This window comes from Nothoprocta perdicaria, unplaced genomic scaffold (genome assembly GCF_003342845.1).
Source record: "Nothoprocta perdicaria isolate Ctin4 unplaced genomic scaffold, notPer1 scaffold_50, whole genome shotgun sequence".
NCBI classification, from domain to species: Eukaryota; Metazoa; Chordata; class Aves; order Tinamiformes; family Tinamidae; genus Nothoprocta; species Nothoprocta perdicaria.
This window is the reverse complement of record NW_020455755.1, coordinates 2,483,241-2,553,364: the sequence shown is the minus strand read 5'-3', so window position 1 is coordinate 2,553,364 and position 70,124 is coordinate 2,483,241. Positions and strand designations below refer to the sequence as shown.

Genomic DNA, 70,124 nt, shown 5'->3' with positions numbered 1-70,124 from the left:
TCATGTTCTTGTGCTGTTGAGTCCCCTAAGTGTGATCTTAAGACGAACTGAAAACACTTCTTCTCTAGCTGAGTAATGTTTGGATACAAGTTCACTGTTAGCAACTTCTTATTAGCAATGAGTGTGAGAAGGGGGAAGGAATTCCCAATTATCTGGCATCGCAGGCAAATAACTGTGCATACACTTATAGCAAGGAGAAGACAGCAGATGAAGGGAAACACTCTAGGAATGTGAGTTAGTTCTCTTGGATTTGACTGGTTTTGCTTTCAGGGGAGAAGCCAGAAGCAGACAGAAACCCTCCAGTTCTGTATCACAACAGCCGGGCTCGCTCCACTGGGGCCTGTAACTGTGGAAGGAAACAGGCGCCTCGCGATGACCCCTTTGATATCAAAGCAGCTAATTATGACTTCTACCAGGTAACTGTTTAGTCTCTTCTTCAAGCAGCACTTTAACTTTACCAGCAAGGACTGTAAAACTTTCCTTTTAAACCTATCAATATGCAAATATTGTCTGGGAGGAAGGATTTCTGAGAGCAGAAGTTGTGCTTAATTGGGTGAACAGAAGGGGCAGTTTCTGTCCCCATYGCTCTATGCAGACAGGAGCATCTTTATGTTGCAAGTATGTTGATCCATGGAAATTTTCAATCCATGGTATGCATGGGCTATACTTCCACCTGCATTTATTCTCAAGTTGTGCAAAACTCTTGAATCATCTTTTTTTTTTTTTCCCCCAGTCTCTTCACTATCCTAAATTATATCCACTAAGTGTTGTGACCGTGAATGCCCTCATCACTGAGATGGAAATGTAAAATTAATCAAATTAATCACATGTTCTTTTTCGTAGGTGCTGGAAGAAAAGTGCTGTGGGAAACTGGAGCACATCAACTTCCCTGTGTTTCAGCCCAGCACCCCTGACCCAGCACCCGCTAGGGATGAGGCATCACCTGCCCCTCCGGAAGGAGAGATTGAGAAACTGAAAGAAAAGGAGCCTCAGACTCAGGGAGAAAGCACAGGCCTGAGCTTAGCCCTCAGCCTGGGCCAGTCCACGGGCAGCTTGGGCACTTACCCACCTGACCCCCAGGGTGGAGGTGACAAYGCAGAGAGCCACGGGCAGAGCGGGGACTCCAGAAGCGAGAAGAGGCCRAGCCTGGTCGATCGCCAGGCCTCCACTGTCGAGTACCTCCCAGGAATGCTCCATTCCAGTTGCCCCAAAGGCCTTTTGCCCAAATTCTCCAGTTGGGCGTTGGTCAAGCTGGGCCCTGCTAAGGCTTACAACTTCCACACCGGCTTAGACCAACAAGGCTTTATCCCAGGAACGAACTATTTAATGCCCTGGGATATCGTCATCAGAACGAGAACTGAAGATGAGGGAGACTTGGACACCAATTCCTGGCCTGCGCCTAACAAAGCTGTTCCTGGGAAGAGAAGTGCAGTTGTGATGGGGAGAGGAAGGCGGAGAGATGACATAGCTCGAGCTTTTGTAGGGTTTGAGTATGAAGATGCACGTGGGAGGCGRTTCATGTGCTCGGGGCCTGATAAGGTCATGAAGGTGATGGGAGGGGGGCCAAAGGAATCTGCTCTCAAGGCCCTCAATTCTGACATGCCACTGTACATCCTGTCGTCGACTCAGGGACGAGGGCTCAAGCCACATTATGCTCAATTTATGAGACTCTTTGTGGTGGTTCCTGATGCTCCGCTGCAAATCACATTAACACCTCAGGTAAGAAATGGAAAAGGGGACCTGGTAATTGCAGGGAAAGAGTAGAGAGTTACAACGTTCTTTGCAGGACRGGGAGGCACCTCCGTGAGAGTCACAAGAAATTTATTCCAACACGAAACAGAATTTTAGTTGAGTTCTCTTAAGGCAGTAGTGGACAAAAGCAGCAATTAAAATGTTGGGCTGTTGGTTGTTTAGGTAAAAGAGATTGGAAGGTTGAGTTCGCTGCTTCACAGATGGGTCATAACAAGCTGGTTTTGCCGCTTAACATTTTTGGTGGACAGGCCAGTGACCTTGGCAACAAATTTCTCCTGTTTCTTCAGTTCTCAGTTCAGGTTTGAAATGGTTTGATAGCTGGAACAGTCTGCCCTGCTGCTATAACTGTCTTCTAAACAGCTGTTTTTTAATGTCAAGGTTGGCTTAGGCCTGCTTTATACATTTTAGAAAGTAAGTTTTAGAAATATTTTATCAAAGGTGACTTAAGAGCATTCCATTGGATTGAAACTCTTAAGATAACTGCTACAGAAAATGTGCTGCAATTATTTTTGTAAGTTCACCAGTGAGTAATGACTATGTAAGAATTAATTTAATGTTTTAAATGTTATAGAAAAAAGCAGTGACTCAGCGCTGAGGTGAATTATTATTAGCTACCCTTTGAATTTAGGAGGTAAAAAAATTTCTTTAATTGAAGAGTTTTTTTTCTGTTTCCAACGGTGTTCTAAAAGAAATAGAGGAAAGAGCAACAGTTACCCAAACAGTTTTTGAAAGAGTGAAATAAGAACAAGTATACATGTGTTTACTTATTATTTATTAGARGAGGGCAAAACCTGTATAATGTTCACTGCACAAATAGTGTTACCGAATGAGAGTCAGAACAAGCTGTATTCCATATAATGGTGGGAAGGGAAGCAGATTTAGAACATTTTGTAAGCTCTCTAGCTTTTGAAAATTGCCACAAGATCCTTGTCATAGAATCACAAAAGGATGGAATTGGCCTCTTTTATGGGACACCTTCAGCTACGCAGATACCACTTGTTTTATTTTCAAGGTTGAAGAACAGTACTGACCAAAACCTGAGATTAACACCAATGTTTTTGGAGTAGGTCAACAGTTCAGGGCTCTCCGTGCTACAATACCGAGATTGCTGCCAGAATCTTTAGTACTGTGTGAATGTGGGGACCTTGACTGTAGCCAAGAATTACTAGACTTCCTTGGGGTTAGATTTTTATTCTACTGGTGTTTATCTGCTCACATCTCCATTTTGTTTTCAGGTTCAGCCAGGGCCACCACCTTGTCCTGTATTTTACCCTGAGAAGCAGGAGATCACCCTTCCATCTGACGGACTGTGGGTGCTTAGATTTCCTTACGCATACGTGACAGAGCGCGGACCCTGCTTTCCTCCAAAAGAAAGCCAACAATTAATGAGTTACAAAGTTCTCCGAGGAATACTGAAAGCAATTACACAATAAGAATTAAGAACTATTCTAGTAGACTAATTTTTTGGTTTTTGGTTTTGTTTTTTTTTATATAAAAAGCTTCAATCCAAATGATGGATGTTGATTCCTGTCTGTTACATAGCAAATATCAGTGTGAGCTATATTGTGGTTTAGTCAACACAGTTTGAAAATGAAGTCTGAATATGGAAGTGGAGAAAGGAATCCGAGAAACCTGTAAAGTTTCTGTTTATTGACTTTTGACATGTAACAAAAAGTGGTTGTYTTGACATACTGTAACTATATCACTAAACTTTATGATGATAATGCTTGCCCCTGTTATACTTTCTACATATATATTTGGAAAAATCTGAAAATTATTGTTGCCTGAAGTCATTTTTCATTGTTGTATAGAGACAATGAGGGGTACAGTCTTTGTTTTTCTAAACTATTTGTATGTAAACAACATATTTTTAGTATGATGTTGTGAGAAATTACTGGTCTTTGATCTTACCTAAAAACTGAAGCATTGCAGTTCTGATTTATCTTAAATGTCATCAAAGCCAGAAATTGTATTTACCCATATCAAGTTGTAGTATTTTACTGCATTTATGTTCGTGGATGAGACTGTTCTGAAATTTATATTGCACGTTAAAAAGAAATCTGATTTTTACAATTAAAATGTAAAAGCCCACTTAATTGCAGATTTTGGAATGATAGGTCTCTGTAAATGATTTGTATTTGTTCAAAATAAGCAAATACAGCTTAAGCTGGCAGTAGGGCTGACTTGTAGTACTTGGCTGATTTTTGGTTGCTAAAAGGTATTTATAAAGTTCAAATCTCAAAATGAGAGACTTTTGACAATTATACTACCCTTTCTGAGAGATGCAGAACACTGTATTAGAAGAAGAGCTTGGGTCCTCGGAGCTTTATGCTGTCAAGGTAAGATGTATTATTAAAAAAAGGGCAGTATGATGTGACCTAATTTCATTTCTAGAATATCAGTTTTAATTAGCATGCATACAAATTTTGATTGGCCAGTTTTGTAATAATTCAGAGCTTATAGTACATGGCCAGGGGTGAGACCTGCTCTCCGTGCTGCGCGGGAACTATCTCTTGATGGGGAAAATGCCTCTGTTTATGGAATAATCTCCCTGTGTGTGCTCTAATGAATTTAGCTTAACAGTGCGCTTAATGCTTCCCTAGCGCACTGCCTCAGTGCAGTCAAATAAAACGGAAAGCCCTACAGAGGAGTTGTCTTGGAGTCAAATGGCAGCGGGAAAGGGGAGATTAAAGGACGTCAATGCTAATGGCTCGTACGGTTCGTAAAGTGCTTGTGAAAGTGGAAGCGGCGGCAGGAGCGCCTGGAGACGGGCGCGAGGCGGGGAGACGAGGCTGAGCGCGCCCGGTGCCTCGGCGAGGAGGGCCCTTCCCGCCCGTCCCCTCAGCGGCGGAGCGACGCGAGCCCCGAACAGCTGCGCCCTAACGGCCCCAACGGCTGCGCTGAGGGGAGGGGGCACTAACGGCTGCGCTGCGGGGGGTCTAACGGCCCCAAAGGCTGCGCCGAGGGGAGGGGGCACTAACGACCCCAACGGCTCCGCGCAGGGAAGAGGGCACTAATGGTCCTAATGGCTTCGCTGAGGTAATGGGGGATTAACGGCCTTAACGGCTCCTCTGAGGGGGGTCTAACGGCTGCGCCCCTACTCGCGTCCCGCCCCGCGCCTGCGCACTGCGCCGCCTCCCCCGGCCCGGGGGCGGAGGGGGGAGCCCGGCTGCGGCTGCGCGGCCCGCAGTGCGAGCGGCTCCCGCAGCGCTGCCGCCTCAGAGCGAGCTGGCTGCGGGGCCGGGAGCAGCCGCGGCGCAGGATGTCGGCCACGCTGTACGTGCTCTCCACGCTGGGCGGCTACGTGCTCACCTCGGCGCTGCTCCTCAAGTGCCCGGGGCTGCTCCACCGGCCCAAGCGGCAGCGCTTCCGCTGCCGCCACATCTCGCACCGCGGCGGTGAGTGAGGGGCCGCGGGCGGGCGGGGAGGCCGCGGCGGCCGGAGAGGCGCGCGGCGCCCGCCCGGGCTCGGCTCGGCCGTCCCGGCGCTGCTGCCAGGGCTATTTTAGGAGGTTCTGGAGCCGCCGCTGTGATGCCCGCAGCGGCTCCTTCGGAGCCTCCCTTCGGTAGCCTAATTTTAGGTGCCACCTGCTGACCGGTGCTTGATTTCAAAGCTCAGTAAGTCGCCGGACTCTGCTGAAATCAGCCGCTTCTCCCAGGGATTCACATCTTGATGGCTTCCAAGCAGATAATTCCGTATAGTTCTTCCTAATGATTATGTAGGTAATTAGCCCTTTCTTCCCAATAAGAGAAAAGGCTGACTCTTGTTCGGAGCAGGTCCAAAGATCGACCTCCTTGCCTCCAACTGATTCACCGTGTGCTCGAGGTGCTTGGTCACCGTCTGCTCTGGTCCTGCCCTTCGCTTTGCAGGCAGCAGAAAAGCGAGAGCTGTGAGGGGAACACGGGCCACCCTCTCAGGATGCTCCTCAACGTGTCTCTGCACCTGGATGATGTTGTGTGGGGAGGGCCAGACCTGACCCTGTGCTCCCCTCAAGTGTGAGGTTCCTACCGCGTTTGACTGTGGACTAAAAAGATATGGAAAATCTGTGGTCTGGAGCTCAGCAGGAGGCCGGCTCAGGTTAAAAAGTTCCATAGCAAAAGATAAGGCATGGAGTGATGTGGGACGAGCTGTAAATAAGCACCTGGTCTTTGGTTCTGCTTGCAAGGAAGGCACTAAACTAGGCAGACTTCTCAGAAGCAACGTACAAGATGTCTAATATTTCTTAATTCTTTGCTTTTTTTTTTTGCTTTTTAGATTCAGAAGAATGTAAAGTTTGCTGTAATTTTGTTCTTTATCCTCTTATTATAGAAAACAATGGCTCAGTACCAAGATAAATCTGATGCCAGTTGCTTGGATCTCATCCCCTCCATTTACTGGCTTCAACGCCTTATGGGTAGGATGATTCTTTCTCATCATCACAGAAAGATGGCAAAGCCTGTATTTCCTATTCTGTGCTGATGAAGGCCAACTCTTCCATGCAATCTCRTTCCATGCAATGCTGCCCTGTTCAATTGAGGAGATTATTGTTAGTCATTCTTCCAGTAAATATCTTGCCCAAAAGGCTGAAGATATGCTGGATCCACATGTGTTTAGCATTGTTGATAATTTATAAAACAATTATGTTTCTTTATAATGCATAGCCGCTAGTACAAAATGCACCTTTTGATTGGGAATGTRTATAATAGCAGTTTCCTGGTCAATATTAATTATTTTAATTTGCAGACTTTTGCAAACATACCAATGATTTTGTTAGAATTTGATATGAACTCTTTAACCTTTGGCTAGGTTTTTTTGTTTGTTTATTTTACTTATTTATTTTTTGTGTGTGTATGTGTGCAGGCATTAGTTAAGATAACTAACCCCAAGCCTAGAGTGGGAGCTTTTGGGCTATTTACACTAAGTACTACTTAAATAAAATTAAAAAAGCTGTGCTGAATGGGATGATTATTCCTTAGGCATTGAGAGACAAAGTCCACAGTCCTTGAATTGGTCTTTGTTTATATGCTGTGAAGAGGATACACCCCTTAAATAACATCTCAGTAGCCTTTTGCTCATCAGGTGCTGTGAGATTGAAGATCACTCGCTTTTTACTCCCTGTGGTGTTTACTTTGTAACTGTAATTCCTGTGGGACTCAAGTTCACAGGCTTTAGCTTTCCATGCAGTGTCAGGTTTCCAGTTGTGTTACTCCTATTGCCTTCAGAGATCAAGGTGACGCTTGTCTGGCCTTTTCTTCTCCAAGACGAAGCCTGGCATGTGAAGTCTCCTAAGTCTGTGGATTTGGGGTTTACTTTGTTTCTAATGCAAGAATTTCCTTCTCTYGGCTTACAGGTCTTATGTGGAAGCAATTCTGAATTAGTGTTTCACTTCTGCGTTGTTTTAAGACTAAAAATTTGTCACTTCTCAGATCAATAATTATTCTCCACTAGAATCTTCTATCTGTGCCAACTGTATGTGCTGGATTGCAGAGTCTTGAGAGAGAGTCTCATTCATCACTCGCACGGTATTTTTTTAAAAATGCCTTACCCAAATTTTATTCMTATTTTGCCTGTTGTTTCATGCCCTTTCACTAGGTGCCAGTGAGAAGAGTCTGTTTTTGTCGCCTTTGCCCCTCTCATCAGGTATTTCTACACTTTGAAAAGGTAGAGCCTTCCCTTCAGAATAAATAATCCCAGCTCAGTTTTTTCTATGTCGGATACTCTAATCCCTTAATCATCGCGGCCTCCGCTGGACTTGCTCCTTTACGCCCACGACTCTCCTGTCTGGGGAACCCAGAGCGGGACCCAACGCTCCAGATACTGTGTCGCTAGCGCTGAGTTGCCTCCCGTGACCCGCTGGCAATGCTCTTCCTAACGTAGCGGGCGGGATGCTGCTGGCAGCCTTTGCTCATATGGGGAAAAAATTCCTAAGTCTTTGGGCCTTTTCCTTGATTTGATGTGTTTGACTCCCTTTTGGTCTATGGTAGTTCTTTCAAAATTACAATATGCAACTTTGATGCTTAGTTTTGGCTTCTTTGGCTTCCAGGGGTCTAACACATGCTGAGCAAGGTCATTTTTGTCTTAAGGACTTCAGAAAAGTACATAGTTCACAAAGCCGAGAGGTATTATGTGGTTTTGGGAGATGCATCTGAGTAAATACAATGTCAAAAGACCTTCAGCAAAACTAGCCCTTTGCTCTTAGGAAAGAAAATATTTCAGTATATGCCTTAACTTGCTTGTTGTAGTTCCCTTTTCTGAATAGGGTTTGTGAAAACTATGTTGCTGATCTAGAATTCCTGTTTCAGCTCATCTCTATTTTCTTTTATTTCCTTTTTGCCTCCATTTCCCAAATGCAGAAGTCAGGCCTTTTTGCTACTGAATGGTTTGACTCTGCATACCTACCTCCATGGCATGTAGCTTGCTACACTAGTCATTTAATGCTTTATTTTCTGAAATTTCTGCCCAGAAGTGTTAGGATATTGTGTTGTTTGCAAATTAAAGATTGACTCTGTTTTCCCTCTGTTATAGTTGAGGTTCTATAGACTGTATTGCCACAGTTGATAAATTAAGTGCAATAAAAATGGAAGCTTTAGCTATCTAATCTGACTCGGCACCCAGGTCCCATGCACTTTCTCCCGCTCTGTTGGGTAATCGCTGGTAGCCCACAGAGGTTCTCAGGCTTTTCTCTAGACCTAGGTCGTGTTTGTCACTCAGCCTCTAAAAACTGCTAATTCTGCTGTCAAGTTCCCTGGAGTATTGGTGACTGATCACAGAAGTTACTGCAGGTTAACCGTGTGGATATATGTTAAATTGTGCAGCTTTTGTCACTTGATTCCACACTTGATTCCAAGTTAATTAAGCGTTTCTGTGTACACTTAGCAGTCTAACCTGATAACAATAAATCTATTTGTTGTGCATGCATGAAGTTGCACTGCTTAAATTGCAGGCTTAGATAAACATGTATTGGTAGGGTTTGTTAATAGGCAAGGTCTTATTAGAGGTTCTATAATTATGTTGTTTACAAGGTCTGTCATTCGTCACTGTTATGGAGCAGCTAAAACTTGCATAGATGTTTTCGGTGCACGTGTCTTACTGAAGCTGTTTTATTTTTGGTGCCTAATGTTGCATATTTTGGAGGGAGGGAGTACATTCTTGTCTAGCCCCCTAACCRGGTTGTGTTTTCAAAGATTCATACGTAGAGAGTGGCCCAAGAGGTGCCGGTTTCGCCTTTGCTGTCCGTGAGAAAATTAAACTCATTTGTCCTTCTTTGTGGAATTAATGTCTGTTTCTCTCCATGTATATGAGGTCTATCTTTGTCGGCAGAAAAGCCTTTATTGTCTGACTTAGGCTGTTTCAGGAAGTGTCTTTGCACTGAAAAAAGAGGTCTTCACCTCTTTGAGCATCAACTGGGTTATGCGTTTAGGGAATAGAGCTTCGGAGAGTCATTTTTCTTTTTTCCCTCCTTGTCATCTTTTCTCTCATTATTCCTCTCGCTACATCTGAAATAGATCTCTTGCATATATTGTTCTCATGGAGAATATTGTCATAGACAAAGAAAAGCCTTTAAGCAACACCATGGCACCTGATCTCCGATTTGTATATTCAAAGTGTGACAGAAACCCAAGATAAGCTGTGTTTTGTTTAGATAAGATTACCTCGAGAAAGTCACATAGCTTGAGTTTCCCCGGTGGGTTAGCTGCAACTCTACGAGTTATGACTTTAACCTCACTCTCATTTGTCCCTATACTTCTCCCAAACATGTACACTTTTAATCCGTTAATTTTAATGTATTTGCACTGGGATTGAGGGGAAGATAAGGATTTTATACATGTTTTAGTTTTTGTTTTTCTTACAGGTGCTGGAGAGAACCTGGAAAACACCATGACAGCCTTTCACCAGTGAGTACCAATGGAACCAATAGTGTCTAGAAAGGTATTCTTATTATGTTTAATGACTGGAGCAATTACAAAAAGATGGAGCTTCCAACAGTTGGTTTTAGGCTACAAATATTGTTTATGAACATCTTGTTTCCTTTGAGTAGCTTCTACAGATTACTGAATGTTACTGAGTATTGCTGAATATTACTATGACTTAAAAATGAAGAAGCTGGGGTATCACAAGCTTTGGSTTGTGCACAGTAATGTAGTAAACCTACATTTAGAAATAAATCTCCCAAGCCCTTTTTCCTCCCGCTTTAGGTAATAAAACATGTAACCATATGGCTTCGATATTTAATGCAGATTCCTTTTCCCCTTGGGTCAGGGAAGATCACCTTAACCGTGGGGCCTGACCCTTGACCCTTTTGATTCTGGGGAGTGAATCATGGCCTKCTCGTTAGTCACTTGGTGCCGTGGGGTGGATCACCACATTGAGCAAGTTTTGGAGGCTGCGCTGAGGGGGACAGGAGGATCCTGCAGCTGAGGGAAGAGTGTAATGGAGCAGGATGATTCTCATGTCAACTTACCTAGTAATTACTTGGTAATTGAAAGAAGCTGAAAAAGTAAATATCAAATCCCTTCCTTTGCCCTTGGGTTTTGAAATTAAAAGCAGCAAATTAGAAAAGACCTTTTTTAATTGAATTTCTTACTTTAGGCTTCAGTTTCTTTCATGTTTTCTTGTCTTTTTCTCTCAATTCAGTTTGCTTCAAAAGAGAAATGAAAAGTTGAAACAAAATCCATTAGTTTATCACTAATTATAAAAACAGCTATATAGAAATAATGTTCTGTGCTACATTTCTGGATACATTCATATTACCAAATTGTAGTTTATATCAATATAGTAATTAACATACAGTGCTGGATTTCAGGAGGTCTGAATTTGCTGATTGCTGTCATGGCCCTTAGTGATTCTCTCAGATGTTCCAGAGTGTCCTAGTGTTCAGTTCCCTCATTTATATGGAAGGAGATAAGATTTCAGTCACAATATTCTTATAAGACAAATTAATGTTCACAGATTTCTAATACACCATTTACAAAGGTAATAAAAGTGCTTCTGCTGTGCTTTTTTTTCCCCTCCCACATATATTTCACTGGCACTGTGTGTGAAAGCCTTCAACCTGAGGGTTTAAAATTGAGTTAGAAAGCCTTTGAAAACCTCCATCCTTTAAGAAGCAGTGAATTATAACAATGTTCTCAGAGGTATTCCAGAAAGGAGGATATTAAAAACTCCAGTTCCCAAAAAGCGATGGCCAAGCTGTGTGGGCAGCCTGTTTTTAAACTTATTTTTTTGTGCTCTGTAGCCTCAGCAGCCTGTGCGTTTCCTTGCCGAGTGCGGTGCCAACTTCTGCAACCAGGGCTATTGAGAGTGCTGTGCTGGTCTCTATCTCCATGGAAGCCCAGCAGAGCTTTCTGTGCTCTGCTCCTACTAGCCTGCTGTTTTTCAGCTCTGCTAGCACATTTTCCTTATAGTACCTTTTTTCTCCTCACTTTTTTCATGTTTTCTTAATTTTCTATAATGTCAGTATTGATTTTGTATCTTTACAGAAGCTACTTAGCAGCAGCTGCTGGAAACAGCTTGGCAAAATGTCAAATTTTGGCAAGGTGAATTTGCTGAGTTTAGTTAAGGTATAGATTGCACTGGCAGACATCAAAGATTCTTTCTTAGGTGGGCAGAAAGGATGTTATAATGGAGGGCGCCCAAGCTTGAGGTAGGGACTGCATGGCTGTTGGAAGAATGGTTTTTTTCTTGGAGGGTGGGGGCAGCGTTTCTAGCACTTCTTTTTCAGCAGTGTTATCTCTGCTTTCTCATTTCCTTTCTTCACCCCTACTTTTAGGTAAGCCTGTTTTATACAGTGCATTTGGTGCTGGACTGGAACTTTTCAAAGCAGTGAATTGGAATGTTTATAAYTAATTCTGATGAATTGCTTTGCTTTTAAAAAATATGATTGCACATTTTAAAGTTACAATCTTTTTTTATTATAATTAGCTCCCCCTTCCCCCCCCCCCCCCCCAAAAAGAAAGCCAAAAGGCTGGTTGCCCCATTGCTAGTTTCCTAAACCTGCTAATTTAAGTTGCATTTCAAAAAAGTCTTTCACATCCCTGTCACTTTCTTGTTTATGCCTACTCCAGAATTGATTAGCTCTTTGAAGAGCTTGTTTCTTCTCACGATAAATGTGCTGATACTAGTAAGCATCATGCTCCAATAATTCTGAAATGATACTTTAGGAGTTTCTCAAYAGCAAGAGAGTAGACTGCACAGGCGGAAGCACAACTTGATTTCTGTCTAAGGCAGAGCCAAAGCTCCAGAGTTAAAATCCCGTCTCTGATTCATAGTATCTTGTTTAGTCTTGCATCAGCTTTTCACTGCAATCGAGCTTATTTATTTCCTGTTTTAAAACAGGRTTGTGAGGATCCATTGCATCATAAGCCATCTAAAGTGCCTTCCTTGGGATTAGTTTGTTTAAATAACGTGTGTGTGTGCGTTAGGTATGGAACTGTGCAACAGGTATGTTTGGTTCAAGGCAGACTTCTTTGCTTCCAGTGCGGTTAATATAGGAACGGATATGTTGGAGCTAGATTGTCACCTGACAAAAGATGAGCAAGTGGTTGTGTCCCACGATGAGAACCTCAAGAGATCAACAGGAGTCGATGTCAATATATCAGACCTCAAATACTCTGTAAGTTGAAGAAAAAACATCACTAGGTAATGGGTAAAAATGTGTTTGTAGAATGGCTGGGGATCCAAAATCCAAGAGGAATATTTATCTTGTTTGACAAAATTGTCTAGGCTCCCTGTGTATTCAAGGGAGAAAAGTGGGCATGCTTCCAGAGGGTGATTAACTCTGTCCCAGAGCAACTTGGATGAATGGCCTTCTGGAGGTGTGCCTGTTTTGCCAGACTGATGACAGATTGAGTCAACCAGCTTGTTCTTTTTAATGAGTAAAACTGGTAGATTAATTCCCTCCTCCGGGGACTGCTTTAAAAGGCTACTTTGCAGAACTGTCTTTCCTCTTGATATTTTAGTAGACTTATCCATGTTTTTCAGACAGGCATCTGAAAACATTCCTTTTTTGGGACCTGTGTTACCTCCAGCTGAATAAGAATGCAAAACTGTTTAAGTAAAAGGGAACAGAGTGTTGACAAAATCATTTCTTAGGCAAGAACCCTAAAAATATATACAAAACATCATTTGTGTCGTTAAATTATAACTTATATGGCTTATGAATTCTTTGTTTTGAGGAAACTTGTAATTAGTCACTGCTTTTTGAATTAGTGTTACTTTTCCCGTTATTTTTAAGGAACTTCCTCCATATCTCGGCAAACTGGATGTCACATTTCAGAAAGGTAAGTTATTGACTTCTTGTTCAGTCTACAGTAGCTACTTTTCCATAATTGTAGTGTGGCAGTTTCTTACTTCATTAAAGGGAACAGAAAAGGGAGGACTTTTATCAGTATCTTGATAAGAGAAGTTTTAAAAAGGAAAAAAAAGTTATGGTTTCTAAGGCTAGGATTTTTTTCATATCAGTAAATGGTGAATAATTTAAATGTAAACCATCTTTTTTTCCAAGTAAATATTTAAGTTACTTTGTTTACCTGCTTCTTGACACTAAACACTAAAACTTGACGTGTCTGTTTTTTGTTGCCCTTGCTCATTAGTTTTTTCCAGTATATTTTCCTAGAAGGAAAAGTTTGTTTTATCAGTTGGCCTCATTTTGTATTATTCTCACTGTTTTCTATGTAGTAAGCAAGGCCCTGTTTGCTAGTTCAGGATATTATTGATGCCTATTGCTGCTAAATAATGACCAAGTTGCATCAGTTTTCATTACTGGGGTGAGCTTGTCACAATTGATTGTAACCATACAAGAGTAGCAAATTCTTTCCACTTCAAAAATTTGCTAATATAGCTCTCTCTATATGTATAAAATAGAAAGTGCTCTAATATTTTAGCTTTTCTCTACAGTATATTAGTAATGGTCACGCCAGCGATGGCTTTGTTTCCTCAGAATGCCACTGCGAGGGTAAAGATAACCGCATTCCACTCCTGAAGGAGGTGTTTGAGGCTTTCCCMCAAACTCCTGTCAACATTGACATCAAAATGAACAACAATGTGTTGATCAAAAAGGTAGGTGATAAACTACACTGAACTGAGACTGAATGTCATGCAGAGGTGTTCAAATTCCCAGAGTAAGGGCATCCCTGAGTTGCTGGCAGTCTRGGACACTGAAACATGTGTCCTTGGACCTTTTGGTCCTCCACCTGTTAGATGTTGCTCCGTGGGTAAGGTCATGCAGAACACAGAGCTATTGCAGGCTGCTCTGCAAATAGCTCTTTATTGATTCACTSTCTCTATGTGAAACAGATGAAGGATGCCACATTGCTAAGATGTGTGTGCAAAGATAGATTTACCACATCTTTGTTTTGTATTTAATATGAAGATTTCATATGTAGTCTGTTGCTTACTGATGGCTCATGAATGGATAATACCAGTATAAAGATAACAGCTTACCACAGAGGATGAAATCTGCTTTCCATCAGATACTGTGTTGCTATTTTTCCTTTTTAAAAATCTCTAGTTTTTCTTGTAGGTATAATATAATTTCCTTTTCTCTTGTACCAAACACCTGTTTCCTTCCATTCAAAGTAATGCAATCATCTTCTATTCTCTCCTACCTCATCTTTTTTGTAATGACTTGCATAGTTGAAAAGTAACAAATGGAGTTTGGGTTAAATTTGCACAGAATAATACTCAGTGAATGCATTTTTTAAGAGTTCCACATTTTTGCTTTTTTTATTGCAGGTTTCAGAGCTGGTGAGTCAGTATAAGCGAGAACATCTGACTGTTTGGGGGAATGCCAATTACGAGGTTGTATCAAAGTGTCATAAGGAGGTAAGAATGGCTCCAAGTGTTGTTTTTCTTGACCTCTGTTTCACTGTGTGGTGTCACGTACAGAGAAGTAACCCATAACTCAAGATAGGGTGTGCCAGTGAGCATAGTTAGCTCTGCTAGATTTTTAGCTGTGATTTGAAGCTCTGTACCTCAATTGTATTTGGCTTATTACATCAATAAGGAAAATCGGGCATCATTAACGCTCATGTACTCTGCAACAAAGTATTTAAAGAGAAATTTTGTTTTATGTTACTGTAATATATAGGGCCTCAGCAATTTCTGGCATAAAAACACAAAGCCTCTTTTGCACATCACACATTCATCTGGTGCAAAAGCAGTTTTGATACAGATTACTTCTTGTGTATTTTTATTAAAATAATGGATGTTCCTGTTAGCTGTCACACTTATTGGTATAGAGCTTTACCTTTTTATGCYAAGGAATTGTACAATTTGGCATTAAAATTGCATTGCTCCCTTGAATTATGTAAAACCTTTCYTTGGATTACAAGTTGCTAAGAAGATTAATTTAAATTCATTGGTAGCTTGTTCCATAGGTGCAAGTGCTTTGTTTTAAAGATGTATTCCTGAGTAAATTTATTTGCAGCAGACTCAACAGTTTGCTCGGGTAAGTTAGAATCCTTTTCTACTGCTTTCTACAGAATGCTGACATTCCCATCATCTTCTGTTTGCAACGTGTTCTCCTCCTTGTTGGCCTGTTTTACACTGGTCTGCTGCCATTTTTTCCTTTCAAGGAAGAATTCTTGGAAATTCCAATGCCTTCAATCATCCTCAAGTGAGTTAACCCTTTGGTGGGTGTTGCAGTTAAATGATAGAAATACAAGTGAATGTTAATGCCAGCTTAAGCGTTGACTTTTGTAGAAACACGTGAGACTATTTTAATCTGTGGGGTTTTTTTCTTCCTTAATAGGCTGAAAGAACCACATAAGATGACAAGAAGTCAGAAATTCATTATCTGGCTAGCTGACGCGTAAGATTTTCATGTGATTTATTATTTATATTTGGTTAGTATGTTGATAGTTGGCCCAAGCAACTAATTATTCATTGCTGTAACTACTTGTTACACTGCAGTTTCTTTCAGTTTCTTCTAGTTTTTTGTCTCTGCAACATGTTTAGATATTCTTTGGATGCTCCTACATGCATGTGTATTTTTCTAATACAGTGAAACATACTGAGGTGCAGCAGCAGTGCACAGTACTATTTATTACTTAAAATAACACTGAATTAGTTTACTTTGTCAACAGTTAATCAACGTGTAAGTAGATTCAGAGTGTGGCACTCATTTCATGGAGTTGTTTATTTTTCACAGAGCATCCACAGACATTGAAAACTTTATGAACACTTTAAGTGTTGGGACAAATAATATCTATCTTCCTTCCACAGATTGCTAATGCGCAAGGCACTTTTTGACCACCTCACTGCCAGGGGCATTCAGGTACAGTGTTGCAAARCTAAAAGGAAATCAGGTTGGTAGTTAGGGAGAACTCAAATCAAATAGACCTGCCCTTRAGATGGGSTGGTGTTTTCTCCTGCTTTTCTATGAGCATCATGTTTCTTTAAARTCTTATGTCTTTAGTRGTCATTACCCTTGCATTTAGTAATKATCTTTTAAAGTTGTTTGGGGTAGGGGGTTCTTATTTGATGTTGTAATGACAAGGTTTTTTAATGGTTTTGCAATTAAATTCTTATATACAGAAAGCTAAGGGTGAAGAGCCAAGTTGTGACTGTGTGTCTCTGGCATAACAGTGTAATCATTTTATATGTGCCATCATTCTCATATGAAGCATCTTAGGTGAAAATTTATCTGATTTATAATGTGAGGTTTTCCTGTAGTTTTATCTTTCTTTCTGTTCTCTTCAATCTTATAGGTGTATATTTGGGTCCTGAATGAAGAGCAAGAATACAAGAGGGCATTTGATCTGGGAGCCACTGGAGTGATGACAGACTATCCGACAAAGCTTAAGGAGTTTTTACATAATTATCCAGCATAAAGGAAAAGAGCAGGAAAGATCTTGCAAAATAGAATAAGTGAGCCAAGGATTTGCTTCATCAAAAACACTTTCAGCAATGTACGCAAATCATTTTGATGAAAGATATAATTGGATGGTCTATTGCCTTGTCAAGTTGCTAATAATGTAAAAAAAAAGTCTATTTATTTTAAAATTAACTGCCTAGTTTACACTTGTAAATAGTTCACATAAAAAGGGTGCACTTCACTAATAGTTCTGACTAGGAAGAAAGTTGTTGGATAGGCTACCTGTAGATCGTAAGCATTATTTTCTGTCATGTGTCATGTCAAGGTGTGACAAATATTCCAATCACATTCTAGTGGGCAGGAGGTAAAGAATTTCTGAACTTGTAGCCTGTATGTATGTGTTGCTCGTGTTGCTTTTAGTTTTCAGGTAACCTGCAAGGCAAAAAGAAAAAGAACATGCAGGAGAAATAAGAAGCAGAATATATGGTTGCCCAGATAGTTTAGCTTGCAAATGTAGTTGGTAAAGATAGTCACTCTTATCCAAACTAACTCACATGGTCAGTATACACTTACTGTATTCTTTCTGATAAGAATGTTGTTGGAGTTGTACTTGTGTTTGCTCTCATTTCTGATGTGATGCTAATACTGTGATTTATTGGTCGAGGTCTAGGTTAAGCATTTTAGCTGGGCTCTGCAGTCTTCTGCTGTGGGGTCTGGGCACCTCTGCCAGAGCCCAGGTTTGCCCCTGGTTCTGGCCTGAGCAGCTGTGCTACCAAGGCAGCAAGTAGCTTCTTGGGGTGGAGGATTACACACTCTAGACTCTGAAATCTTTTCATTACGAAAACCTGTGTTTTAGAAGTCTTTTATAAGTCTTTTGCACTTTTATTGTTCCAACATCCATTGGCTTAATGGATGGGAAGTTGTTTTTGGGTTGAGGGACCAAGAAGACTTAAGTTTGATCAGAAGATTCAGGAAAAACTTAAAGTTCTTAGCAAAGTAACTCACCCAAAGCAGATTTATATGTATAATTGTCAGAGGAGCAGGAGTCAATCTAGGATATGTGAAAGTTTAAGCTGTTTTCTCTCCACAGGAGTCCATTCAATATTTTTGAAGTTGCTATACACAGACACGTAAATCATTTTGCTGGCAAAAGTCAGGAAAGCCTGAATGTGACAGAATGGAGGTTATAGGAAGGTATTTTTGGAAGCTTACATGCCCTTTTGTTGTTATGAACGGGTATTACATACGCATCAAACAGATTTGAGCCTGCAATGCCATTGTTTTGTGGTGCTGCCATGTTAGTGTTGGGATTTTTCAGGAAAAAAAAATGATTATTTTAGTCTAATTATACACAATAACCTATATAAAGCTCAGTCATTTAATTATCAGATATTGCTGGAACAAAACTATTGTTCAGTGATGTCATTGACTTATTTTAAGACACTTCTATGTAGAAGAAGTAGAATGAATTACTGTATTTATAGTTGTGAACATATGGTGAGGGAGGCAAATGATTTAACATACTTTTAAACATGTATTCCTCTTAATTTCATTAGGCTTGTTGCTTATTGAATGGGAGGGAGGAAAATGCGACTTCCTAACTATTCATAGGAAAAAAGATGCAATTATTTCTTACATACTAAGCTGCTTTTTTGCTTCTTTTTTTTCTTCCCTGCAGACCAGTTATGTTCTGGCCAGATAACTGCTAATAACCAGTCTAGTGACAATCTTCYCTGTTTTCTAATAGTCAGAGAATAGTTGGGAATAGGCTCCATATGCAGCTTAGTAGGTAAAAAGAAAATAAAAATGTTGTTTAAGATGGGAAAACCTAAGTTTTATACTGGAATCAACTAAGTTGATTTCTGGACTCTCAAGGGACAGGTAATAAGTTGGTTTCTTTTAAGTTTTTCTTATTACTGCATAAATAAAATATTTTGCTGTATTCTGTATGGAATCACAAAGCACAGATACTCCTGATAAAACTTATTTCAGCATTTCATTTAATATTCCTCCTTATTTATAGCAGTAGGGGTGGAAACTTCTACTTTCAAAGATACTCAGCACATTCTTTAGTCACTAGTCTTCCTCTCCATGTGATGTAGCTTTTGACTGCTCTGTTTGTATTTGGTCTCTCTGATAAATCTGCTACTTAATAGCTGAAATTTCAGCTAAGTGAATTTACATGTGAAGGGAAGGATTCAGAGCTGGGAGAACTGCTGTATTTGTTCACATTATCCCCCCTGGACTTTAGCATGAGATCTAAAACTTGATCTCTTGAGACAGAATGTTGCATGGATGAGGCCATGAATCCTGAGCACCACTGCGTAGGGCTTAGATCATAATAACTGTTTGTAATAAAATAATATGAAGCTGAGATTACTGTACAGACACGTAAGAATGTTCTATCAACTCATTGTTTTGATATGCAAGAAGTTGTGTGATTTTTTTTTTTCTTCCTTTTTTAACCACTTGTACAGAAAAGTATTTGTTGATCTTGCACAGCTGTCCAGGAGGATGTTTGGAGTTGGTCTTTGTCTCTCCAAGGAGAGAGTTTTGGGTTTTATTTTTTTCTTCAGGTACTTAAATTCTATAAATATTGTTTAACACATACTCTGTTCTCAATCATATTGCAAAGTACGTTATGTTTGAAGGTTGATGCATGTATTCCTGGCACTTTTAATTTGTAGAAAGTCTTGTGGACCTTTCTAGCTTCAAATCAATGAAGTGAGTTTTCTTTTATTGTAAAGAAAGAATGATGATCTTTAAATGTGACACATTAAAACATCTTTGCTCATAAAAAATCAAAAATTAAATACTTGTTCGTTGTGACTTTGCCTAAAGCTGTAATTTGAAATTTCTAGTAGTGTATTTATATAGTAAACATAGATTTTTTTTTTGTTTTTTTATATGAACAAGGTTGTTCAGACTATATGAAATGCCTGCTTCTTTTGAAGTTTATAGAAACTTTTGGCAATCAGCATCATCATATAACAGCTGTAGCATTTATAATGGCATGCAGCTAAATCAAGCCTGGGAGGTCTTCAGCCTGCCTGTTTCACATGTAAATTAACTTTAGGTAAAACTTCTTAAACCAATTCCCATTTGACTTTTTCCATACTATTTGTAGGCGTTAAGAAATAATACAAGATAAAATCTTTCAGAAGTGGTCTCCTGATGTGATGCTAGGTAGAAAATTCTGCTGTTGCTTCCAAGCAAGGTCTGTCCCCTGAGGTAGGATTGTAGCACCTTGGTGTAAACTGGGACCTGCAGTTTTGTGGGGATGAAAACTGCAAGCTGGAGTGAGGCAAAAAACTGCTGCGTTTGTGTGGGTGTTCTGGGCATGGTAAAAGTGCCCCTGGAAGCCGGTGCTCTGGAGAGCTGTGCTCAGAAGTGATGGCCTGAGTGTGAGAGCAGGGCCTTGTGCTCRGCACTGCAGCGTAAAACCTGCTGTCTGTTTCAGAGCTGCTTTCTGATTAATTACTCTTAGAAATCGTGATCCTTAATTCCTAAGCACAGTAATACATGCTTAGAAAAGCAACAGCTTTGGGGCTGTGTCTCTTTGTGTGTTTGTATTGGTTATTTTTTCCCCCAATGTAATGATTGGTGGCCCAGTTATGTCAGTACTGTAACATTTATGAAATACTATTATAGGCTGAGTTTTGAGAACCCTGACAAAATCATCTTATGTAGCTTGGTTCTGGACATCTGCTCTGCCCGATGATCCAGCTCATTAGCGGAATGTAGCAGCTCACAGAGCAGGGGGTATCGCATCTGCGTGTGCATCTTGCACCCAAATTGAGTGGAGGAATGAAAACCTTTTGAAAATGGGTATGTAAAACTGCACCGTGGGAGCTGACTCGAGAGCGTGTGTGGTTTTTTTACTTAAGATTCATCATATTCTGTCTTTTTGAAGTAGTAAATACGTAGTGGTTTAGTTTTTAGAATAGCCTTACTGTGACCATTACATTGTYTGAAATCCTTCCTTATGTGTCTCAAAAATGCTATTTGGATTATCTCTTCTACCTAGTAAATTTTCTCCCCATTTGTGTAGAAGCCTTGGGCAAGACAACTATGATCAATGAATTATGGAATATAAAAAACCTTGGCCTGTTGAAAGCAAGTACCTGCAGATACCTGCTCCTACGCTGAGGCCGATAAGCTTGCTATGTTTTGAGTGTGCTCGTGGTGGCAGATCCTGCATTTGTACGAGTTTCTGTAGTTTTGTACTGCCCTTCACCAAACAGTCTTTTGCAACCACGGCGCTCTGATCCTTAGGTTCTTTTTCTCGTGATAAGCAGGTTAATAATTCCTTTAATCCTAGCAGATTAAAATTCCGGCTTGCCTGCTGTATTTCTGTTGGGTTACGCTAAGCTCTAGGTTTTAAGGTCAAGTGTAACCCTACTCAGAGCAGCAAAGCAAACCCTGTCCTCCTGCGAGGTGCCGCAGGAGGCCGCCAGAGCCCGGCCGCTCCGGGCTGCCTCTCCAGGCTTCCCGGCCGCTCCAGGAGCTGCAATGCAGAGATGAGCTTGGAGCAGAGGTTTTCCAGTTACAGAGGAGTTTTGCCCTGGTGCTGGGGCTCCGTAAACTGGTCTGTGCATTGATGGCTGATCCAGTGCTGAGTTCTGATAGATGGAGCAGTGTTGCGGCAGAGATGCTCGGCACTCTGTGGACAGTGTTTTATAGCTTTGCAGTCAGTTATCTTAGTAGTTTTGGAAGGCAAGAAGAGGTGTTAGGAACATTTTCTGTGTTTTTTGTTTCTTTGTGTTTTGTTGTTGTTATCTTTCTGTCTGTCCAAAAATAGCAGTGGTGAGGGTAGAAGAAAAAAAAAAAAAAGTACTTTATATATAAAAGCACCTTTTACTCTGTGTGAAATACTTGATGGTTATGCTTTGTAATGTCTAGGAAAAGTATCCCCATTTTAAAGATWAAGAAGCAAAAGCAGCATCGGAGCAATTAGCCTCATGCCAAGGCTACTAACCTCTGCTACAGTTACAACTCAGGAGCGCTGAGTGGCTGAGATGTTTAAGCATTTCTTTAAGTACCACTCAAAACTCTTAACACAGCACTATGGTGTCAAGACAGTATCTGCATGAGTGGTTTAATGCTTGTTCCTCCCTTTCAATATTGCAGAGATAGTAGAATAGGAAAAATTAGCCCCCGGCAGTCATTCCTTATCAAATGGAAAGGCTTTTATAGTCTGAGTTACAGAAGCCAAAGCTGATGGCCGGCACTGACGGTATCAACTGAAGTTTTACTGAAGCTATAGAGGAGGAGGAAGAAAAACCCGTGCCTTATTGTTATTGCTCTAAAAAAGCAATTCACCTTGTTTGCAAACGAGGTGAAAAATGCTGCTTAGCTGCTGAATTGAAAGTGAAGCTGTCATGTAGGTTAGACACAGAATTCAGACCCGTGTTTAAAATCAGTTTCCAAACACTTAGTTCAGTAGAAGTGTATTCATGATCCTTGCTAAATTGTGCTTGCAGGATTTACGACTCGAGTCTTGTGATGCAGAATCAAATGTGAAAGGTGCAACTTGAAGTTTCAATAAGAAAGTAGCTAGAACTGAATATATTTTATTTTTTTCCAAGCTGATAGTGCTAGAAAGCTTTCACTTCAAGAGCCAGATTAGTGAGTAATCTAGAGAGGAAATGTTGGGCTTTTTTAATATATAGTGTTTGTTTTTCCACAGTGTAAAGTTGTGCTGTTCCCTAGTGTTCCATGGCAACACTAGATTGATTTCACTGTAATTCCAATTAATTGCCATTCTAAAGCAACTTTATAACAGAATATATGTACATCTACATACAAAAACGATCTTGAAGTGCTCCTGTGTAAATAAGGTCCATTTTCTATCGGCAAACCGAAAATTCTGCTGTGCAGTCACCTTCAGCAGGAAGAAAAAGCCTCTGTTATGCAGAGGATTTCTTTAAGGATGTGTAAATTTGCTTTGCTGATGGTTTCAACTCTGGATACTTGTGGTTACCTGTTATGAGGAGTGTTGGTGATTTAAAGTTCAAGCAAATGTTCTCACCACGTCCTGCACAGGAGCTTGGTCTGGTCTACGTCTGTTAGATAAGGCTTCATTTAGCCTGGTGAGATGGTCTAAGTCTGATGCATTAGCGCTTGTTCCTGGGCTTAAAGCAAGTCTTCCAAGCGTGGTTGCTCTCCTAACAGACAGCCCGAAGATCAAATGACATAGGAAACTGTCTTGTTAATTCATTTTATTGTTGTTGCTTCTATGTGAGCAATGGTAACTTGGTGCTCCATGGTATTGAATGTTCATTAATAGGACATTAGGTTGTACATAATAGTAGCACTATCTTGCAGGAGGAAATGTCAGTTTGTGTTTAAACACCTGGAGAAAAAATGTTTATGAACTACCTTGGCCAGCTAGCACGCAGATCTCTCTTCAGTGGTAATTCCAGAGGGATTTTGCTTGCGTGGAAGGAGATGCTACTTTCAGTCTCAAGGTTCGAGATTATTTTTCTGCCTACGTAGAATAAAAAGAGTAACAGAATTCATATAAGTGACACAAATCTTTATTACTATGTATTAGTCTCCATATAATTAGCCTCCGTATAATTAACGTAAGGAACGGAGCATGGCAGAGCATGATATATAGTTTTTGTCCCTTTTGGTGGGACAGGTATTAAATATAACTTTAAGAATGTTTTATACAGTGGGGAATCACAGCTTAGGTGCAAGGCTGCCAAGGTGACCATTGAAAGAATTGATGCCAGCAGCAGGGTGACACTGATGGAGCCCTCCAGATGACACGTGCTGTCTCTTGTTACAGTGACTGCTGGTGCTAATTACAATCCCATGCTATATTTAAGGAGTTAGGTTAATCCTAAGTGAAGTTCAGCAGGCAGCTAAGGACCGATCCTGGTGGATGCTGTAAGGGGGACSGCGGCTTCCCTCCCTCCTGGCTCTGCTGAGCCGGGATGGGGCTCTGCTGTTTGAACAGCTGCTGCCATTGACTCCAGGAGAGCCAAAACGACCTCGGTGCAAAGCAGGTAGGAGGAATTACTTTATGTTTAGTTAACACAGACTAATTGCCTTGACATTTAAAAACAGAAGCAAAATACTGTATTAAAAAGTAACTGCTACTACTACCCTTTCCTATTACCCTCCAAGATTTCACTTGAGATTCTTGGTAAGAGCCCAGTGTTTTTGAAAGTGTTGTTTGAACCCGAGTGCTTTGAACTATAGCTGCAGGATGAAATGCAGAAAGAACAGAGTTTTCACAGAGCAGCTTAGCACCTGCTGAAAAACTGGGTCATTTTAAGGCTTATCACTTTGGCTAATCAAAAACAGTGAGGCTGTTCCTTGGTCACTTATTAAGATCTTGCCCTTAAGCCTCTAGGCTGCAGTTTTGCAGAGCGCCAGAACAAGGCCCTCCCTTGAGTCCTGTTGATGTTCGATAGGATTCTGTTACATGTTCATCTTGTGCTTCCATGCACATATATCCTGGGTAGACGAGTATGACTTTTGCATAGGAAAGCAGAGAACATGTTTTTATTGCTGTTGCCTGCTGCACCTTTGCCATATTACGGAGCAAGTGCAGCATGTACAAATTGCTTCTGGTGCAAAATTCCTGAGGTAGGAAGGGAAGCTCTCCTTGCCCCTGTTCTGCTGCTCCCCTGTCCCACGTTTATATAAATGTTATTTATTCGGCGCTAGAGGGGTGCCTGCCCCTTTAAGAGGACGCGCATCTGTTTGTTGTCCCCCCCACGCCGGCGGCGCGCGGCCGCTCCTATTGGCTGCCGCCGCCCCAGCTGTTGCCTGCGCGAACGGGGGGAGGGAGGGAAGCCGTGCGCGTGTCTGTGTGTGTGTGCGCGCGCTGGGGGCGGCCCCGCGCACCCCCATTGGCCCCGTAGAAATGGGCTGCGGCCGGCGGCGACCAACCGCCGGCGTGTTGCTATGTGCCAGCGGCGGGCGATTGGCGCCGAGGGCTGCCCGTCAGCGCCGCCAGGGCTATAAGGGGCAGGGCGCCGGCGGAGAGGGGGAGGGCGCTGCGGGGCTGCCTGGTGCGCGTCGTGGGCCGCGCTCCGGCTGCGCTGGGGACGCGCTCGAGGCGGCCGCGCCGCGGACAGTGAGTCCCGCGGGGCCGGGACGAGGGCAGCGGCCGCGGGGCACTGAGGTGCTGCCGAGCCGCGGAGGGGTGGCGGGCGGGCGGCTCCCGCGACCTGCGCCACAGCGCGAGGTCCGCCTCCCCCCACCCGTCCGCGCTTGGATGAGGCGGGGGCGCCTCTAAGGGCTGCGCGGCAGCCGCTTCCCCTGAGGGGAGCCCCGGGGGCGAGCGGGGCTCCCCGGGCCAGCGGCGAGGCGCGCTGGGCGAGCGGCGGCCTTTTGTGTGCGGGGCGGCGGGCGGGCAGGGCAACAGGTCCGCGGTGCGGGTTGGGGGGCGGCCCGGGGGGCTCCCCGTTCCCCTGGGGCTCYCCCTTCCGCGGGCGCGGGGCTCTGYGCGCTGCGCCGTGGGGGATGGGGCGGCTCGGGTGCCGCACCAGGTAGCGAGGGCAGGAGGAGGAGGCGGAAGGGAGGAAGGCCCGGCCTCACTCACCCCTGTGCTCAGCAGCCTAACGGGGACAGACCCCCCAGCGTGTCCCACACCGCAGCGGAGATCCGTGCCCGAGGCAGGGATGAGGGTGAGGGACCCCAGGGACGGGCAGGGCGCTGCCAGGCCCCCTCGAGCTGTTGTCAGCGTGAGGTGCCGTGCGACAGGACTATTCGCTGTTTACTAACACGGCTGCCCTGAGTCCCTGGAGGCCGGGCCCTTCCCACAGGCAGCCCTGTGTTCGGCGGGTGACATCAGTGCCTGGTGGGGCAAAAGGCGACTCGGAACGGTGTGTCAAGAAGGGATCCTCCTCTGCAGGTGATATTCAGTGTTAAAGGCAGGTAGTTGCCGCATATGGTGCATAGCAGCCGGTCTGMTGCACGGAATAGGGATAGCTCAGCTGGTCTCTTATTGCTGTTGCCCTTCCCTGGGTGCATGGCAGCTTCCTGCTCTCTAGAGAGCCGTGATGATGCAGGGACAGACTGCAAAATGCTGTGTATTCTTCATCGTGGAGTTTTCCATGGAAGTTATTGGCATTGATCCAGAAAAGCCAGTGGATTCTGAGATGACAGAAGTAGCTGTGGAGCGAGTTATAGGTCTATAGCTTGGAATTTTAATACTGATTTTTGCAGTGAAAAGATTATTAGATGTTCTGATTTAAAATGCGATCTTCATAATGCAAGAAGTAGAATCCCCCTCACTCAAATTTACAGGAGCGAGTCTGCCCTCTTCCTCCTAYATGCTGCAGATAAGGATTTTCCACTAATGCGTTTACTGTTACTTAAAGCTCAAACTGGGTACCACAGAGAGGCCTTCACTAAATTAGGTGCTTGTAAACAAGCAGATGCTGAGAGCCCTGCGCTTATAATCCATGAGCGGATCCTGCCTGGAGAGGACATCCATCTTCTGGCACTTCACTCTTGCAGGGCTCTCCATTTATTTGGTTTAAGACCTCATCATGTTGGCATCCGTGCCTCTGTTTTCTTTTAAATGGTTTGCCATGCAGTTGTAATCGTTCAGTAGAGATTGAACACTTCTTCCTTTCCCATGGTCATGCCTCCTGCTGAAAGACCATTTAAGACTGAGTCTTCACAGGTTGAAGCTAAAGCTGGGAATGCTCCAGGGAAGGTAGAGACATTTCTTTTTTTTGATGAAGATGTCAAAAGCTGCTACTAAGTACACGAAATATATATACTTAACCTTTCTTGCAGGTGTTTCTTTCTCAATGCCAGGATCTGAGTAGTATTGGTAAAATGCCATTATTCATGGAGCTCTGTGGTATCCTCTGCATCCATAGCTTTTGGATTGGTGATTTTCTTTCTTTGCTGCTTGGCGTGGGAAGTTGTGTCAGGATTGTACTGAAGAGGACGGCATCCTACCTGTAAATCCACATTCCCTCAAAGGCTTCTTGACTCATGGATGTCAGACTATTGCTGAGAGAGAATTTAATTAAGGAACTGGTCACTCTGGTGTAGGTTCTGGCCTAGCAGTTTAGAAAGTGGGAGCTCCTTGATCTATTGTGGCACTTCATAAGTATTGCAAGGATTGCAGAGGARTAAACCCCCTTTATTTCTTGTTATTAAGTCATGGCCCTGCCTTCAATCATGCATGAGGAAGCCTCTTCAAGAAGTGCCAGTAAAGCTGGATGTTTGTTGTSTCTCCCTCACAAGCCCCTGCAAGCCCCTATTTGCTTGAGCTTAACAAGGTCTGTAGTAGGTGCCAGCTGTGGAGTACTAGAGCAGTGGGATTCAGGAAGGGTCAAAGTGGAATCATGCATAGAAAGAGTAGAGTAGCTCCCTTAGCTGCTTTGAAGCTGACCGGCAAGTCTCAAGATGGAATCTGGTAGCAGCGATGTATTTATCACCTGGAAGCCATATCAAAAAATACAGCTTCCTTTTTTTGTCCCCTTGACAAAGCCCTGCAGGTTGGCCCTTCAGGATCTTTGTTCCTGTTAATTCTGAGCTCTTGTCTTTTAGTTTCGATCGCAGTAACTTAAAGACTAAGGATAGGTTTCCTTTTCTTTCCAGAAGCCAAGACAATTCCATGGAAGAGATGGACTGCTCTGACTCCTAAGGCTTTCTCAGCTCTTTAGAACACGTCTTTAGCTGGTAAAAATAAGCATATCTGCTGGTAGTGTGATGCCAATTGAAGATGTTTGATAGCTTGATTTGCTTGATAGAGCAGAAAATACAAATTTTCTGGTGTATGGCTACTCAGGGGTGCTGGGTTATCCTGCATACTTTTTTTTTTGCCTTTTTGTTCCTTATTTCTCAGGGCWTGACTCAAGATACTTGTGCGAACAATCCATGAGCTGATTGTTATTGTATTCTGGTTTTGCAGTGCTCTGCTCAATGCCTTTATCTGCCTGAAAAACTCAGTGTTTTTTCACTTGCTGATGCAGGATATATCAGAAGTTTGGAGCAGCTTCATGTCCGGAAGTACCAGTGGACTGGCCGAGCCACCTAAAGCTGCAGGAAGCACCATAATTAATAAGGCTTAGTTCTCCTACGTCTTACAACTGACAATCTCGAGTTGTTTGACAATGCTAATTAAAGCTAATCACTCTCCTGTTTTTAGTAAATAGCTATTATCTCCACTTCACTCTTGCTTTAACAGATGATAGTGCCAGGCAGTGTGAGTCACTAGAAGTTATGGGAATGCAGCCCATAAGAGGTGGCTTCCGGTCTCCTCGTCACAGGAGCTTGCGTGTCCTACTGGAGATTTTTTATTTTTAATGTGCTCTAACAGCCATTGGAGAGGTGTAAATGTGATATGTTTTGGTGACTCCAGAAGTATGCAGCTGTTGGCGTCTCTACCGTATTTGTGATTTGTACAGAATTAAATTCCCTAAATGGAGCAGAGGCTGTTAGTGGTTTCAAAAGCCAGAGATACTTTGAATTTGCCCTTCAGAGAACTCCTTTAAGAGGGAATGCAKAGAGGTGTTAAAGCTGCACTCTCACTTCTCCAGTTTCACACTGGCAGTGGCTCCATTATGAGGAGAAAAATGTAGTCTGATGTGACCTAGGCAGTGCATAGCTCAGCCACAGGACTCTGAAAAATTTAAATTTCACTGCTGAAATATTGCTGAAGGATGGCTCAGGCAATATGTTATTAAAAACAGATTGTCCAGCCTCACAAAAAGATGGAGTTAATTATTAACTATGGCGGGGGGGAATCCTAATGAGAATCCCAGGAACTCCCAGCTGTAGCATGCGTCAGTAGGCACCGAGCTGCAAGAGGTGAGTCAGTGCACATACCTTGGCAGTAACGTGTGGGCCGGTGGGATCTCTAGGAGGAACTAATGACAGAAACTGGCACGGCGACTGCTGACTTCATCTCCAGCTAGGTTCAGTTATAGGAGCTCTGTCATGTGAAAACTCAAACTGTAAATCTTCCCCTGACTTTACCCCTTCGACGTACGTGTTCCTGTAYCTTTGATGGAAGCGAAAGCTTGAGGGATGTCTGGATTGCTGTGGAAGTGCGCGTCCTGTTATGGTGACTGTTACATAAATGTATCTGACAGAGATCGATCAGAATTCAGCATCTTTTCCCCAGCATTTTTCAGAAAGAGATGGAAATATCAAGGTAGAAAATAAAGCTGTTCTCTCTCCCATGACAAATATGCTTCTGTGCAGAGCAGGATTAGGGAAGAGATATACTYCAGAATATTCCAATTTACAAGATTAACAGAGGGAACTTGCAAGTACTAAGTCATGCCAGGCAGCTCTGGCAGCTCCTTTTCTGTGCTGGAAATGACTTTGATGATGCTGGAAGGATGCTTACGGTGGATAGATGCTCTCACCATGTTCCCTGTCAGTACGCAGCCTTATCAGGGTAACAGATGATCCATCCAGCAGCCCAAATTAATTGAATCCTAGTCATACCTTTATTTGACGAAAGAGAAGATATTAATAGAGGAACACAAATGCAATAGATGATTTGGTTAGCTGGACTGTTCAAGAGTTAAAACAAATGTGGAGGGTTTGGGAAGATAAAGCAGTGTTTCTGTTTTGGTAGTAATTGACYAGTTGGATGAGAAGAGCTTTTTCTTAATGTGTTTAGTTCAGGTTGGTGCTAGAATAGGGCTGTTTCAGGATCTTTTCATTTTGTGGAATGCTGTGTAGCATCCACACCATATCAATATAATGCATAATTGTGGCAGAGAATAATGCCCTTGAACAGTGACTCTAATTGCTCCCAGGGTAAACATGTAGCTGCTTCTAGCAGAAAGATGGCTATCAGCTCACAAGCTACATCCTAGTGTRTGTTGGAGCCATCACTGTTACCTCTGCACATTGTATGTACTTAACTGATTCATAGTAAGGACTGTTATCCCATTATGTGAGATGTTGGTGGGAGTCTTTTTTTTTTTAATTTAAAGGAAGAAAATGGAGCTGTTTGTGATTTATGATTTAGGTTAGTTCAGCTTGGCAGTTACTTATTTGTGGCACAAACGGGATTTGAGGGCAGAAGCAAAAAGTAAATGCAGGTTTGTTTCAGATTTATTTCCCTGGCCAACCACACTGCTGTTCTGCTTGTTTATGTCTCCCCACAGTTCAGCAGCTCACGCTGGCATCTCTCATAACTGGTTATTGAATTCCACTGTGGTGGAAGGTACCTGCAACACAAAGGTGAGCAGCTTGCAGCTATAATGCTTGCAGTGCCACTCGTTATCAGCAGCACAGACTCGTCTGTGTTGCAAAAATATCGCTGCCAGGCAACTCCGTGGAGAGTGGGAAGAGAATTCAGTCTGAGGTGTCAGTCAGCCCTTTCATAGAGGCTGAATCTTGCAGCCCATGTTCGTGTGGTTTCAGGCCCAAAAAAGGTAACAAGTTTTGAAGCCTGCTCTGTAAGGTGGTGTCTGTTTTAGCTGTCCCGAGTCTTTGTTTTGAAGTGAAATTGTAAGGTGGAGAATTTATATAAATAAATTAGTAATAATCTCCAGACTTGTTTTCCTCCTGTGCTTTCCAGAATGTTATCTGTTGCTTATCAAATTGGATTGTTTTTAAAGAGTATGCCATGTTCTGAAATGCAAGGAAGGGATGAGTTAATCTGATGTTTGTTGGGCCTGAATGGTCCCAGTGTAGCCTTAGAGATGTAAATGAAGTTCAGGCAGTTCTCATGGTCACCTGGTCTCTGCAGCCAAGCAAGAAGCATCTGCACAGGGTCTTCACTYCGTTGCTTACCTGTTTATTGTCTTTCTAATCACTTGTGAGCCTCATTTCAATAACAAAAAGGCTTTTAGTTCAGGTACAGGCATCCTCTGGACTTGCTTGTAATGACACAGTTGTCCCATGTGTGAATGAGAACATCTTCTGGTGTGGAAGTTGCCTGTTTAAAAAAAAGTAGAACTGCTTAATTTGATTTATTTTCCAAATTGACAGAGGGTAAGTATCTATGTAAATAAGTTATCACATAAATAAGAGTTTTGTAAATTACTTTTAATAAGTTGTGGATTTAATAGTGGACGCGCTGGCAAAACTATGCAGACATTAGAAAAAAATCCAGCCTAACCTTTTTATTTATTTAAATTATAGGTTCATTTCTTGCGCTTTCCTTGGCATTTTTGTAGAAAGCCTTTTCATCACAGACCAGGAATGTTGTAAGAGTGCTGGGTCTGTTTTGATGGGAAGATTTACAATACACCATAGACTATCATATTGACTGTACAGGGGGGGAAAAGAAAAAAACTTCAAAACATAATTAATATTAAAACTGTCACTGCAATTATGTTGATAGCTACTCTGCAGAATAATAGCTGAGGTTTTTTCTGACAAGCTGGCTACGGTATGTGGAGCGTGGCAGGTGCAGCAAGGTTGGAGTTGTGCCCATCCCTGAATCACTGCGGCCCTGCAGTCCTTAATTGCTGCTTTCTGAATCCCTTATTGATGCCCTCTAGTGGTTGCAGGGTTGCAAATATTGTCTGCAGGCTTTTTTTGGCATCCGTACAGCATTCTGACATCCGTCTGCACAGATTTGTCTTTCCCAAATTCTTAACATGCTTCCCAGAGATGAGAAGTGGTGTCTCTGTTGTGCACATGAGCTCGGGGAGATGAAGTGCTTTGCCAAGACATGTGCAGAGGAATAAAGGGGTTATGCACATCTGTACTTGAAGGTGATCCAAGTGAGCACCTTCTTTGTGTTGCTTTATTTCTATTGCAGTTGTGTCCATTCCTCTACTAAGAGTAAAAAGAAATGCAGTGAGTTCCTGCTGGCCGTATTCCAGGTCTTCTCTTGCTGATGCTTTCCTATCTCCATGAGCTTGCAGGGTCTTGGAGAACGGGCTGGAAACTCAGGCCTTTGGGAAGAACACTTGTGCTTCCTTTATGGGGAATAACCTCTGCTGAGTGAGGTGCTGAGCTGCATTACAGTGTCTTGCTATCCCGTTTAAAATACATGTGTTTCAGAAACTTAATACTATCAGAGTAAAGGTACATTGTCTACATCCATATACTATTTAAACCTCTTGATTGTTTTTTCCTTGCTTCCCTTGCTCAAATTCAAAGTCACCATCTTTTCTTTCAGGTCTTATCAGTAGCTGCATCTTGCCTCATACCTTCAGGTGATGTGGCTTCATCTTTCCAAAGCCACTGCAGTTCTGTGGGGTAGTGAGACTCTCCAAAGCTGCCTCGAGCCCAGGCTCTTTTATTGCAGTGCTACATCAGAGCACGAAAGCTCCTTGGCTCTTGCCCAGTGTCTCTGGTGCCTGCGAGGACTCAGCACTCTGACATTTGGACACTGTTACTCCATAGGGAAAGCTGCAGAACCCTGTTCAGCTCAGGCTCCCGCTTCAGTGTCTTGTCCAGAGATCATCCTTTATCTTTTAATCTGCAATGCCTTAAAAATCATGAAGGCAATTAGTTTCATTTTTACCTTGCCTCCTCCCAAAAGTAAGTGTGCTAATCTCGAGTGCTTTTTTTAAAACCACCCAAACAGCCCAGGGTAACCCTGGATGCTAATGTTTGTGACCTTGTGGAGAAGACTCAAAGCTGATTCTTCCTTTACTTGAATTGCAGTCAGCCTAAGCACTATGCTGCTAGAACATAAGCACTGCAGTACTTCGTATATTAACGAGAAGAGACAGCAAAGAAGGAAGGTTAGCTTTCAGCATAGATGAACTTCTTTGAAACTTTTATAGGGAGCTTTACAGAGCATTTGTCGTGTTCCAGTAAGTATTTAACTGACTGAAGTTTTTCATCTTAACAAGCAAATAATCAGCAAATCCAAACTCAACGGATCTGCTTCTTGCCTTTTCAGAGTGAAGAGGCTGGCTGTTGTGCTGCTCTGCACATGAATTTTATGCAGAATAGCACTTATGTTTGATGGCTGTTACGTTCTCCGCCACTTGGTGTATGGACTTATACAAACAGTAGCCTCATCTAGCAAGATTTTGGCGTGGATTAAGTGTTTCTCCTTCTCCGTGTTCCTGAATTTCTAAACAATCGTACGTGGAGATCAACTGTTGGGCAGGTAGAAGGTGACTGCTGAACCAAAAGGCCATCGCGTGACCAGAAATCTATCATGATTTATCCTTCATGGAGAGGTAGCAGCTACTTACGACTTAGTAGAATTAGGCAAGGTYTCCCTGATGCACCCATGCACAGTTTGTGCTTGTGGTACATCCCGCTAGTTCTCTCACCGAGGAGAAATGGTGTCCCAAAACTTCTCCCTAGAATCCTTTCCTCCTTTTGCTCTAAACCAGTTTTCTGGCTTCTTGCGGATTATTTAATATATGCAAATTTTTATTCCATTGACTTGAGTGGGTCTGTCCCAGGGGTGGAAGAATTAGACAAATACTGAACTGTGCTGCTGATAGCAGATAGTGCAGTTCCCTTAAGAGTACTGGGTGCCACGATGAATCATTAAGATCATGATCAAGATCGTTAATAGAATGACTTTGCAAATGTCCCCACCAGCAGTGAAGTTGACAGTGATCCTGAAAAGCCAAAGATGCAGCATATGGGATCATCCTTGTGCTTTTGCTGTGTAATGGAGTGAATGCAGCAATAACCATCAYGCACATTGCAATTTGGGTGTGCTCGTCTGTAGGACAGGCGAAAAATACAGAAGGTGGTTTTTCRTGTTGTTGAGGATGGTGGCTCCTATTTTATATGTTTTTAGATGATATCCAAGAGGGAAGTGGGTGATTGCAGCCTGTGAGCACAGCCTCTACATTGTAAGAATGCAATTTGCACTGTTTTTCCCTCTTCTGCACTGCAATGAAAATAGAGTTCTTGGCAGTTAATGTGTGTCAATGATGTATGTCAAGAATGGGGTTGAAAGTTATGTGTTTATAAAGTGTTTCTTGAGCCTGTCTGAAACCTTTTAAAGGTGTTTTCACCTAGCATCCTTGCTAGCTTTCACACTACAGTTATAGCTCACAGATCTTTATTCTTTCCCCTGCCCTAAGTAAAGGGATCAATTTGTTTGGCCTTTTCAGCACAGAACTGAGAACAGAAACTACCATTTATCTTAATCTGTGCTTAGATATCATCTCACTTGAAGTTTCTGTCTTCTTCGGAGCAAACAGATGGATTTGCCAACCTCAGGTGTGTTGTGAGAAGAGATAGGTGAATAATCCTGAAGTGTTCTTTTGGAAAGCTTTATAGAGCAATTTTGAATTTCTCTCAAGAAAATCCAGTGGTAGTATTTCCTTATTAACTCGCTGCTTTTCTAAAGTATAGATGATCAGGAGGCCTGAGGAGGGCAGAGAGGACAGCAAAGAATATACACAGAATTGCTTTAATATTTATTCAGCCTGGGCACGATTTATGTCTGTGTTTTGGCTCAGGTGGTGTCTGTGGACTGTTTCCCCTCCACCTGTAGTGCTGCAGTGCTTGGGCTGTTGTTGCTGTGTTAGGCAGCTGGTTGGAAAAGAAATCCATTGGCATTACCATGTGGAAGGGAAATAGTAAAACTGTTGATGTATTTACCTACCTGTGCTGCAGAAAAAAAGTGTGGGAGAGGATTGCACCGTTCCATTACAGCTAAATGAAACCCAGGGTTCAGACAGAGGCTGTTTTCTCGTACAGAAATCGGGTAAAGTGATTGCCAGTCCTTTCATGCTGGCCTGTCCACTGTAATCAGTTTCTTACTGACAGGACTTGGTGATTTGCCTTGGAATCCAATTGCATTTGGCCCAAGTAAGAGCACATTTAGTCTCCTGCTTCCTAGCACTTGGATGGCAGGGCACATGGCTCACAAATTCCAACCTCTGCGATCCCTTACAGATAAGATATAGTGTATCACGTACTGAATCAGAGGTTGGGAGTTTGGGGATGGTTCTTTTGTCTTATAACTATAAAGGCTGGCTGTAACTATAAAGGAAAAGTGGAATGTGTTGCTTTTAGTTAAATGAGCAGAAAGTAAGGAAGGATTCTCCTTCATTTCTGTGTCTTTTTTTCTATCCTGCTGCAGCCTGAGGTTTCACTTCCCCAAGTGCCCCTCACCTTGGAGGGGAAAGCAGTGCTGTCTAGTGCAAAATTCTCTCACTGTTGGCAATGTCCTAGTGTATTTGAAGAGCTGAGGCAGAATAAAGGTGAGGAGGGTTTGATTTCTCTTACTGTTTATTAGTGTCAAAAGCCAGAACATGCTGAAATCAGAGCAGTGGCTACGCACCGGTGCACACGCAGCTGCTTTGGCCAGATGCAGTCCCAGCTAGGCCACACCRAAGACTCGTTTTGACTAGAACAGGAGCAGACTTGGTCTCTAACCCATCTGCATGAGGCTGAGTCTATCACAATTCTCACTGTAACTTTAATAGGAAAAGGTTAATCTGATTAGGTAGTATGTGCAGAGAGCTTTAAGGGTGAAGAGTGCTCTGTAAGTGCTGACTGTGGTGATGCTGATAGATGTGCTCTATCAGCACGTTGCAGGATGAGTAAGAACCTTTCTCCTTTTCTCTTGAGATGCCTTCTGGAGGGCAGAAGTATTTCAGAGAAAAAGGGGGATACAAAATAAACCCGAAAGACAGATTCCTGTTTTCTTGCTGGTGTCTAACTCCTGTGGGCCCCTGGTGAGCTTGTAACAGCTCTATGGTTTAATGCTTGGAGTAACTTCACTGAAATGCTTCTAGTGTCCAGTTGGCAGTAGGTGCAATGGGTGATGCTTTCAGAAGTGATAAAGTAACTTAGATGCCTTGAATCTTTTTTTGTTGTTGTTGTTGTTTTTAATATATAATTACAAAAGGACTTAGGAGCAGAGGTGTTAAAGATGGGTTTCCGTAAATGGCATTTTGATACCCACACTGTCTGACAGTGTTTGCACATTAAGCTTTCTGTCAGACAGCAGTCTGATCTTTATCATCCTTTTTTCAGTATGACTTGAGCTGTTCCAAACTTGTGGCGAGATGCTTCTGTCCAATGCTGCCATTAGGCAGAAGCAGCCATCTAATCTAAATGGGATATGGGYATAAATTCTGCAGGGCTGTCTCCTACGAGAGTTTTCTTGAGTCCTCCCTTAAGTTCTCTGATTGATCTTCCAATTTCCAGCCCACTTTATTCTTGCAAGCAAGAAAGATGCATTTGCTTAGAAGAGCCCAAGTGCAGCCTTTCTCTGCAGCACACCTTGAGCTCTATGTGCACTGGCCCCATCCTGCTGAGCCCGAGCAGAACCAGCTTAGCCTGCAACCTCGGAGCTATTTTAATAGTAGGGCAGCACGGTGGCCTGGGCTGCCTCTATTCTAACCTGGAAGGTAAGCAGATTCATGCCAGGTGGGGCCTCCTGGCAGCTTGCAGAGCTCCCAGACCCGCTCTTGTGCTTTGTCTGCTCCAAAATTTACACTGCAGGCCGTGTTGGATTTGGAGGAGGGAGGGCTAAGGCATTTGTGATACATATGAGCTAAATATGTTAGATCTAAATAAACATCTAAGTATGTTGGATAAAAAGAGTACCAAATAGGGTTTTTACCAGTTTGTTGTATCAAGAGTAGCCTTTGGAGACTGCCTCTGCCCTTGACTGCCACCAGATGCTCGAGTGAAAACTAGAGTACAATTTATAGGGTAGCTTCTATCATCAGAGCTTTCAGCGGGGCGTGAAGGAGAATATGATGGAGTAATCCTGTGCTTCCCATGTGGAATCTAGGGCAGAAAGCAGAGAACTGGTTTGGTGACTAGTGCACGTTCGTAGCGCTGSGGAAGCCCAGGTTCAGGGCCCAGGTTTCCGCAGGCTTCCGTGGTGTCGGGTTAGTCACCCGGGACGGCAGCGGYGGTGCTGGTTCCACGTCCCTGCTCTCGTCTGGTAACAGAGCAGGGCTTCTCCGAGGGTTGCTGCTGAAATGCATCTTAACATGTGCTCTCCCCCAGGGACATCTGGAAGACTRGGTTAGATGAAAATTGTTTTCTTTGCATCTTTATGCCTCTATAATTCTTTCCAAATCTGTTAACTGTTGGAAGAATGAATCCTCCTTGATGCAGTCATCAGGCAGTGCTCTGGTCTCCTAGCTACTCTGGCTCTCTTCTGCTTTCTTGCTCAAATACTAGATCATTCTGTTGGCTGGGAGACCGTGGTGGGTGGGTTTAGTCTGGTGTGTTTTGGGTGCATTTGCCTGGCGTGACTCTGCTGCTGTCTGTTCTTTTTCCGAACTCAGATTTGAGTGAAGCCCCCGTGCTCTCCATCAGAATCTCCTCCTCTGAAGCGGTCACCTGCGTGTGGAGCCTGCCCCACACCCATCACCTGCCAAACCACGGCCTTTACCTGTGTCTTCCGGTGTTTCCCGTGCGACCCATCCTGTGGCAGTGCCTCCTGGGCCACCCCGGAGTTCACGCAGCGCTCGGTGGCTCCAATGGTGAAGATGACAAGGTCCAAGACTTTCCAGGCATATCTGCCTTCGTGCCACAGGACCTACAGCTGCATTCATTGCAGGGCTCACCTCGCCAACCACGATGAACTCATTTCCAAGGTACGTGCGCGACCTCGCCCCGCAGGTGCTCGGGGCGACGTCTCCTCCCCGGCGAGCGGAAAGGCCTCTTGTGCCGCAGCTCAGTTGCTGGGGAGATGCCCGGCCTAATTGGCACTGCAGTTCTTGCCTGGAAAACACCCCATTAGCCTAATGGATCTACTTGTGAGCTGCTTTTTCTTTTAAGTGACCTTGAAACTAGCGGCAGGGGAGAGGTTTCCAAATTGCAAGTGCTTTTACTGGTGGTCAGTCTCATCCCAGTACTCACAGCAGAACAGCAGTACCTAGTGGCAAGGACTKCATGAATTACCTTCTCAATGCTTCTTGTTCATGTCTGTGCTTGTTAGCGTAGCYGAAGGGTTGTTGTGTGATCATGGATTGGAGAAGTGTCTGGAGATGTTTCTCTGTGAAACAGTGAACCATGCCAAGCAACTACCTCAAAATCCCTAGTTAAGGGAAGTTTCTGGGAATTGCTACTGAAACGTAGGACAGCTTTCCAAAAATTACTGAATTATTGCTCAAACTGTTGTCCTTTTGCCATTATCCTAACAAGAAACTTTGTGGTGAAGAAGCCAGGGATGTGCTCTGAGCTGTTGAGAGGCAAAGGGTTCTGTCCTGTGTTCTCATCTGTTGATCACAGGTAAAGGGTCTTGAGGATAAACTGAATGAGAAGCTTTGAGAACCATTAAATCAGGAGTCACTGCTATGGAGGGAATAGGCTAATAAGATCCTTCTGAAGTTCAGAAATGCTGCTAAACTTCCTCAGAGCAGTTATCCAAACCTGCTGTGCTTGGGCTGTGGTCAGGCATCAGGTTTCCAGGTCTYGGCTGCCTTGGCAATCAACCATTCCATAAAGTTTATTCAGCTCATAAAATTTGTGTTCAGAAAAAAACACACACGCCACAAGATTTATTAGCTGAGACGAGAGGAAATTACAGTATGAGCCGCGAGCAGTGGTGGGGGAAGGGTGCAACTCAAACCAGTTGAGCTCCTTGGAGCAGTGTTTAAGGAAAAGTTGGGATTGCGAGGGATAAAGGTGCTCAGCTAYTAGTGCATAGTCCTTCCCTGCTTTCTGCTTGCACGGAAGAGGTTAGGAAGTGTCACCTTGTGCCCAGGGCACTGATCCTCCCTAGGCTGAAATTTCAGCAGTTGTAGAAGTTCTTTTGGGTTCTTCCTGATGGGTGTTTAGGACCTGCCTTGTCCTTTGGAGGCTGCCCTTTCTTTCTGCTCTTGGGTGATGTATGAACTAGGTTGGTTGACACCTCTGTGATGTTTTCTTCATGTCAAACAACTGAATTTTAAGTATTCTGATACGAATAATGCTCATTACAGACTGCAACAGTTGTTTTTCGCTGTAGAGAGAGGCTTCCTATTAGAATCATTTCTCAGTCATTCTGGGCCTCTTTGAGAGTTCCTCTTCTTGCAAAATTGCAGTCTTTGTTGCAGTGCTGTCCTGAAGTGTCATAAAGCTGGGAGCTTCTAGAGAGCCAGAAGTTACACATTTCCTCACCAGAAAGAGGTTTTGAAATGTAAATGTCAACAGCACAGGGCAGCACTTTGTGCCCAGGTCTGGATGTGAACTCTTGCAACTGCTCAGGCTGGTTGTGTGACTGCAGGACCTTGCTTGTGTGYTCGGGTTTGGTATCTGTCACTCCCCTGCTCATCCAGGGCATTGGGGGAGCTGTCACGAGCTGGATTTCGCTTTGAGGGACAGAAGATGCTTTGCTGGATGCAGGAGGAGATCTTGTTGTGGATCGGAGTTTGTGTGGTGCTTTTTCCTGATGTAGCTGATTCCCATCCAGAGAAAATACAAGGTTACAAACACCCAGTAGTTTCACCTTTGACACTTCCTGCGCCTCCTGGTGCTCTGTGCAAGGTGGCCAGTTTTGCAGCAGAGCAGTTCCAGAGCTGCCCACAGCAGCCTTCAAGGCGCACGATAACTGCCCAAGATTGCCAGCTGCTAAAACATACTCATAAGAGAGAAGCTATGGAAGCAAGAAATAAGGCCATTTCTATAGGATTGTGGAAAGAGTAATTACAAAGTGTTAGGGTGCTCATACCTGGTCTTTCTGAAAACCCWTTCTGACCTGTGGTATAAATGCATAATGGAGCTGGGATGGCAATGGCTGCTGGAGCATTAGCAGGTCGTGCAACTTAAGCCCCCCGAAAATTGGGGTTTTATTTCTCAGAATTAGCAACCTTATTAAAATACATTCTTTGTATAATTGTAAACCTTATAATTCTGCAATCATAATTTGTACAACCAGCTATTAAACTGAGCTCAGAAGGGCAGTCCCTGCCTCAAGGGRTTTCCAATATGTGTAGAAACTTTCCCAAGCAAACTTAAATGGCCATCTTTTTATCTGTTTGAGTTGGGAGTTAAACATCTCCCTGAGGCCTTCGGCAGCCCTTTCATCCCAGCATTTTATTAGCATCTGAGAACCAGGCAGTGCAATTGCTTTACTTGTTTTCCATATGAAAATCTAKCAAACTGAAGAAAGAAACCAGCACCATGAGGTTGGGAAAGGGAGTGAGACATTATTTCAAACCGGAATGTTTTTCAGTCTGCAGTGTGTCCCATCTTGAACCTGACTATGTCACTTTAATCACAACAACCCATATGACTCCATCTTTGGAAACTTTCCCCAGAAAACAGGCTTTTATGTAACAGCAGGGCGGTGATGTTTTAGCTTGATGAAATCAATTCCTCTATTCCTCTTGCCCCGAGTTGTGCAGAGACTACATGAGAGCTGTGCTGCTTTGCATGCCATGGGCTTTTAGCTCCTTAGAATACATACAAATTGCAGCATTGGCTCATGTGGTTGGCTGAAGCACTAGCTGGAGCTGAATCACAATTTTGTTCTGTGTAAATTCATAGTTTATTTCCTCTTCGTCTCYCGAGTTTCCTCTTAGCCCTTCAGCAGCAGTGTTAGCTTAATCTGACATTGCAGTATTTTGCCAAGACTTGGTATCACAAACTCTTAGACAAGTGTGCCTCAGCAGGACTGTTGATTTTTTTTGCTTATTTGTTTGCTTTTCCTTCTTAAAGGAAACCTGGTACGTTTAAAGTAGGAGGTTCCTCAAGAAGCCGTTGCTATTTAGAGAAAATAATCGAAGCAGAGGCTTTTAACAAACTCCAGAGCTGTTGCACAAAGCCAGGTACCAAAATGTAGCCTGCTTACTTGGCCTTTTATCTTCTGTAGCCCGAGGGAGAAAGAGGTTTAATATGTCTGATTTGTAATGAGATCCAAATGGTGGGTTGGGTCGTGTGGCCAAGAAAGGTCTTATTGACTTAGGGAGCAGAARGTGATCAGACAGATTGGGTGGAGTGAGCAACTAGTTTTCTTTTTAATGTTTATATACATATGTATATAAAATACATATAATAAATATTCCTTTGGTGTCTGGGTTAGCGTAAGTGGAGGTTTTTGTTTCCTTGCAGCAATGCATCATTTAAAAATGCGTGCCAAGTTAAGTGCATACTCCTATTTCATTGCTTATTCCAATGCCTAAGTGGAGTGAGGTGCTGAGAACTCAGCTTAGCTCTGCAACAGATTCCTTTGTGACTTTAAGTCATTAAATGTCTTTATTTCTCCTTTCCCTGCTGTACAATGAAGTGCTGCCGTTTTGTCCAGTTGGCTTAGAAAATAAAGCTTTTGAACAGGTACTGGCTGCTAGTGTGAGTTAGAACAGTGTATCCTAATCCTTTCTGGCTTTACTGTAAAAGCGACCAAAAAAAATCATGCYAGGCAACTATAGTTTAAAAAGCATTGTTCAATTTCTTCCTATTGTCAAAWATATATATATATTTGTTGTTGTTGCTTGTCCTTTTGTTTTTGTCCTTCACAAACAAAAATTTCTATGGTTTTCGGATATATTTCGGAAAAATATGTATTCTGTAACCAATGGTGGCAAAAGTCTCTCCTCAAGGGGTACATGGGCTGGTTCTGGGAAATGTGGCTGTTTTGTTGTCCGCCAGTGGGCCTGGGGCTACAACTAATGTAACAGATATTCAGCAGTGCAAGCAGCGTCTCTGCTTGGCCTCCACATGGCACTTGTGGTGCTGGTTTCTCCCTGTTCTGTGCCGTGGAACCTCCCTGACAACCTCTTCTATTTAAATTCATATGTACCTGGTATCCAGTGGAACAGGATGGGAACAGGAGCAGAAAGACACAAACCAAACATGGCCACTCTTGGATGCTGATTTTTTTTTGCTATGTGAACAGAAATTCAACAGAAATGTCCCTGATTATGGAAGTATGTAGGGAATGTCTTGTGGGCGTCCTGCAGTTGCTTTTCCTTTTTTTATGCATTTCTGTGAACCAAATGCTAAGCATTATGCAGTGATGTATTCTCTGAAGTTGGCCCAAGGCTTGCCTCGGAAGCGGAATATTTTTCTTTGATGTCTGCACGGGGCCCTTTCTGAACACGAATGCAAAACCATTCAACACAAAAGGCTGCAGCTTTGCCAGCACAGAGAATGTAGGAAAATTGGCAAATGTGTGTGTGTATCTGATTTTCCCATTTGGGAGGGGACTCTTAGGGAATGCTTCAAAAGCCTGYATGCGTTTTGCAAGGCCAGGAAGGAGATGTAAAGTTGTTAAGCTAATACTATGACTGTTGTGGCCCAGCTGCTTTCCTGAGCCTGAGGTGGTTATTATAGTCGCCTGTAGTGATTCTGATGGCCTACTGGAAGCATCAAACTTTCTTCCATTTACATATGGAGGATCTTAAAAGGATTTGAAGCTTTGGTGCCAGCTTTTAGGTAAGTAGTGGATGAATTCCGTTCCTTCAAAGCAATTCATGCACGGGGGCAGTAAATGTGTGAACAGTGAGAGAAGCAACAGTTTGGGGTGTTCCCCCCGCCCAAGGCAGTAGATAAATGTTCTTAGTTCCTCACTTCTCATAGACCAGCGGTGCCGCAAAATCAGCGTGTCAGTTTGCATGGAAGACACGAAGTTACCTGCCCGGAGAGGGACATACATACGTGCAAACAAGCTGAAAAGCAGCACTGAAGCTGCTGTGATGTGGCTGTTCCAAAACTTTAGTGGGAAAAGGTATTCAATGAGCGTCCCAGATCACCAAAGTGACAATCTTGCATTTCAATCATGACAAAAAAACAAACAAAAAAAMCCCGCTGTGTATGCTGAGGATTCCTTTTTGCAAGGATGGAATTCACCATTTTGCTTCATGTTAGGTTTCTCCTTTCTTTAAAACTAGCTGTTGTGTCTTCCTGAATATAGATTAAAGTTCCCAGCTTCCCACTGATGAACTTCCAAGGCCAAGAGGAGCTGTTAGATCATGGAGTGTAACCTCCTGCAGTGCATGGGCCGGTGGATTTCATAGTGATTGCAGCGTGTCTTCCAGAAAAAGCACTTAGTCTTGATTTGAAAACTTCAAAAGGGGAAATTCACTGGTCCCTTGGTCATTTTTTCCAGTGGTTAATCATCCTTACAGTTAAAAATGGGAGGCTTTGAATTTAAACTTCTGGCTTGTGTTCCAGTCATTAGCTATTATTCTTCCTTTTTGTTAGTGAAATAGATCTATAGTACCTTTTTTCTTTTCCCCTCTCTCCTGTAAAAGGTATGAACATACTGTAATTAAGGCTATTCTTGAGCTCCTTTTGATAGGGTAAACAATTTCAACTTTGTATGTCATGGTGAAATGTTATGTTTTCCACTTCTAAATCATTTCTCTGSTTCTTTTCCACATCTGTAGCATTTCAACATCTCTTTAAGAATGAAAACAGGGCTGGTTTCATTGTTCCAGCCTCGCTCCCCACAATATACAGCAGAAACAKCTTCACAGTCTGCACATTTCAGAATTGCATTAATCTTACTGGCTCAGCACTGCACAGTGAGTTTCTGTTCATTTATTTGTCTGCTGTTAGCTCTCCTTGCACCGGGTTTAACAGTTTTATGCACGTGTCCAGCAGCTGCACAATAGCTTTTGCATTGTAATTTTCACCCTTTTTCCCTAAGAAATTATCACTTTTGGATATTATCCAGAGCTTTGCTTTTAGTTGCATGAGTTACTGAAGTTCAAGCTCTGACTGATGAGCAGCAAAGCAGTTAGCTCGAAGAAGTCATTACGTTTTTAGCTTCCTTTTTCATTTCTATGAGTGTGTATATATGTACCTGCTAGTCTTGGCTTCCATAAAGTTTAAAAATTAGACAGGAGTTGAGGGAATTTCAATTCTCAGTAAACAATGTGTCATCCAAGTTATTAAATGGGAACCTTTTCCTTTGGTCTCTTAACCAAGAGATTGAGCATTGACTGGGTGTTCATCCTCAAGACACTTTCATAGGCAGCTTTGTGTTTATGGCCTTGCTGCTCTTGTCCTGCATTACGGTGCAAGGAGTGGAGTGAGTGTCATTTGAGTACCTGTCGTCAGCTCTGAGAGGCCTTTATTTGAGAGAGAGAGAGAGAGAGAGAGAGAATAAACAAACAGAGATTCCCCTTGCTGGAAAAGTTGGAATATGAAATCCTGAAATCTGAGCTGTGCAACCAGTACTGGTAGGACCTTTTGCACAGCACAGCTGCCTAAATTGGATCTTTTGGTCCTGTGTAATTGCTTCCTCCGGGGTCGTGCTACAAGTTACAGAGTGCTCCCTCACTTCTTAGTGTCCTTAATGGGATCTGAAGGCAGTCAGGAACAGGCCTCTTATTTAGTCAGGATGTGGTTGTTTAATGGAAAGAGCCAAGGTAATTTGTACCTCCTTGTATAATTGTGTTTATACTGCAATTAATTGCTATGTGATTTTAAAATACTTCATGCTGTTCCAAAAAAGAAGGAAAAGAGTAATAATTCAAAATTATTTTGAATTCTCTGTCAGGGAGGAGGAACAGGATAAAAATGGATCTTCTGTCTTCYACCCCATCACTTTCTTTATGGAAATAACTCTCCTTTCATCTGCCTTAGAATTGATGACTTGGGTATAAATAAAATATTATTCCCATTTGTTATCCAGGGAAGTGCCAGGGACGRAGGACAGTGAATCATCAGGGCTGTTGCATCTGCTGCAAATCCTGACCAACAGRAGCACGATGTTGCTCAGGTCCGAGCCCTCCTGGGTTCGTTGGGTTGGGCTTGTTCTTGCCCTTGCAGTTGGAAGAGGAGGAAACGCAAGCAGGCTCTGTGGCTCGCTGCCTGCGTGAGCTGCCCTGTGAACTTCCTGTGCAGGTGTGTACTTTTTATATGGCTTTAGAGTCATAAGATCAGGAATAATAGAGCTGCACGGTGCAGGTGTGGAATCTCTGGGACCTCCGTGTGCTGGCAAGGGCTGGTGGGTCCATTCTGCAATCTGCTGATGGCTGCTGGTGTGTGTGGGCAGACTGGTGCTGGAAGCACCGTCTGCCCTAGGTCCACGTGCGAGGAGCACGTCGGAGGGGCTGTGTCTCTTAAAGAACCTCGGAGGGGTTCTGGTAAGACAGGAAGGACAAAGGGCTTTTTCAGCTACTGCCTCATGGAGAGAAGTGCCCTGACTTCTCAGGAGAGGTTTCTTGCACTGCTATTCCTGTTGCATTCTCATCATGGAGTAGCAGGAAGTGCTGTTGGAGGCTTTGCATCTGTTTCAGAGGGCCCTTCTGTCTGCCAGGAATAAGCAAATTTCTCTGGGATTTGGCCATTCCTGGGCTGGGAGCACGTGGCAGCGTCTGTCTGGTGGTGGTGACTGCAGAGACTGCAGCGCAAACCCACAGAGACCCCTCTGATCCTAAAATACTCCGTTTTCATCCAAATCACAACCATCGAATTAGAAATAAGCAACTGCAAAAAAGGTACAAACTGAGGCTATCGTTAGCCCAAACCTGGAATTAGATTTCCAGTGATCTCTCTCTTTTTAGCAGGGATTGCTGCGGACAGGAGGAGTTGAAATCAGATTAAGCTTAGCTGCTTACAGAGTATTTCAAGTGTGGATACCTCAATTCCAGTCCAGCTCAGAGAGGAGAGAATGATGAGAAATACTGAATGTGTGCGCACACGTTCTGCTCTAAGACCTTAGTTCAGGCCTGTTCTGGGTCCTAACTTGCAGAGCTGTCAGGACCCAGCGCCTGGTCACTCGGTGCCTGGTGACCTATCCTCTGGTGAGCACATTGTCATCTCATTTCCATAGAGGCCACGTTATCATAGGATCATAGAATTCTTAAGATGGGAAAGGGACCTTTAGAGATCATCTAGTCCAACCCCGCTGCACACGCAGGGTCACCTAGAGCATATGGCACAGGATTGTGTCCAGGTGGGTTTTTAATGTGTAGTAAAATGAGGTTCAGTACCAGAACACTTGTTTTGTGCTAGAAATGACACTCAGTATAAAAAGCAGATTGAGCAAAGACAGGAACTTTCAGGCTTCTCGGCAGCAAGGTGTACATGTGGTGGCTTAATCTCAGAGCAGGGGATCTTGCTGAGGGGACAGAGAAGACCCCTCTCAGTGAGCTCCGTGCTTGCAAACCAGCAGTTTTCCTCCACTCGTGGTCCGCGTCCGTGCTGCTGTGAGCTTGCCGACTGCCTTCATGGAGAGCAGCGTTCACTCGTACACGGACACGTGCTGTTATGCTGCTAATTCAATAACTGGTGCATTAGCAGTTTCTATCTTCCTTCCATGTCCCATTTTGTGTTTATCTCTAAAATCCATACAGTAGTAATAACTAATGTGGAAAGAAAGGGCACTGCCCTCTCTCCTGACTGCTCTGCCACTCCCRTTATTTAAGTGGCTTGATTGTTGGTCAGACAACCAACAGATGAACAAGCTGCAGGAAAACAGCAACAGCTGAGTATTTTTTTGGGGTGGGAAAAGGTCCCATAGCTCGCAGAAACACCAGAATAAAATGTGTTTTTCAGCCCTCTGTGTCCGGAAAGAAACAGCTGGACTCTGATGTGCATCTGTCCGTGCTGTCCTTACGCCCTAAAATATAAAGGGTTGCATTTGAGTGATGTCACCAGTGACTTAAGTGTCAGAGATGCCAAGCCCATCTCAGCTCCCCTGAACTTCCTGCAGATCTGGGAATGCTGGTATGTCTTGGGACTGAGCGTGTGAAGGTGGAGGGATCAGGATCAACTAACAGAATGGCCTAAGGAACCCTGGAAGATGTGCATCTTTGGGCCAGAGTGGAATTAGTTCCTCTTGCTATTTCCTCCTCCCATCCCACATCACCTCGTTCATTCCATTGRGAGCAGTGCCCATGTGGGAAGCACAGAATAGGCCTATCTCAATAGTTTTACCTTTTCTGATGCTGGGTAAATGTTGATCCTCTGTCATGAGTTGTCTTCTACATGATCAATGTTCTTAAAAGTAAATATTTGCTTCRTCTTCTGTAGAATTTCCATCCCTTTTCATCTTTAAACCAAGTTCTGCAGCACAGCAGCYGCACCAGAGGCCATCAGAAAACACTAGAGAAGCTGCAAAAGGTTGCCGAGTTTTACAGAAGTAATAAATCTGGTATAGTTTTTATTTGCTTTCAATTTCTTGCCTTCAGCATTCACATTTCGAAATTGTACTTTGAAGTCTGTGGGGTAGAAACACATTTAAAAATAAATAAAAGCAGAGCCTACGAGCCCAGGGCTTTATTGAGCAGCATGAGCAGCACAGGGCTCATGACAGCAAGATGAGACCTGACAGGGTCACATTTAAACTGAGCCCAAGCCTGGAGGGGGCTGCTGGCCGTGGTGGAGGGAGAAGGGGCAGGGTGCTCTGCGACTCGCCAAGTTTCGAAATACTGTGCAGAGCTTTGCTCAGCTTTAGCTTAGCAGAGTGCTGTCTTAAATGAGCGTTGGGAATCTGTGCACTTGAGGAAAACCAGAAATTTAGCAACTTGTGTTTTCCTAATTACTGTTTTTTGTTGATTGCAAAGCCTCCAAAGTCATTCTTCTTTCTTCTGTGAGTGCAATGTAAAATTTGCCTGTGAAAAGAAGTCTCTTCTTTCCTGTGATGGTAATGGGCAGTCATGCTGCCACATGAGTTAATAACTGGGAATTTGCTCCTGATCCTGACCCATTTAAATCATTTTGTGCAGCCTGTCTGCCTGGAAGCCATACAGCCCCATGGAGCATTGGTGTCACCTCCGTGTTGTGCTGACGTGTGTTCGAGGACCACTCCAATAAACAGGACAGAACAGCATTTCATGGCTCGCTTCTCACGGCATCGGGCATCTGCTCGGTCTCGTTGGTTTTCCATCTTCCTGAGCAGTATTGATGTTACAGAGCGCCCTGTAGCACGTGCTTAGAACAGTCCCTTGCAATTTCTGCCCCTTTTTCCCTTTCTGCTGTTGGATGTTGCTTATATGGCCAAGGGGAGTCCTGTGAACAGTGCTACTTCTCTTGGTTTCAGCTCCCATAAGCATGAAAAGATGAGTCTCACTTTTTTGTTATTTAAGTCCTTTTTTCTAAAAAAAAAAAAAAAAAAAAAAAAAGTTTTAATTACTACTAAAATTTGGATGATTCTTAAGACAACCTAATTATTTTAAGGAGGAGAGGGAGGCTGGTACATAACATTGGGACATGTGGATTCAGAAAGAGCATAGATCCTGCGAAGGAAAATCCAGGCAAGTGCCAAGGACTCTTTGGGGTTTTTGGAGGTGTTCAGCTGCTTCCAAAATCTGCCTTCATGTCCCTTCTCCTCTTTGTGTCCCGGGGAACTTGGATGCAGCTCACACGGTGCTCTCTCTCCCCTAAGCACTGATGGAAGAAGTGGGTAGCACGTGTGCATTGGTCTCCTTGGACTAGATGGGATCAGCTCGCTTGGGTGGGCACACTGGGAGTGGGGAAGACAAAACAATCACAGTCAAGTCTCTCGTTTTTCCAGCCTTTTGCAGCAGCTTCCATCACACAGAGAATACGAAGGGGCACAAGCACTGTGTAGAACTGCTGCGTTTTTGGAGAGTCTAGCTAGGATCAACCATAGCASACACCTGCTAATTCCCTGTACTCTTGCACAGCAGCTTAATCTGCCATGGAGCAAGGCCCTGCTGGAATAATTGAATTACATTAGATGTGAGTTTGGTCTGCTAATTCTGTATGGACTTCAGCCTTTAAATAATATTAAGGACCCATGTTAAAACCCAGTTAATATTCAGGAACGCAGTTAGAACAGGGTAGGGTCACATCTGTGCACGAGGTGGAATAATGTAACCACGTCCCCTAACATGGGTTTCTATCTAGCAGCATCAGAGCAAAATTGAATCTTGGTTTAATCTGATCATTCACCCTCCCTTCTGTGAGGAAGAACAAGGAGGAATTAATGAACCCCGAGGAGGGCCCTGTGGATGCCGGGGCTGCTAATTGAGCTTGGCAAGTACTCGAGCGCGGTGCGAGTAGGCGGTTGAGTGGCCTGTGCTGTCTGGTGCAGCCCCCACCTGAACTGCAGCAGAGATTTTTGACGTTTTCAACATTTCCCTGTTTGCCTTTCCACTCTGCGAGCCTGTGCAGTGACTCACAGAAACCTCCTCCTGGAGTCACGGACCTAGCGCTGTTACCAGACGTCCTGACTGCTCTAAACCCATTGCAARACTTACTGGTTTTAATGAGATCATTTTTGCCTTAATTAATGGGCCTTGAAAGATGTCATTAAGGCAGAGCTTTCTGTGCAGTGGCAGTTGTTGCAGCTGATAGGAATTGGGATGAAGGGCTGGAGAGAGCGGGAGGGGAGCGAGGATGCAGGATAATTTCTGTGCTAAAGAGGACAGAGTATCTGAGAGCTGCAGCTGCCGGACACTGGGTCCCTTTGGTCCATTCTGCTGCCAAACTGGATCCAAAACTAGGAATTAGGAATGAGTGAAAACAGGATGGTCAGAGGTGCGTGGGTTCATTGTTTTGGTTTTAGTTCTGTAGACAAACAGTGTGAACAGGAATTACCTGGTTTTGAGACTGCAGCTTCCTTGTGTACCTGACCAGGATAACACTGCAGATTTTTGTTTACAGCAGTGGCTTAGTCAAGGTTGTTATGAAACTATAGCTATGACTGGGAGGAGTCTTTTATGRTCTTAAGTTTATATTGCTAGAAAATCTCTGGGGAATTTGTCATGAGGGCTGTGAAAGAGGAGACAGGAGCTGAAGTGCAGTCTTTATCTGACTGTATTTTTTTCTTTCACAACAGTTAAGTCCACTGTATTCCTTAGGAAAGCTCCTGCTGAGTTGCCCTTTGGGCAGCGCGYGTTGTTGCTGAGAACTACTTGTCATTTAAATATATTAGTATGTTTTCTTCACTTTGGTCTAAATAATGCAGCAAGGGTTAATCCAAATGTATGCATCCCTGTAAGAAAATCCTCACTTTCTGTAGCTTCACTGTGAGCCTCACAGAATTTGGTGGTTCTTGAAATCCCATCTGTTCAAATCGAGAAATTGAGTAAGAATTTTGATGCATTGGGAGGCACAGGAGAAACCCAGCTTTGGGCCAGACATGACTGAGACTGACACAGCCTGGCATCTTATGGGCTGCCTCTATTTTTCACCTCACTTCTATTTGCCTGCATTGGGAGCACAGAAACCCCGGTGAGTGCCAGAGAGCCAAGCCCAACTGAAGCAGAATTTAAAGAAGCACTAGGAGAAGAAAAAAAAATGTAAATGACTGCCTTGAAATAAGTGGTTTGTGCAGGCCTATTGAAGACCAGGGATGGGGATAACTTTGAATCAGTCTGTTGGATCTGTTGGGTTCAGAGAGTCTGTTGATTTGGAGCTAATCTTCTTGTACCTGCTCCAGTTGGGTTGACTTCATGCTTTGGTCACACTTGGACATCTCCCCACCACAAAGTGCGTTTGCATTAGAACAGATGACAAGCTCAGAATGAGGGCTGAATCGGCAGCAGGACTAGACACGTCCTGCGGGCAGCCTCCTGCAAACGACTCTAGTAAATTAAAAATAAAAGGGATGCATGTAGGTGGGAAGTGAGAGCTAACAGAGCTGTCTCTGAATAGATCACAGGATGGATTATTTTACCCACAGACATTAGTGACTTTAAAAGACAGTTGCTCCTAATTTTTTTCTCTTATTCACCAAACTTCTTGCTCCCAAAGGGGATACCACAAGCAGAAAATCTGTTCTTTTCAAAAGTCCGGAGCATTGTGACCAGCTGGCTCTTCCTGGTGCTGCCTTTCCCATTGCTTGGGACATGCCAGCTCCCGTTGGTCTCCAGCAGAGGCTTTGATTCCTCTAATCCTGTTCATATTCTTGTGCTGAGAATTATTTGCAGCTCAGAGGGCTGAGCTCTGTTCCTTTTTTCCCCTTGGATCCCTTTGGGACCAGCTGCCTTTTCATTTTTGTTTTATTGGCCTGTGCAAAGGCTGCCGGCCGGGCACAGGTACGTGGGGGTTGTCTCTGCTGCAGTCTGCAGAGAACAAGCATCACCGTGTGGCTGCTCCATCCTGGCAGCCGCTTCCGGGTGTTCCAGATGATTCCAGCCAGCTCTCTTTGTGTTGAGCCTATTGTCAAATGCCACCACAAAGACTTTGGGACATTAATCCTGTCATCTGTTCAGCACGTGGAACTGCTGAATATGGAGTGAATGGGAAGTTGGGCCTAGGAAAAGGGGTCTGGAGGGTAGGAGTGCGTGGAGAACATCCAGAATTCCCACCTTTCTCTGGCTCTACTGACTGCATATGAAACTTCCATTTCCTGCAGTCCCCAGTAGCCAAGGAATGTGCAGAGGTCTGAGGCTGGGGAGAAGGCAGGTTTAGTGTGAGACGAGCTGGCTGCAGCGCGATGTGCCCTGTGTCTGCAGTTGTCCAGGTGCTGAAGACGCCTCTGAAAGGCACGTGTGCTGCTCAGAAAGCACAAAGCAAACAGGATGGTAGATGGAGAGCTTCGAATTGAGGCCAGAATATAACACTTGGACTAAGCCAGAGTGGCAGCTCCCCATGTCCCAGGTGTTGCGTATATAGGGGTTCAGACCTAAATGTCCCAGGGAGAGTGCTCCATGCTGAGCAAAGCTCCCAGGAGAGCCCAGCAGAGGTTTTGAGCCTGTGTGTTAGAGCAGACTGTGCCCGGAGCATCCCGGGGCTCTCGGGGCCGGGCAGGACGAGCAGGGAGGTTCTGCTGGCAGATACAAATATGTTTCTAGCCAGACAATCGATGTTAGCAGCGAGGAGGAAAGTATGTGCTTGGGCTTCCAGTGGGAACCAACAACAAAAATCCTTTCCATTTCTTCCAGCCGGCACATTATGCCAGGAGCTGTTGTTTTAGAGCCTGGATTTCTATGCCTGTGTGTGAGATGCGCATTTGAATGTGCATCAAGGAGCTGAAGAGCACAGAGAGTAGATTTTATTGCTGACTGTCACTGTTCAGTGAAAACCAGGTGTGTTGTGGAAATCTCTTTAGGAAAAAAATATCTTTAGGGGGAAAAAAGGAAAAAGGAAACAAGAAAATGACCATTTATGTATAAACACATCTGTCTCCCCTGGTGCATGCTCTAATGGCAGAGAAGTAATGACTCCAGGTGGGCTTGAGGCTACAACACCCAGGTAAGACTTACCTGTGTTACATTTCTAAAGGCAGTCAGCTTCACCTGGGGAAAGCAAGTGTGCTGGGGAACAACTTGAGGTGGTTGCCAGCTCTCCCTCGCTTTTACCTAAGCATCTGGCAAATCATAGAAAAAGTTGATGATGGATTATTATATTATTATTATATATGGCAGGCAGCAGCATTGAAACCTGAGCACTGATATGTTAAAAACTGCTGCTTAGGCAAAAGTAATTTGGTTTTTTTGCAGTGTCTGCCCTTGGACAGCCCAAAGCCCTGGCCTAAGCTAGAGGGAAGGGCATCTCCGAGAGGCTGCTGCTTTCCTCAGGGAGTGGGTTGGAACAACAGTGTCCAGGGAGCTCCCAGCACAAAGCTGATGGGTTTGGTTCTGTTGTTTATTGAAAACAGGCTTTTGTACAGCACTAATGGAAAATCCTATTTCTGTACCAATAAAAACTTTGCTCCTATGGTTGTTGTTATTGGCAAACTTAGTCACTTTGGTGTTTATGGAAAAGTATTTACTGGAGAGCGCTGGATGGTTAGCAGGCTTCATCTGCTTTGGTTTTGCTGTAATGGCACTCAGGTTTCTGTGGCAGCTGCTTCTCTGTCCCCCTGCAACGGTCTGTCCTTCCTGACTCCCTGCACTCTGTGCAGCCTGGACAGGCAGCACCATTTGCCTTAGAGGGATAAAACCCGTCCTGGGACTAGCCCGAGCTCTCCCTTCTGGGCAGGTGAAGGAGTCGGCTTTGTGTCRGTTCTCAGTTCCCACACAGGACACTGAAGCGAAGCCGTTTGCTCTGTAGCACTTGGGCTACACCTAGTTGGGGTAGGCCCAGCTGCTACTAGTAGTAATGAATGCTGCAGAAAGATCMAAAAAAAAACCCAAAAAACCCTTCTCTAATACATGCAAGTACACAAACACTCATGAGCCATATGTCCTGTTTAATTCTTTCCCAGGGAAAGAGGCATTCCTCCGGGAGCTGCTTTGTCTGAGTGAGAGAGAGATCCAGGTGCCTCAGGCCTCTTCTCTGAGTTCAGGGTTGCGGTGCCAAGTGACGGCCGGGCTGCAGCAGCCTCCCGGCACCTGCCTGTGGATCAACAGAGGAGGGCAGGAAGCCCTTCGTTAGCACCGACTGCATCTGAGCGTAGAGAACGGTGCAAATCCCCGCTGGACTTGCTGCTTCTCAGAGGGGACTTCACTTCTCCATGAGGTGCTGGATACTTGAGCGCTCCCGTGTGCTGCTGCGCCCGAGCCCAGCATGTCCCCGAGCTCCATTTACAGATGGGGACAACCCTGTGCCGGGAAGGGCCGAGGCTTCCTGGCGGTGCTAGCAGAGGTATCACGTGGAGCAGCTTGTGTGCAGCGAGCAGCCGTGCCCGTGAGCAGCGGCGGCCTCCTTGAGCACACGCTTGTCAAACGTCACCCTGCAGGTACCGYGTGTCGTGGGTGTGAGCCAGCACTTGTAGGCGAGACGCTGTCACAGGGTGGTGTGGAAGGTGTTGCAGACGTGACGTGCGCAGAACATGTTGGCACTTGGAAGCATCCCTAATGTTTGGAGTGTTCTGCTGGGCTTGGTTCAAAGTGTCATCTTCTGGGGCCCGCGGGCACTTGCTGCAGTTAAGGCTGCATCTCTGAGTGTGTTTCTGCCTGCAAATACACTGACTTTGGAATTCCAGCTAAGCACCGTGACAGTGTTTTGAAAGTGTAGCAGTGAAATGGAAGCGTACGTGAGTGTATTTAAGCTTTGTATCTGTTTTAGAGAAGAGATCTAAGACAATGTTTGACAGCTAGACTGAGATAGATTGGGGTGGAGCAGTATCGTGTGAAATTTAGGAGGGTGAATTATGTAGAACCAAAAGGGTGAAGACAAGGAGCGTGACTGGGATATAAGAGAAAAACAGAGCTTGGCTGCTGCGATGGGTGCTGGACTCGAGCCCACGTGTGAGCACCGACAGAATCAGGTGGCAGAGGCAGGTGCCCTTCCCCGAAGGCTGCCAGRGTGCCTTGGAAAACGGGCACGCGTTGAAGCCGTGGCAGCCGTGCCCTTTGCAGCTCCAGCACGAGCCCTCTCGCGACCAGTCCTCATCTTCTCCTGACATTTCCCCTTCTGCTGTTTGCGTGTGGAGCGCGGGATGGATGTGCCTTTCTCAGACGTGCCCAGCAGTTGCTATAAYGACCCTCTGAGGTCATTAACGCAGTTGCGGAGGACGGCTCATCGTTTAAGTTCATTGCTATCAACTCACTGAATTCTGTTTTTTTGCCTTTCAGTCCTTCCAAGGCAGCCAAGGACGAGCGTACCTCTTCAATTCCGTGTGAGTACAGCTGCTTGCGTGTCACCTCGGCGTCTTTTCGGATGGRTTTGAGAAAGCCCTTGTGAATAAGTAAACAAAAGGACTGTCTTCCTTCGTTACAGAAAAGCGCTGCCCAAGTCTTGGGAGCTTGCTAAAAATGGTTGGAGGAGGAGGCAGGGAATAGCACTGATTCATAGTTGATTTTACATTCAGGTTTCAGATAAGAGTCTAGGAAAGATGGTTCTTTTGTTGTCAGATTGAGAAATAAGAACTARCAGATGAGTCATTCTCTTCCAAGGGAATATAGTTGGACCAAAGAATGAAACTTCTGWGAGCGTGAAGAATATGTAATGCCCCAAAACAAACTTACTTTTTTGCTTAAAGATAAACCATTGTTTTCCCTTCAGAAAATAGTTCTGGTAAGATCACGTTTTCGGCCAAGATATGTATTAGAAGAACTGTTGAATTTAGTTACCTTTTTCACATTTCCATTTGGGAGAATAAAAACAAAAGTGCCATTTTACCAATTTGGAAATAAAAATCTTTCTCAAATACAAAATGAATGYGTTTATTAAAATATTTATTTTTTCTTCAAAACTCATTAGGATTATCAGTTGAAAAAATTATATTTTCCTTTTTTTCCTGTTAAGTGGAAGCTTCATGCTCATTAACGGGAAGCTTTTCTCCTTTTCCTCCAGAGTTAACGTGGGCTGTGGCCCTGCAGAAGAGCGGGTGTTATTAACAGGATTACATGCAGTTGCAGACATTTACTGTGAAAACTGCAAAACCACGCTGGGTTGGAAATATGTGAGTATCATTTGTTTTTCCTGTGGACATCTTTGCTGTAGCTCTTCCTGAAGGTGTGCGTATGGAAATGTGGMTTCTAGTCTATGATTATATGTCTTTTCCTGCCTGCATCTCCATTTTTCATCTGTGCTTTGTTTCCTGTGTGCAGTCACAAGCAAGAGCTTGTTGTGGCAAATGTTCTCTCTTGCTAACAGTATATACAGAGGGCCTGGTTTTCATGGGCATCCCTTAATGATGCTTAATACAACTAAGTAGCATTTGTACTAACAATCACTCAATTCTTGATRTTCACACTGTCTTCTTATCCAGATCATCTCAGAGTCATAGAATGATCTATGCCTTGTTAATCCTGTATCCTTCCCATTGGAAATGCTATTTAACATGAGTTTATCTGTTTGCTGTCTCTTGCTCTTCATAAATTCAATTACTTTCAAACAAAGGCTTATGCTGTATTCTAATTTCTGCTTCAGGAGACACACAGCATGCTTGTTTGTTCAAAACAGTCTGACCAGTGTTTAAGCAAAACATTTATTGTATCAGTGACCTTTCAACTGCCTAATTATAAAGAAGAGAAAAATAAAGGACCAAAAAAATAGTGCAGTAGGAATCCCTGCAGAAACACAATATGGATATTATAAATGGAAGTTAAATATAAAATTGAGTTTATTATAAAACCAAAGCACAGCTTTGCATAAATGCAGGAGTGAGCACAAATCTCTCCAGCAATAGGATTACATTCTTTCAGCTGCATTATGTGTGTCATTCTTATGAAAAATCACTACAGACTATTAGGCGGAAAGTGACTGCAGTTTAAAAGAGCCCAACTCTTGCGGGCTGAGGGTTCAACTAGAATCCAAGTTTAAGATTCTTCCAAAGCTAATTTTCCCCAAGCTAGCAGTAAATACTTGTTTGTGTTTTTGCCTCTTAGACAAATCTCCCACCCAAGCTAAACCTCGTATCTGGATACAGTCTGTAGCTGTGAGTTTATATTATGTAAACCTCCAGGCACCATCATCGTTGTTCTTCTTTTTAGGAACATGCTTTTGAAAGCAGCCAGAAGTATAAAGAAGGCAAATACATCATTGAACTAGCTCACATGATCAAGGATAACGGCTGGGATTGAATGGGAAGAGCCCAGCCCTTCCAGCGTGTAAGAGAATGCCATCCAACCGAACATTATATCCAAGAGTGAGAGAGTGACTGAACGCTTGGTTCCATGCATTTAGAGGCTCTGCAGTTTGGGAGCATCTTCACACCCTTCTCCATCTTTATTGGTGACTGGCCTCTAAATTTCTGTCTCTCTGTCTCTTTGCTTTGTACCTGTTTGTGAGTTGACCCTGGCTGCTTCTCTCTCTGTTCTGGCGTTGGCTAAGAGAATGCACCGAATGCCCGACAGCCATTCCATGTTGACGAGCGCTTAAGTACAAACCCAAGCTGGCTCTGTGGTGGCGTTTTGTCAGAAGGTCTCGGTGCGAGAGGAAGACCCRAGTTTTGGGCAGGAGAAGGTGAAAGGGGGTGGGGAGCGGGCCACAAGGGAAGTCGTCCGAAGTGAAACTGTGCTTCTCCTTTAAGTCCTGGTTAACCAAGGCTTGAAATTCTTTGCTTGTCTGAATGGACAGAAATATACCTCGCGGCGGCGGCGGCGTTCGCTCCGAATCTTAAATCCATGGCTCCAAAAGGGGGGCCTTCATCTAAGGCGGCTGAGCGCAAGTCACGGCCGGGGCCCCGGTGTTTTGTTCGCCCTGTGTGAACCTCATCTGGGGGAGGAAGGGGAGACCTGATGGCTGCAGAGATCCCTCCCCTCTCATTTTTCTCTCTGTTTCAGAGTAGGTTGGCCAGCCCCCCCAACAGAGCACGGCTGTGGGAGCATCCGCAGCTGGAGAAACCAAATCCTGACTCTTGAGCCCGTGAGAGAGGAGGAGAAAAACCTTTAAGGCAGAAGGGGCTGGAACTGCAACTTAGAAGACAGGACAGAAAACGAAGTCATGTGTGAGGCAAGGAAGGGGAAATCGTTTAGGGGAGGTTGGAGACAAACTTAGTGGCATAAGATACATCCCCTTGATCTCCCAGCCTTTATTGAGCATCTTTGGGAGTGTTTTACCAATTCTTTGCAAATGCAAGTAGATAATTGCTGTTACAGTGTCTTTTTTTTTTCTTTTTTTTTTTCCTTTAAATCTCAGGCGCCAGCTATCAGCTCCACTCTTGGAGCCTGGGAAAGAAATGATGTGACAGTGGGGAGAGGAGGGAGCAGAGGACCCTGCCAGTTGTAGCAGAATTGCGTAGGTGGATATTTCAAGCCATGAGGTATCCCCTCTACCCCTCAAAAAAAAAAAAAAAAAAGAATCACCACTTTTCCCACCCCTCAGAGCCTGTTGCAGACATGGGGGCGTGGGAAACAAAACCGAACATCTTTCCCCTACCCCTGAAATTTTTATGCCTTGGAGTTAAAGGGGAGGGACAGGTTTGGGTGTTGTAACCGTAAGGGACAAGTCCTTCCCGTTGGAAGTTTTCATGTTCGTTAGTATGGACCTTGCCAAGGTGGTGTGTGGGGAAGGGGTGTTGTGTGCGACAGGGGAGCTGTGTTTGGCATAAACGACAATGTGAAGTTTGCTCTGCAACAGTCCAGCCAGTATCTGGTGCATAACTCAAGACTATTTAAGTGAATTAGTTTTATCTCTTTGAGTGAATTTTCTTTTTGTTTGTGGAATTCTTTCAAGTAGGTTAATCCGCTGGGCAAAAATCTTAATCCAGAAGGAAAGAGCGTTGTGCAGGGGTTTGTAACTCCTTATGAAACCAGAGCTTTGGAGTTGTAGCCTATTACCGCTGTCCCCACATCCAGGATATTTGTAGGAAGCTACTGAGATTGGGGTGGAGAGTCTGTGTCACGTTGCWGTTACCCGGACCAGGTGTGAGCAGAGAGGCTACCTACACATTGGGCCAACTTTCCATGTTGGGGCCTCGTGCTGAGACCCAAACCCCATGGCCCGTCTGCGCAGTGACTCTTTGTTCCCTTGAATCACCGTTCTTGTGACAAGGAGTTGTCTTGCCCTTGAATAGTGAGCTGGAGGCTGCCTGGGTCTGCAGAAACGGGGAAGATTAGCTCATTTTGTGGCAAGCAGTTAGGAGGTGGCTTCTGCAGAGTCGCTTCAGGTTCTGATAGACTATCGCCATCGTCCAGACTCCCTTCTCCCATAAAAATCTGGTAAAAATCAAAGCCCCTGAGATACCAATTGGTTGTGGACTTTGGCACTGCCCCAGGCCCATTTTCCTGTCCCCCAGTTCTTGAGCCACGAGAGTCTATTGAGTTGTGCCTGGTGGGAATCACCCGAACTCTTTGGAGAGCTCTTCAATTCCCCAAATGTGTAGCCTATAAAGGCATCTGATGGGACCTGAAAGAATTAAGGGATAAAGCCAAATCATTAATATGAGGTTGACAAACAGTGCTGGGCTCATGATTTTATATTGGTAATGTTACATTGGTCCTGATGAGCAAGCAGGTCTGCCTGGAGGGCTGCGCTGAGAAATAGGAAAGGAGACCACAGAGCGCTGTCAGATACAGATGTTTTTATATTTGGGACCTAAAATGATGACGCTCCATCAACGGGGCTGTTTTTAACTGTTCGCAGGGGTGACGTTTTTAATGGCAACCAGTGCAAATTTAAATATGGCAGCCTTTTAATCTGGTACTAATTGGCTTTGTCCTGTCAGTGTCTGCAGATTTACACTTGCTAAGAATCTGTCCTCAAGTCCTGAGCTAAAAAAAGTGAGTGCCTCTGAGTGTCCATGCACGCTGCGAGTATAGATATACCTACCTATCTATAGAGAGACTTTATATATAGTTACCCAAAATAGGCTTTAATGCACTGTACAGGGAGATGAGAAAAAATAATGGCCTTTGAGGCTCATTTGCCATTTGTTCTCTGCTTTGTGTCCATTAAACTTAAAGTACTTCTTAGTCCGCTGCTAACTCCTCCGTGACTCGCTCTGTCAAGACACACAGCAGTATCAGGAGTTGGAAGCAGAATGAGGAGCTCAGGGTGGCGCAGCCAGTGCAGTCCAAATAGGTGGCTCATAAAGTGATATATTCAGAGCAAAACCAAAGAGCCGGGATGTCCGTGTCCCTCTGGCCAGCACTGAGAGCCGGGAGGGACCTCGGGCTCCGTGGRTGCTGCTCCCGGGCCGGCAGCCTCCAGGATGAGAGCGGCGACCGCGCTGGCTCCTCCCTCCCATCGCTCCAAAGCTCAGACTTCAGGGAGTTCTAAACTTCAGCTCTGGTGGGTTGTCTGGTGTGAAATCCTGATCCCTGTAATAAATATTGAGATGATAATATATATAAAGGAAAAAAAAAGCATTATCTTGTGAAATATACTTTTGTAAATAATATTTAATTTTTTTAAAAAAATAATATATTTGGTGCTGTTTTCTCAGAGCCCCTCCCTGAGAGCACTTTTCGTTGTCTRTAAGTGATACTGTTTCCTTCTGTATTTGTTGGAAAAAATATGTTTAAAGGGAAACAAAATTGCTAATATATGTTGTCCTCTAAAGCGAACCCATTTTTCCCCTGGCCGTGGCAGGAGGGGTGGCTCCTGGTGGTGCCCGTTGGATCTGGGCTCCTGCGGAGGCCGGTGGGAGCAGCACGTGGGGCTGGGCACGCAGCTCCGGGCCCAGCAGCCGCCTCAGCCAGTGCCCGAGGTCCCGGCCACAGGGTGATCCCGTGGGAGCTGCCGGCCCCACAGGGAGCCCCGTGGTCTCTGCGCAGGTCCCGCTCGGCCGAGGAGAGCCCGGCCTAGGGTCTGGGCCTGCGTGTTTCTCTTGCACCAGTATTGGCTGGAGTGAGGTAGATCTCGACGCTTAGGATACAGTGAATATAAGCTTGCAACCTCTGCATCTCTATTTCCAGTTGCTTGGGGGCAGCAGGGATGGAGGATGGAGATCTCTAACTAGTCATTGCTTTTAAACTAAAAAGATCTTTGGACAAGGATCCTGGTTTTTGTTCTGTTTTGAAACCGGGCTAGAAACAAATCAGAGTAAAAGTTTACCTCTGGCAGTAAACGTTATTTTTTTTTTCTTTTTTCTTTCTGTCTTTAATCTCCCCCATTCTCCCCACTCTTCGTTTTTAATTCAGTGGGTCTCTTGTTTATCCCAAAGTGGACCAACAGCACAAACCATTGGACTGTTTTGCTGAGCAAGGAGATGTTTTCAGTGCTGAATAACTGTTGCACGCTCTTTAATTTTCTGTTCTGGTGCACACAATTAAAAAAATAAAATATATATATATATATATATTAAAAAATACCCTACAGATGAAATTTGTTGTTCTTGTGATAAATAAGAATTTTCTCTGTATGCATTTTTCTAACTGGTATGTGAAAGTGTTAATCATGCATTTCACTGCACTTCCTCCTTTTGGAAGGAGCATCATGTTTCAGTGTGAGCCAGTTCTTGGAGGAATAGGCGAGATGCAAACACGCGGTTGGGGAAACAGGTTTTCAAGAACCAGAGCTCAACGCGGTGGACGAGAGCTCTGCTCACCAGGTGAGAGGCCTCTGAAATTGAATGCTCAGAAACAATAATGTTAGGCATAGATTTGGAAGAATCCTGTTTAAAAAGAATAAACAGCAGAGGGGAAACAAAAATCATATTGAATTAAAAAATCAACATATTTAAATGCAAGCAGAATGGCATTGTGTAAGGTACAATCACAAATAAGCTATTCTCATAGTTATGAACTATATGTATCCTTTGTTTTGTTCTTCCTTCGGATATGGGAATGCTTTCCCCACTGACAAAACTAAAGGATGATATTTCCAATACCAGCCTGTCTGTCGATGCTCTTGTGTTTACAAATTGTGTATACTTTTATTTCTTTGATCTTATTTTAATTTTATTTTTGGCATATTCTTTCAGGTCATTTGCTTCAGTAATAAATGCAATTGTTTGTTTTCAGATAATCGGTTTTCACCTTTTCATGTATTTGTACATTGTATATAGTTCTTCAGTATTAGAGGGAGGCGTTTTGTTTGTCATATTTACAATATGTGTTGGTGCTCATTTGAGAAAATAAAATTTTCAAGTACTAAAACCTGAGTCCACTTTCCTATTTTAATCTCCCAAGGTGTGTACATTTTAAAATGTGGCAAAATTTGGCTGTTCAGCAGGTGTGAATGTTAGCTTGAAAACAGTCCGTCTGCTTGTTCTCTTTTCCAGTCCAGGCCAGTGCAGAGCCACGTGCTGCTTTGGGACGCAGAGCCTGAGGTCACAGCCAGCRAGACGCTGCAGGAAGCAGCAGGCAGCACCAAGGACCATCCTTAGCTCCTGACCTTTAGATTTAGTATAAGATAAAACCACCGATGGATACGGAGACGAGGAGGAGATGTAAGGAATGGGGAATGGGGTGCCTGTCAGCTGGTATCAAAGGCTTTACCCACCCTTAAACTATGGAGTGAGCTGCATTTGTCCAGGTCACCTCCCAAAGTCTTGCGCTGACTGCACACGCCTGCAGCAGATCTGTAAGAGTTTCTCTTTGTGCGTGTTTCTGGCACAGGGCATTGGTGTTTTGAACACAGTGAGAAACAGCAAAATCCTTGGGAAAACTCTAGCCACCGTGGAAGCCTGTGCCTGTAATGCAGCCAGGGCCCCGTAATACCGGTGTGTGCAGCAGCACAAAGTCTCWCCTGTCTGAACAAAGAAATGAAGTGGCAGCAATGCAAAGTTTACTTGCTGGCAGAATTTAGCTTACAGCTCTGTGCCTGGTTGTGTAGTCACGTTGCAGTGACTGCAGGGGACATATGTTACTTGCAATGCCAAATTAGCAGTTAAACCAAAGAAACCACTGGTAAAGCTGTCCAGCATGTCTGAATATTTGGAAGTCAAATGCCTATTTCAGGTGTTTAGCAGATGAGACTTCCCTGGTTCAATGCACAATAGTCCAGAGGCAAAGAAAGCTTGTGCTGGGGAAATGGAGCTGGTGCTTTAGAAGGGGAAGATAACGCAGAGAGTGTTCCTTAAATGTCAAAACGTAGAGCAGTCCCTTTGAAGGGCAAAGGGAGCGAGGCCATTGCAGACACAAACTACTGCATTTTTATGAATCGTCTTTCTTGCTAAATGCAACTGCAGCCCATCAACACCCTGAACTGATGCGGCAGTGTTGCCTTCGGTGCCAGAAGTGCTCCTGTGAAGCCAGGCGAGTGGTACAGGAAGCCCTGAATCTTGGGGCCTTCAGCTCTAAAATCCATTTGGAACTCTGGTTAGATCCCCAGCTGTTTGTTTTCCTCCAGGGCTGGTTTGGGCGAGCAGATGCCCTCGCTCGTCGACCCACGGCTGAAGATGGCTGGGGACTGTCCCTGTGCCCTGTGCCTAGCTGTACTCCGAGGCGGGCTCGCTGTCTGTGTGCCTCTAATTCCACAGCCGTCAGAAATAGCAGCTTGGCCCTCTTTGCTGAGGACCTAATCGTGCCAGCTGCTAAATGCCCTGAGAGCAAAATGTAGTTCAGGCCCTAACGAGAAAAGCTGCACCTGAAAGGTCAGACACATCAACGAAGAGGAACTGGTGACTATGTGGGAGGAAGAGCAGCCTGTGTTAAGGGGGTGGTTATCTAGGTCAGAGCAGGGGCCAAGGAAGAAGCCAGTGCAGGTGGACAAGCCCTGCACACCCCTCAGTGTGGTCCAGCTAGTGGCAGATGCAGTACAGTTTGGTGCTCAATGTAATTTGAGTTCTTGGCTTTGACAAAATGTTAATTTGCCATCACAGGGGCACAACCTGTGTGTATATATTCAGCGCATGATCTAAACTCTGCTGTTTAAATCCATAGGAAGTAAAAGAAGTTTTAGATGTTCTCAGCTTCTGCCAAGCGTGGACCGCAGCAGGAAGGCTTTGAATATGATGATACCTCCAAAAACAGTGAGTTCACTCCTTGGGTGTGCAGTGGAGCTGGGGCAGGATTGCTCCCAGGCTCTACTCTGTAATTAGACTCGTTACTACAACCCCCCGAAGCTGATACATGCAAACAGCTGCTGCCAAGTTAGTCAAAAAGCCAAAAAGCTCTTGTTTGCTTTAGCTCTGTTTCCAGCTTCTGTTGTCAAGACAAGCAATAACTGCACTGAAAGGACAGCTAAACAAGTACCTGTGTTCCATGGATATGCGTGTGTGCACAAGAAGAGGGATTTGGTTTCCACTGTAGTCAGCTGTTCCTCCTCGGTTTAGGTTTCAAGGCAATAAATCCTAGCAAACAAATGAAAGACTGGGGCATCCTTGTGAAGCCAGCCGAGAGCGAACGGCCTGCACGTTCAGCACGTGCCTCTGAATGGCCGCGTGGCCCTGGGAAGGTCACTCTGCCTCTCCTGGCGGGGGTGCTTGGTAGCAGGAGAGCTATTTTAGCAGCTGCAGTTCAGCAGAGGGGATCAGCGTTGCGTGAGGGACCGTCTGTGTCCTCCTTGCTGCTTCCTGCAGCCGCGATGCYGGGTGGAAGGAGGCTGCTAGACTTAGACGTGCTCAGTGAAGGAGGCTGGTTTGAGCCTCTCTGCGACCCGCTGCTAGAGAAACGGGCCCAGCTGAGTACCTCCTGCAAAGCGGCTTAAAGCATCTCGATATAGGCATCTTAAAATGGCTTTGGAGAGCCTTAACTCACTGAATGCTGTCCAGGCCGGATCCCTGGGGTAGCCCAAGCGGCTGCCTTGCGTCAGAGCTTAATAGCCGGCCACGAGCGGAGAAGGGTTGTTTGCCGGGGGGCCTACAAGGACCGCCAGCTCTCAGTGCGGCTAATGCACAGCACAGCCCCAGGTCACGCAAGCTCGCCACTGCTATTGCGTTTTATCCGGGCAAAGAAAGACCCTGGAGCAGAACCAGGCATGAAGAGATTGGCCTTTGTCCCTGCTTTGAGTCTAGGTTAATGTGGCTGTACAAGGAAAGCCAAGTTCTCTGCCTTATTCCTCCTTCCCTGAAAACGTGGCTGCTTTTGATGGCTCTGCAAGGCTGAACACTTGCCTACAGTGCTGATGGTACCTTCCCTTCCTCAGTCCCATGACTGGGCATGGGGGATGCAGCAGAGCTTGGCAGGAGCTCATGGACACGATCGCCTTGAGTAGGGCTGGTAGGAAAAAACTAGCTCTTGGGAGAACAGTGGGGAAGTGGCAGCCCATCCATACGGCCTCGAGGGGCGATGATGCCGTTCCTGCAGCTCAGCAGGGTGGGCGGTTGCGGGATCCTTGGGAAGTCAGATCACTCCCGGTGCGTCAGCAAGGGAGGAGAGACCTGGCCCACACGCCGTGAGCACCAGCAGGCTGTATTTGCAGCACAGCACTGCTCTTCCACTTCCCTGCATTAGATGTATTATTAAACTGCAATTAGGGTGCAGCAAGCCAAAGTGGTCTATTAATAGCAAAGTGCAGATAAGCTGACTCAGACRGCGGCAGACGTAGGCTCTGGAGAGTGGCGGCAGCAACCTCAGCCCTCTGCTCCGGAGCGGTGGCTGCCCGCATGGCGGAGAGCTGATTGGGCAGGAAATCTCCTTCCTTCCCTCATGTTGCTTTGCTGATGCCAGGTGTAAAGCCGGGATGGGAATAGCGATGCCCACTGGAGCCCAATTCTTCCGCCCAAGCGGCGGGGTGACCTTCTGAAGGCCCYGCTGTAAGAAGTCCCTGCCATTTTTTCACAAAACTATCACATGGCTAAAAATAAAGCTGGGTTCGCGGCTCTAATCCTGGCTCAAGAGCAATTCAAAACCTCGTGGCTGCTGAGGAGAAGGGCTCCTGTCCGGATGTGTCTCCTATTGCACTGACATGGGGCTTTAAAACAGATGGGCTCGGGAGGCCGTGCTCCATTGCTGTGAAATGTCCTTGGGACACGTTGGGGACCGACTTTTGGGTCTTCCAATTATTTCATTCTGAGCTGAGGGCATTGGAGRAGGCAACTTCGAGCTGCTTCTCAGGTATCTGTTGACTTCATCGATCCTTCATCGACCTCGCAAGTCTCTCCATACCAAAGTACTCTGCAACCTTCAACAAACTAAATCCAGCAGTTTAGGGCATTCGTCTTTCCCCCCATGGGAATGATCAACCCAGGCGGGGACAGGAGAACTTTCTCCCTAAAATCAAGGTCTGACAGGAGAGATTTTTAAGACCGACACGCACACCAGGGCTATTTTTACCCGCCTTGGGCTGGGGGTATAAATAGCAAGCGAGGCTGGGAATGTCACTTGGAGGTGGCTCTGCCGCCGGTGGCTCCCACGGCCGCCCCGCCGCACCACGTGGCAGCCTCGTACATGGTGGAGAGGCTAGAGGGGACGAGAGGGGAACAGGCTCGTGCTTTGTAGCGGCCCCTGTGGTGGGAAGGCTCCAAAGGGTGTCTGCAGGGCAAGAAATGGCGGCCTGAAGGCGGCAAGGGGCAGAAAATGGTGGCCTGAAGGCAGCAAGGGGCAGAAAATGGTGGTGTGAAGGTGGCAAAGGGCAGAAAATGGTGGTGTGAAGGCGGCAAGGGGCAGAAAACGGCAGCATGAAGATGGCGAAGGGCAGAAAATGGTGGCATGAAGGTGACGAGGGTCAGAAAATGGTGGCATGAAGGTGACGAGGGTCAGAAAATGGCATCATGAAGGTGACAAAGGGTAGAAAACGGCACCACAAAGGTGGCAAGGGGCGGAAAATGGTGGTACGAAGGCAGCAAGGGGCAGAAAATGGCGGCGTGAAGATGGCAAAGGGCATAAAATGGTGGTGTGAAGGCGGCAAGGGGCAGAAAATGGCAGCGCAAAGGCAGCCCTTCCTCCCTTCCTTTGCTTTCTGTGAAATTTTTATATTTGGTTGAAAGCCCCATTATCATCTGCGAGGAAAAAAATACCCCAGAAACTAAGGGGATATTTTTTTTTTCCATTCTGCCATATTATTTATGACTCACATCCTCAGAAATAAACCCATGGCTTTGGATCGGAGCAGCCTCTTGCAGAGCCAGTATTTTCTTTTTTTTCTCTTTTTTAACAGATATTTTGTTCTCCATGTATGGAAACTCCTGGTTATGTTAAATAAAATGCCTTGGGGGAAAAAAAATAAAATGCGTAGCTGTGGCCTGGCCTCTCCCAGTGGAAATGTGCGTTGTGAAGGATCGCTGTGAGAGTTCTTGGACGCTTTACAGAAATAACACAAGGCTATAGGTTTATATAGCTCTGTTTCCTTGCGAAACTCARGACTGTTGTTTTCTTTTCCACTTCGAAAAGGGTTTTCCCATAATTGCACTATTTTTAGGCTGTTTTTAGGACAGAAGTCGGGAGCCTCTGCAACATGCTGGCTCTAAGGAGAGCTCAAGTTCTGGCTTATTCTCTGGCCCAAGTTGTCAGACTTGATCTAATTGTTGCCTTAATTGTTGCCTTTCCCTGTTGAAACAGCAATGTAGGGTCCATGAAACAGAAATATGAGGGATCTGATTACCTAAAAGTGCCTTTTTTTTTTTTTCGGGGATGTTGGTGATCTCCCCTTGGAAGCCAGGTGCTCAAACTGATGGATGAAATGCCCTGTGACCAGGGCTGTGTTTATGCAGAATAAAGAGAGGTGGCAAAGCTTTTGTATAAGATACGTAGAAGACCAAATATTTACAGTAAGAAGAGATTTAGCCTCTRTTTTCATGGCTGGAGTTGGTGAAAAGACGTGGCACCAAGATTCACAGGCTGCATGACCAATTCATTTGAGCTGGTGTCTGTGACTGATCCTCTGCTACAAATGACTTTAATATTGCATTACTTAAAATGATTCTAACACATTGGGAACGTGGATAATATCATATAAATGGGACTATTAAGCAAAGAACCTGCTATTAAGCCTTGCAGAAATGAACTTCCATCATTTAAAATGATGGGCTAGCTCTGTGCTGGATATACTTCATCAATCCATTAAAAAAAACAGCACAGATGACCTCTTTTCAATATTTATTTGTRTTGCTGGTGACCGACAGTATATCCACGAATTAAGCAACTTTCTATTTTAATCTGAAATGGTAGAAACGATAAGTACTTAGGTCAGCTCCTGCATAAGATTCATTTTGTGAAGAGCATTGTCCAAATACACATCATTGGGTTCTCTTCCTTACTGAGGCTTGCTCATGGTTTTGTGGGATTTTGAATATTTGCTTTTTTCCCAATGAATCTTGAAGGTAAAAGTACGTAAAAGCTCCTCTAGTTCTGCCCTGTCTTGTGGTGGTTTTCCTTTTTTCCTTTCTTTCCTGGGAATTACGATCCCTGAAGTTGAGCAGTCAATGTCAATCGAGTTGTGTCCCCTTCATGTCCTGAAATCTAAAGCTGTGGCTCTTCCAGTGGCTTTCTCTACCTTCCGTGCATTGCAAGAACGTGCTGAACTGCCTGTGTCTCAGGAACATCTGACCTGCTGAAGCCCCACGTCTGCTCGAGTGCTGTGCTGTGAATGCACTTGTGGGGCGCTCGCAAAGGCCTCTTGGCTTGAGSACCTTGGGGTGGTTGCGTTTGATAGACTCCCATTATGATGACACCCAATTTTGAACTTAGCAGACAAATCTGAGGTCTGCTATATGAGTATATCTGGGCACTCACCTCTTGGAAAAATTAATTAGTAGGACAGAAATCTCCTGATTAGCCTAAAGCTGTGTTTAAAACTGTCACACAGGAGAGTGAAGTGTAGCTGCAGGTTTAGAAGGGGCTGTTATTGATTATTAGGTACCGCAGCACAGGACAGTCTGTACCTTTTGCAGTAGGATTAGAATAATTCTATTTTGATGGGATTATTAAATTACATACTCAAAGAAGAGTGAATGTTCCTGCTTTTCTGGTGGTAATTTGTCTTGCTTTTTGCAAGAAGCAAAGTGGTTTTATTTTAAATGTGAAAGCCATGCTGTTATTGTGATGAGCAGCATCTGCTACGTGGTTACGTGCTCCTGCTTGCAGGTTTATGAGGACAAATTTAACCCTTTAAATACATCCAACTGAGAGTCTGCATGGGGTGAGGAGGACTATGAGACATCCCAGCCGTGCTGCCTGTGTTAACACTCTTCTGTCAGGCCGATTTCTTTCCATGGGAAGTGGTAGTTGTAGAGTGAACCCTTCAGCTTAGTGAAGAGTTGCCCACAGGGGCTGCTGGGGTGCAGGAGACCTCCCTTATAATGAGCAGCCTAAGGCTCCTACATATTTATTTAAGTGCTGCCTTTGGGATGGGATCCCCAAAATTGCTGAATTTCTTCAGCCCCAGCTCTGTGTCTCTGGGGCGGCTGCCCAGCACTCGCCTTCAGCTGTACAAATTCCTGCGTTAAATCACTTCTGCAGGACGTGAACTTCCCCTTCAAGTGCAGGCGGCTCAGAAATTTGCATTTAATTGGATTATCTGCGTTCTCTGTATCCGAACTGCTCCAGCCAGGCTTCGGTTTGGTCCTGTGCATGGGGGTCACAGCCTTGCTGCTCCGTTAGCAACTCCGAACACCTGCCCTGGGTGCTCCATATCCTCGCTTCTCAAATGAGAAGTCTGGAAATGAGGCAAGGGAGGAAAAAAAATCCTAGGAGACGTGGGCTGGGGGAGAATGAAAGTATTTATGGGTTAGATTCTTGCCCACCAGCAGGAAAAACTATTTTGTATCAGAGGCTGGAAATGTATTTGAGCTAATCGCGGTGCAATCTGATTAAGGGCTTTGCCAGGCAGATCTGGACCGCGTCCTGGTGACACCCGGGCTCCGGCYGCTCCGGAGGGCTGGGAAACAGCCCCGGGCAGAAGCGACCTCTCCCGGCCGGAGCCGCGGGCCAGGAGCACGTAGCACTCGTGTGAAGAGGCCAAAATTTCCCTCTTGTTTCTGCATTCATGCTTAGCTAGCCCCAGTCTCCGTTGGGCAGCAACGGTGCYGGGCAGCTTGTGGTGCCGGCTCCCTCTCCATTTCCATGGATTTTGCAGGAGGCCTCGTTGCACGAGCTCCCAGTGAAGCTGCTGGAGCTGAAAAGTGAACTTGGGCACCATTGGCCATGGGAAACTTCTGTTTTTCCAGACTGATGAGCACAGAGGCAACTTCAGGAGCCCTTGGAGCACGGGCTACCTGGAGCCACTGCACAGCTGCAAGYCCGTTGGGTCCGTCTGTATCAGCAGTCCAAGAAAAATTAATTTAAAATACATGCATGCATGCGTATTTGGTTTTAAATTATATTTAATGGACTTATTTCTACCGGGGATGCGCAGTTTCTGTGTCCATAGGGTGGCCTGTAATTTGGGCATTCCTGATGTAAATTGTGGCTTTTTACTCTCCCGCCTTTTGGCACACCAGGGGGCTGGTGCTGGGGGAGCACCCTGCAGCAGCGGCCCCGTATCTGGGGAGACCCCAAAGCAGACACCGCAAGTGGGAGTCGGCTGGGGGGCCTGTGCTCTGCTCACCCACCCACGGGCTCCCTATGAGCACAAATGCTCCTTTCTCCGGCTGCGGCGCGGCCGGAGCCGCCAGGAGCCGCCGGGAGCTGCCCAACTTCTCCCCCAGCTGGGCAAATAGCAAGCAGGGAGGCCAGGGAGTCGAGGCAGCTCTTCAGGAAACAGCGCTCGGTGTAAACACCAAGTTGCTTCCTTTTCAGGAAAATATTTGCTTGCCTCTCTGCTCACCCTCCGATGGAGGGCACATTTGTAGCGGGTTTGTGAGAAATTCCTTAGGCTGGGTATTATTTCCTTGGCAGAATTCAGCTGTRGGGAGCAGGTCGGATATGCAGAGAGCTCCTGCAGCTCCACAGTAGCGGCATTATGGAGAGGTCTGAGGCATTTCTAAAGGCATAGCTCAGGTGTTTATAGGCTGCTGCATATAAGCTGCACCTCAGACTACGAGTCTTTGTGTTTGTTCGCAGGAGCTTGGGAGTGAAAAGCTGCCGGAGAGCTGGCCGGGCTGCGTGGGGTCGCTCGCGAAACCTCGGCTCTTCCCAAAGCCTGTCCGGGGCCGGCTCAGCCGCGCTCTCCGAGGCCACCGTGCCTGGAACTTGCGCGTTAAGGTCTCCTCCCTGTGCCGGAGCAACATCCCTGGCCAGCTCTGCATGCAGATCATCGCATGTATACATTGCATACATCCAAATGCAGCAGGTAAAGCTGGGGACGACATCTCTAAGGATGCTTAATGGTCCCCGGTGCACGCGCAGGGTGGCCTGGTGGCCGCGGCTCCCTCGGCCGCGCGCTGCCATGCCCAGACCTGGCGTGCAGGTCGCGCATGGCCTCGCCAGGGACCRCCCCAGAGTAATTTCTTTAAAAGCAGCGTTTGGCAAAGTGTCCCCCTAATAATCACTGCAGTATTCCYGGCCTTCTGGCCAGGCCTCCCTGCCAGTGCTCTGCGGGAGGAGGATGGTAGGAGGACGGGAGGAGGAGGCGGGAAGCAAAAGGAAATCACGGTTTGGTCAGCGAGGAGTTCACAGGGATAGTGGCCCCACAGCCAGGCTCTCTGCACCCTTTTKTAGTCCAGGGCTGCTGGAGCGGAGACCAAAGACGGGCTGGGCAAGGAGAAGCCAGAGCTGAGCCCRGCCTCCAGCAGTGACGCAGCCGCTCCGGCCTGGATTAAGGAGAAATTGGAATTAATCCTCAGAGTTCAGGGAGGTCTCTGGGGTTTAGCGTTTTCTGATCGTTCAGTATT

The 70,124-nt window shown here is 44.8% G+C and overlaps 3 protein-coding genes across 3 annotated transcripts in view; all 3 read left to right on the top strand.

Moving 5' to 3' along the window:
• Nucleotides 1-4,092, top strand: part of SMG8 (SMG8, nonsense mediated mRNA decay factor) — a 6,433-nt gene extending 2,341 nt beyond the window's left edge. Inside the window, exons 3-5 of the mRNA XM_026047894.1 lie at nt 271-416; nt 844-1,719; nt 2,988-4,092. Coding sequence (XP_025903679.1) covers nt 271-416; nt 844-1,719; nt 2,988-3,185 — 1,220 coding nt within the window. The 3' untranslated portion in view covers nt 3,186-4,092. The remainder of the gene's footprint in view (nt 1-270; nt 417-843; nt 1,720-2,987) is intronic.
• An 886-nt stretch (nt 4,093-4,978) lies between these two features.
• GDPD1 (glycerophosphodiester phosphodiesterase domain containing 1) lies at nt 4,979-19,190 on the top strand. Its single transcript, XM_026047794.1, has 10 exons — nt 4,979-5,150; nt 9,584-9,626; nt 12,208-12,343; nt 12,965-13,010; nt 13,670-13,788; nt 14,464-14,553; nt 15,213-15,346; nt 15,482-15,541; nt 15,955-16,006; nt 16,440-19,190. The coding sequence occupies exons 1-10, from the start codon at nt 5,015-5,017 to the stop codon at nt 16,560-16,562; spliced, it is 939 nt and encodes a 312-aa protein (XP_025903579.1). The 5' UTR covers nt 4,979-5,014; the 3' UTR covers nt 16,563-19,190.
• A 5,429-nt stretch (nt 19,191-24,619) lies between these two features.
• On the top strand, nt 24,620-56,795 carry YPEL2 (yippee like 2). Its single transcript, XM_026047797.1, has 6 exons — nt 24,620-24,641; nt 27,131-27,211; nt 36,691-37,002; nt 53,716-53,759; nt 54,437-54,545; nt 55,579-56,795. Exons 3-6 carry the CDS (start codon nt 36,886-36,888, stop codon nt 55,666-55,668), a joined length of 360 nt encoding a protein of 119 aa, XP_025903582.1. The 5' UTR covers nt 24,620-24,641; nt 27,131-27,211; nt 36,691-36,885; the 3' UTR covers nt 55,669-56,795.
• The last annotated feature ends 13,329 nt before the right edge of the window (nt 56,796-70,124 follow it).

What these genes read in the sequence shown, in the direction of transcription:
- YPEL2 (XM_026047797.1), top strand. Translation starts at nt 36,886, where the DNA reads ATGGTGAAGATGACAAGGTCCAAGACTTTCCAGGCATATCTGCCTTCG. An exon ending in GCGTACCTCTTCAATTCCGT is followed by an intron (nt 53,760 to 54,436) that starts GTGAGTACAGCT and finishes CTTTTCCTCCAG; the next exon opens with AGTTAACGTGGGCTGTGGCC. An exon ending in CCACGCTGGGTTGGAAATAT is followed by an intron (nt 54,546 to 55,578) that starts GTGAGTATCATT and finishes TCTTCTTTTTAG; the next exon opens with GAACATGCTTTTGAAAGCAG.